The following is a 72,089-nucleotide window of genomic DNA, read 5'->3' as shown; positions in this document are numbered from 1 at the left end:
CAGATGATTTCTGACTAGAAATGATAAGTAAAACTTTTGACATGCAGACACGGTCGAAGTCCAGACTCACTAATGCATCTAAACAACTATCAGTTAGACACACTAATACAAGACCTGGTTCGCTAAGACCACCGCTCTGATACCAACTGTAGAGACCTGTCCTAATCCATCTGGACGAAGTCCATATTGATTACAAACGATTCTCAGTAGTTGATTACATCGCGAGGTACTTGACCTCTATATGATACATTTTACAAACATTGCATTCGTTTTTAAAAGACAAACTTACTTTACTTCGAAAGTTGACGGCATGCATATCATTTCAGAATATATCCAACTATAATTGACTTAATAATAATCTTGATGAACTTGACGACTCGAATGCAACGTCTTTTTGAAATATTTCATGAATGACTCCAAGTAATATCTCTAATATGAGCAAATGCACAGCGGAATATTTCTTTCGTACCTGAGAATAAACATGCTTTAAATTGTCAACCAAAAGGTTGGTGAGTTCATTAGTTTATCATAAATAATCATTTCATAATTTTAATAGACCACAAGATTTCATATTTCCATTTCTCATAAATATACGTCCCATGCATAGAGACAAAAATAATCATTCATATGGTGAACACCTGGTAACCGACATTAACAAGATGCATATAAGAATATCCCCTATCATTCCGATAAATCCTTCGGACATGATAAAAACAACATCGAAGTACTAAAGCATCCGGTACTTTGGATAGGTTCGTTAGGCCCAATAGATCTATCTTTAGAATTCGCGTCAATTAGTAGATCGGTTTACTAATTCTTAGGTTACCAAGTAAAAGGGGCATATTCGGCTTCGATCATTCACCCATATAATGTAGTTTCAATTACTTGTGTCTATTTCGTAAAACATTTATAAAAATTACGCATGTATTCTCAGCCCAAAAATATCAAGGGTAAAAAGGCAAATGAAAATCACTGTACTGTATTTTGTAGTAAAAATACATATGACGACATTGAATAATGCAGGGTTGGCCTCGGATTCACGAACCTATATCATTGGTATGTATATATTAAAACGTATATTTGTAATAGTACAATTTATAATATCTTAATTTATATATTATATATTTAATTTGTGTTTATATTCAAAATAGTTGTTATTTATATAGTTATATTAATATATCCATACTTGTTTAATTGTTATATTTAAAAATAGTTAGTTTGTTATTTGTAAGTATTTATATAAATAATATTAGTAAGTTTGATATATATAGTTATGTGAAATTTTAATATAAGTACAATATATATAATAAGTATATTTTATGTATAAAATATTTATCTGCTTAAAAATGATAGTTTTGATATTAATGATAATTTTCAATAAATACTCTCATAATAATGATAATTACAGTAGTTTTTAATAAAATGAAAAGTTTAATAATAGTGATAATGAAAATAATAATTTTGATAATAATACATAATACTTAATGATAATAATTATTATAACAATCTTATTACAAATGATAATCTTGATAATAATACTTTTGTTAATAGTAATAATAATAATTCTACAATAATACTAATGCTAATATTAATCATAGTAATAATAGTTTGTATTATTTTTATAATAACAATAGTAATAATAATCCTAATCATAATAATACTTATATCGATATGAATAATAATAGCATTAATAATACCTAATGATGTTACTTAATAGCAAACTGATAGTGATAATAATCATAATATTACTAGTACCTAATAATAATAATTTGATATTTAATACTTGTATTAATAATATTCTTAACAATAATAATTATAATACTAACATTAATAACAATAACTATAATAATCATAACAATAATGATCATATTAATAATAATAATAATAATAATAATAATAATAATAATTAATATTAATAGGTAATGATAATAATAATAATAATTAAAAACATAGAGACTACATTAAAGGAATGAATTTCCAAAAAAAACAGCCCATGCCCGGGCTCGAACCCCCGATCTCTCGCTTATCACATACACTGCCTAACCATTCGCCTGTCTTTTTTTTTCTGAAATAATTTGGACCCATTTAACTATATACTGAATATTCTTGTGCTCACTTCATCTTCTTCATCAAATGGCTTAGTTGACCCAATTTCTTTAAATCTTAATAATAATTGCCAAATCGAATTTAGGATGTTAAATTGTTCTATAAACAATTTATAACTGAAAGATTAAGTTAACAAAAAAAAAGAAAACGCGAAAAATAAAGAAACAAAGCAGCAAGCTGCGTCGCTGTTAATAAGAGAAAAAAAAATTAAACTCGATTTTACAGAACATTTTAAAATAAACTTTCTACACAAAAAAATATGGAAATCATGTATACAAACTATAGAAATCATCAATTGTTCCATAAACTCAAAAACGAACTCGAATTTCCTTATGAACGAATCTGTTGACTTTTAAAATAAAACTTTGACTTCGAAAATTCGAAATCAATTGGAGGAATTAAACGATGATATTTTACAGAAAGATTGAAGAATTGAATTCTAACCTGATTACACTTTTAGATTCTTAAATGGTGATCGAATTCAAATTATGGTATAAATTTTCAAGAGCAGAGGTTACTGATAAAAAAAATAAATGATTTTGTAAAAAGAAACTGATATTCATAAATACAGTGAAAGGATCAAATGCTTTATCTTCTTCAAAACGTAATAGGATTGATTTTGTATTATAGCAGGGAAGGTTCGTTTGTTAATTTCTTCATCGGACAGAAAATCACGCACATGGAAAACAAACAGAAAAAAATAAAAATGCCTAAAGTAGAAAATGACTAATTTATATAATATTTGGATTTGATTTCTTAATTCTGTTAATAATATACCGTAATTTTAATTAATCCAATTTAATTAACAAGTTTATTATTATTACCAATATATGAATTTATATAATCCAATGTATATGTATATCAGGATATATATAATTATTTTTATATATTTGTATATATATATTTGTATATATATATTTGTATTTATATCTTTGCATGTATATATATGTATTTACATATTATATTTACTCTTACTAATAATATAATTATGATAATAATACACTTAATATAATAGTAACAAAAATTTATAATAATATACTAGATATAATAAATTATATAATTCAAATAAAAATACATTTAATACTTTTAACAATACTGATATAACAATAATAATACCAGTTACAATAATATGACTTATAATAATACTAATAATACTGATATTGATAATAATGAAAGTAATATTAATAATTTTAAGGTTACTACAACAACTATATTTTTATCTTGCAATTTAATATATTAACATTACATGTTATTATATTTTATAATTATATCATATATTTTATATTTTGGTACATACAGAATATTTAATATTTATATCTTCCAATATTCAACAATATCTATATAGTCAATAATCATATATATATATATATATATATATATATATATATATATATATATATATATATATATATATATATATATATATATATATATATATAAAATTATGTTTTTAAATATCAAGTTTTAAATTATCTGTCATAATACTAAATCACATAATAATTTAATTAATAATGTAATTATTTACATATATATACTTATGTATATATACATCTTTATTTACAACAATTGTTCGTGAATCGTCGGGAATGGTCAAAGGGTAAATGCATTCATGTAAATACTTTAAACATTTTGAGACTTAGTTTAATAGACTTTGCTTATCGTGTAGAAATCATATAAGATTAAGTTTAAATTTGGTCGAAAATTCCCGGGTTATCACAGTTGACATACCAAAACTCACGAACAACTTCGGTACTTGCTGCATTTTTTTGGTTTTGTTTGTTATTTCGGTCCCTGTGTTAACTAAGATACGAATGATAGATTATAACGTTGATGATGATGTTTATAGATAATGGTGATGCCGATGTCAAATGGTGATGATAATGATGGATATTATGATGGTAAGGTTCCATGATGATGATAAAAAAAAAATAAAGATGATGATGTAATACGATGTACAATGATGTTATGATAATGGGTGTGATGATAAGGATATGATGATGAAGGATAATGATAAGATGATGATGATAGGACAATCATGTTGATGTTATGATTATGGTGAATTCGGTTAATTTTAGGAAGAAGAGGAAGTGACAGAAAAGGGTTAAAAAAAGTTAAGATGGTGGTTATTTTAGAAAAACACAAATGGCATAATGGTTACGATTGTTTTCGGGTTAGCGGGAGGTTGCGAGTTCAAACCTGGACTTGGGCATTTTTTTAGGACTACTTCTTTGAGGTAGTTTACTTATTACTTATTATTATTATTATCATCATTATTACCATTAGTAGTAAAGTTATTATTATCATAGTTATTATTATTATTAGTATTATTATTATCATTATTATTATTAACATGATTTTTATATAATTTTACTTACATTATTTTTATTATCATTATTATTATCACTAATATTATTATTATTACAGTATTATTATTGCTACAAACAAAATGGTTATTATTATTATTATCAAAATTATTATTTTCATTATCACTATTAAGATTATTATTATTAATGTACTAAGTAAATATTATATATATAAGAAAAACATATTTACTACATATAACATAACTATATTAATACTTTTATAATAAATATTAATAAATGTAATTAATTAGGTTATTAATGAAACATATAATTAAAATAATAATTAAATCACTAATAATATATAAGTTTATTCGATTACCATTTTATGTGTTGATATGTATATAAATGATATAGGTTCGTTAATCCGAGGCCAACCCTGCATTATTCAGTTCCGCCGTATGCATATTTTTACTACAAAATATCGTATAGTGAGTTTCATTTGCTCCATTTTTAAATGCTTTTGCAATATATATTTTTGGGACTGAGAATACATGCGTTGTTTTTATCACTGTTTTACGAAATAGACACAAGTACTTAAAACTACATTGTATGGTTGAATTATTAAACCGAATATCACCCCTTCAAGTCTGTAACCTAAGAATTAGGGAATTTCCCCCTAATTGACGCGAATCCTAAAGATAGATCTATGGGCCTAACAAACCCCATTCTGGATTTGGAATGCTTTAGTACTTCGATTTAAATGGTGATTGCGATTGCCAATATTATGGCATACTTGCGAGTATGCGAGGGATATTCTATATGCATTATGTTAATGTCGGTTACCAGGTGTTCATCATACGAATGGATTTTATACACTTGCGAGTGTAATGATATTTATGAAAAATGAGGATCTTGTGGTCGATTAAAATAATGGAAATGATTGTTTATAATAAACCTATGAACTCACCAACCTTTTGGTTGACACTTTAAAGCATGTTTATTCTCAGGTATGAAAGAAATCTTTCGCTGTGCATTTGCTCATTTTAAAGACATTACTTGGAGTCATTCATGATATATTTCAAAAGACGTTGCATTCGAGTCGTTGAGTTCATCAAGAATATTATTAAGTCATTATAGTTTGGATATATTATGAAATGGTATGCATGCCTGTCAACTTTCGATGTAATGGAAGTTTGTCTTTTAAAAATGAATGCAATGTTTGTAAAACGTATCATATAGAGGTCAGTACCTCACGATGTAACCAGATGTTGAAGATTTCGTCCAGATGGATTAGGACGGGGTATGATGTAGTGCCCCGTCCTAATCCATAAGAATGAATACATTACATTTGATTACATTGCGAGGTATTTGACCTCTATATGATATATTTTACAAACATTGCATTAGTTTTTAAAGACAAACTTTCATTTCATCAGAAGTTGACGGCATGCATACCATTTCATTATATATCCAACTATATTTGACTTAATAATAATCTTGATGAACTCAATGACTCAAATGTAACGTCTTTTGAAATATGCCATAAATGACTCCAAGTAATATCTCTAAAATGAGCAAATGCACAGCGGAAGATTTCTTTCAAACCTGAGAATAAACATGCTTTAAAGTGTCAACCAAAAGGTTGGTGAGTTCATTAGTTTATCGTAAACAATCAATTCCATAATTTTAATAGACCACAAGATTTCCTTTATTCAATAATCATACACTCGTAAGTGTTTAAAAAAATCATTCATATGGATTGAACACCTGGTACCCGACATCAACATAATGTATATAGAATATCCCCAAAATAGAAATCCATCTGTATTAATAACTCGAAGTACTAAAGCATACCATTTTCCAGTATGGGGGGAGTCAGGGCCCGTAGATCTACCTTTAGGATTCGCGTCAATTAGGGTGTCTGTTCCCCAATTCTTAGGCTACCAAGCTAAAAGGGGGTGATATTTGATTCGATAATCCAACCACAGAATGTAGTTTCGATTACTTGTGTCTATTTCGTAAAACATTTATAAAAGCAGCGCATGTATTCTCAGTCCCAAAAATATATATTGCAAAAGCATTTAAAAAGGGAGCAAATGAAACTCACAATACTGTATTTTGTAGTAAAAATACATATGACGATATTGAACAATGCAGGGTTGGCCTTGGATTCATGAACCTATATCATTTTTATATTTATTAATATACATAGTTGTAATCGAACAAATATATATATATAAATTTATTAGTTTATCATTTTTATATTCATAATATATATATGTTTCTTATATTCATTTTGTATATAAAAATATTAAAATTTTGTTATATTAAATGTACTAAATATATTTTTATATATATTATTTGTTTATTAAAACAGCACTTTAGTAATACTAAGATAATATTTGAAATATTACTAGTGATAATACTAATATTAATAAATATGATGATATTAATTATAATTCTATTAATAATAATATTAATGATAATTCTTAATAATAAATCTCATAATAATGATAGTATCAGTAGTTTTTAGTAAACTGATCAGTTTAATAATAATGATAATGAAAATAATAATTTTGATAATAATACATAATACTTAATAATAATAATTATTATAACAATCTTATTAATAATGATAATCTTAATAATAATACTTTTGTTAATAATAATAATAATAATAATAATAATAAGTCTAAAATGATACTAATACTAATATTAACAGTAGAAATAATAGTTTGTATTATTTTCCTAATAACAATAATAATAATAATCCTAATCGTAATAATACTTATATCAACATTAATAATACTATAATAACATTAATAATATATAAAGATGTTACTTAATAACAAAATGATAATTAATCATAGTATTTACGTTTACATAACAATAATGATAATACTTATATTAGTTGTTAATAAATATAATAATAATACAGATAATGATAACTAATACTTAAATGACAAAAATCATAATAATAGATACATTAATAATGTTAATAATAATAATAATCCTAAACATTTTACTAATAATAATACATATATTAGTAGTGATATTAATAATAATAGTTCTAATACTTGTAACTACGTTATCAATACTAATTATAATACTTTTAATAATTATAATACTAGTAGTATTAACAATAACTAACAATATAAATAATAATATTAACAACAACAATAATAATAATAATAATAATAATATTAATAATAACCATAATGAAAATGATAATAATAATAATAATAATAATAATAATTTTGGTATTAAAATCTACCTTAGAAGCCCCCTAAAAAAATAGTTGCACCAAGCAAGAATCGAACTCGAGACGTCTCGAATAGTACATACACACCCAACCATCTGCTCCAACCCATTTTTCTAAACTATTATGAATCTAATATATATTTATCCTATACCTCTGTTTATTCTTCTTCTTCACCACAAACTGCATCGATCAAGGGGATAATCCATCTTCCAATTAATGTTTAACTTATCTTTAATCTTAGTTAGAAACTAATTGTAATTGTGATTTTAATTAATGACTACTAAAAAGAATATATATATATATATATATATATATATATATATATATATATATAAAGAACTCCTGCTGTCGACGGTTTGGAATAAAAAAAAATGATTTCTTGATTTGGTACATTTTGAGACTTTGTTATCTACATGAAACATCTTTTAAATGATCAGAAGATTACACTTGTATCATCAATCGAACCTAAATCATAACAAATTGCACAAATTTGATCAAAGAAAATTGTTTGACTTTTTTATTTTAAAAACTTTGACTCGTAAATTCTCACTCAATTTAAAGAATTGGAATCTCTAATTTTGCAGAAAGATCGTTTGTAGTAATCCTAACACAACTACATTTATAGATTTTTAAATGAAATTTGAATTTGAGTTTTTTGCTTTTTCAAAGTTTCAAGAACATGAAATCAAAATCAAATATCGAATTCAAGACTGTTTTGGACAAAAATTATAACATGAATTAAGTAGTAAAACATACCTAGAAACTTTTTGGATTGTTAGTTGATCCTAAAACATCAAATTGAATTCGAATTTCGCGATGAACAATTTAGTTGACTTTTAACTTCAAAACTTTGACTTCGAAATTCAGATTCGTTTTAAAGAACTGGAGGTTAAGATTTTACAGGAATTTCGAGTAAAAGATTCTTACCAACTTTGCAATATTACTTTTTGAAATATGATTCGAATTCGAGATTTGAAAAAAAATGAACAAGACAGAGGGAAATGACCCAGTTTCTTTTTTTTACACAGATTTATTGAATGTAATTTATATAATTGATCCAGATTGTTGTTTAGTGAAGGATTGAAGTGGACTGGTAACCATTCGACAGAAACAAGAATTTGACATAGTAAGTTAGAGATTGAGATCTGATTTTGATTCTACTTTTGGTACATATGATTTTATTAATATTAAATATTAATATTTATATTAATAATAATAATAATTATTATTATTATAATAATAACTAATAATAATATTGATAAGATATTAATAATAATAAATTTAAATATAATGATAATAATAATAATATGATGATATTACTAATAATAATAAAAATGATAATTTTTATAAATTTAATACTAATTAATACTAATGATAATATTAACTTTAGTAATAATAATAACACAACAATTTATGTATAATAAACTTTATATATAATAATATTACTAATACTAGTATTAATATTAATATCGGAAGTAATAATAATATTAATATTACTATAACAACTTTACTCTTTAACTTGTGTTTAATATAATGATATTTCAATTATCATATTTACTAATTATAAACTATAATATATTGAATATTTATTATTTATAGTTTCTATATCCATTACAATATATAATATTACTTAAGTATAGAATTCATGTATATATATATATACATATATATTCATTTTAATGACAATTTAATTACTCTGTATATTATTTCATATTTTTAATCCAAATGATTAAATTGTATTGTATTAATCCAACTTAGTATATATACATATATTTATATTTACATATATATATTTTATTTACATAGTTATTTACACACAATTGTTCGTGAATCGTCGAGAATAGTCAAATGTTAAATGAATCCGTGTAAATAGTTCAAAAATTTTAAGACGCAACATAACAGACTTGGCTTATCTTGTCGAGATCATCTGAAGATTAAGTTTAAATTTGGTCGGAAATTTTCGGGTCGTCACAGTACCTACACGTTAAAGAAATTTTGTCTCGAAATTTGAGTGAGGTCGTCATGGTGAATGATAAGAATGTTTTCATGACAATATGAATTGATAAAATAAAATTTTATCACCGTTGCGTAATATAGGTAAGATAATTCGATTATTCGAAGAGTATGAGTGAAGCTATCACAAAATAGTGAACCGGGAAATAAGATTCTTCTTGACTTTTGATTTAGTCAGGGTTGAATTAGAAAATAAGGTGCGTCTTAGCTTTTGACATTGTCTTGATTGAATTCCGGAATTCAAGGGATTTAAAGAAAATCTTTGAAATCTATAAGATTTGATTTGTTGGCGAGTAAGGAAATTAAGATTTCTATAATTAAATACTGTGATCTGTCTTGATTACTCTGTGTGATATTTCCATTATAAAGTAAACTCTTCCATTCCATTATTCACACCATTCTTATACTTTCTTTCTTAGTTCATACATCCAAAAGATTGTGAAAATGCTTAATCCAGTTCTAATCCTTGTTCTTATTCTGTTTATCGCAACGATCGTTCTTCTTTTCCAACTCCCACTGGAGGAATCTGTTTTCTTCTACTTCGCCCTTGGGGTTATAGTGTTTTTAATTCTCCCGTGTCTTTATGTTGCGATAAACATTGATATAAATGGTTTGTAATTTATGTGTTGTTATCAGGCTTTATATTCTCCCATATATTTCGGAGTCCCTACTTTCGTCTTCTATAATCATTGTCATTCACAGTTAATTCTATCTCCTATTTGCTGCGATTTATACCCCCTTTCTATTTCGGAGCTTCATGCTTTTGTTTTCTTTTAGCAAGTAATAGTCCATAATTCGTAGGTATGGAGTTTCTAATGAACATGACTAATGTTCTAAGAGAGAGATTGTAATAGCACGATATTGATTGGTTAAATTACCAGAATTCAAGGGAAAAGATAGAACTATCAGTAAATATGTCCTTGATATGTTTATAAATCAGATAGAATGTAAGAGTTGTGTAACATGGCACATGATGACGTTATGGTCTGTGAATCATCACATTTCATTAGAAACTCAGCATGACTTACTGTAATATAATCACATTGATCAAGTGTCATTATATTATACTAACTCATGCATCAGTTCCCAACACTACTTCAAAAACATTCAAATTTTAAATTCGAATTTTTCAGAATTTAGAAAATAAAATAGTTTCCTTTCTGATATAACACTGATATTGCGAAGAGATACATGATTTCAGATAAGAATAGTTATGAAAATATTTTTGAAAATATCGAGGATATTTATAATGAAAGATACGATGATATCTTAGAATTTCTAACATCGATGGATGATGATGAAGATTGTCTATAAAAGTGTAGAGTCAAAAGCAGGGTATTCGTTAATGACTTCATCAGATACCGAATCATTTGGATTCTTTGAAGGCAGGTTTAGCCTATGTGATTTGTCTATAGCCTCCTTCATGGTTTTCTCAATCTGTTTTTCAGTACCAAATTTTCTATCGAGCGTTCCTAACACTCCCTTCTTTATCATCAAACTTTTGGCCGTTTAGACCATCTACAATTTTTCTGTTTCCTCTGCATTTAATGCTACGATATCTGAATCATCAGTTATCAATCCGAGGTGGTTTCAGGAGGATTGTGTTTTTAGATGATTAAATGCTGATGGTAATATGGTGGAATATAAAAGGTTCCCCGGTAACAATAAAAGAGCACACATATATATCAAGGTGTTAATAAGGTTGTTTCAATCGAAAAGTCGAAGTTGACTTACTGGAGATGTGACAAAATTTGCTACTTTGAAAGGAATTACTAAGTTATTTTGGGTAATAATAACGCTAAAGGAATTAGCACAGATACGTGTTAAACGTTTACTCAGGTTCCGAGTGTTTTCAGGTGCATAACTATATGCATCAATCTTTTCTTCCATAGATGAAGTGCGGTTGGTTCATTTCCTCGATTGAGGTGTTTTCAAGAATCGTGAAAGGTTTGAACGCAGATTGTAATCGTCAAGATACAATGAGGTTTAGGATGAAATCAAGTGGCAAACTTGAAGAATTGTTTAGTTTCATATGTTATAATCAATATTTTAATTCATTTTAATTGTCCAATGTTATTAGTTCACAGTCGATAGTCCACAGTTAACAGTTCAATAATTCATATATAGTTTAATATATAATATTCAAATTAATTAATACACATCGTGACCCATGTACATGTCTCAGACTCGATCACAACTCAAAGTATATATATTATTTGAGAATCAACCACAACCCTGTATAGCTAACTCTCGCATTACTGCATATAGAGTGTCTATGGTTATACCAAATAATATATATAGATGCGTCGATATGATATGTTAAAACCTTGTATACGTGTCCCGATATTTAAAGTGCATAAAATAAATAACAGAAACTAAATGACGATAAATAAAATTGCGAGAATTAAAATTGTGATAATAAATTGCGATAAATAAATTGCGATAATTAAATTTTGATATTGTAATAGGGAATTAACATTTAGCTAGGAACAGTTAGCTAGGATTTTGTTAGCGTGAATTCTTAACAAAATTTTTCTCATGGATAATTTGTTTGTTTCTAACAAATTTTATTTTGTCAAATGTTTTCTTCATTATGCCACTTGTTGAATTCTTATAGGTCAAAATCCAAATATGAAATTGAATGAAAATGGTTATTCTGCAGTAAATGGATACGTATATCTGTGGATGTAAGTAGGATAGTAAATGACTGTTGATTCAGATTCGAAGAATGTACAATGTAACTTATTAATGTGAAATCTAAATATTCCTCGGGTATTACCTATCCATTAAAATATTTTCACCATTAACAGTTTGTACAAAAGAATTTTTAATTACAATCTTTATGAAAACATATATACATATATATTTTCTTCAGATGTAATCATGGATTTAATGAGTTAACATGATATTAAACCCATTTGGTTTTCGGTTAGAACTAGAATAAATAATCTCTAAAACTTTAGAGGTTACATATTCGCCATGTCAAACAAAGATAAATGAGGTAGAGCAATACGTAGAATGAAGATCATACTCGAAGTACAGATGGTGATATTGAGGCATGGATTGTTGATGATATTGGTGCTGTTATTGATGGTACTGTTGGTGCCGGTGATGTTGCTGAAGCTGGTAAATTTTGCACCATATTCTCCAAATTGATTACTCGAGCGTGAAGTTCGCTAACTTCTTCTATTATTCTGGGATGATTGTTGGTCGGAACGAGCGGATGAATAAGGTTTAGAATTGTGGATAGAATATAATCGTTTCAAACTACTCTGGAAATGAGGCTGAAAATGGTGTTTCGGATAGATTCGCTGGTAAGTGCTTCAGGTTCTTCGCCAAGAGGGCAATTTGGTTGGTGAAAAGGATTGCCGTCTTCGCGTCTCCATTAATTAAGTCGACTACGAACCCATCAGATGAATTGGGGGTGGCTGATTGATTGATTCATTCTGGTGACACCGCTTTCGGAGCTTAGGTGAATATCCATGTCGGAATAGTTGTCGGAATAACTATCGGAATAGCTATCGAAATCTGAGGGACTCGAACTGGATGAGGGATTTATCTCGTACAATCAGATGAAGGATTTTTGATAAGAAGTAGATTATAGGATGTAGATTAGTACCCTGCAATACATAATTTACATATGCATATATAATACTAAAATCCCATAAGTTACGGAGGAATCTACGGAAGCTGTCAGGCAAAGGAAACAATAATAGATACGCTAAGATATGAATTTATCTATACACTGTCTATGTAATAGAGGCAGTAAGACATATCTAGACTAAGAATGATAAGCAGGTAATTTCCTAAGGATGATAAGTAGATGATTTCCAACTAGAAATGATAAGAAAAACTTTTGACATGCAGACACGGTCGAAGTCCAGACTCACTAATGCATCTAAACAAATATCAGTTAGACACACTAATGTAAGACCTAGTTCGCTAAGACCACCGCTCTGATACCACCTGTAGTGCCCCGTCCTAATCCATAAGAATGAATACATTACATTTGATTACATTGCGAGTTATTTGACCTCTATATAATACATTTTACAAACATTGCATTCGTTTTTAAAAGACAAACTTTCATTTCATCGAAAGTTGACGGCATGCATACCATTTCATTATATATCCAACTATATTTGAATTAATAATAATCTTGATGAACTCAACGACTCGAATGCAACTTCTTTTGAAATATGCCATAAATAACTCCAAGTAATATCTCTAAAATGAGCAAATGCACAGCTGAAGATTTCTTTCAAACCTAAGAATAAACATGCTTTAAAGTGTCAACCAAAAGGTTGGTGAGTTCTTTAGTTTATCGTAAACAATCAATTCCATAATTTTAATAGACCACAAGATTTCCTTTATTCACTAATCATACACTTGCAAGTGTTTAAAAAAATCATTCATATGTATTGAACACCTGGTAACCGACATTAACATAATACATATAGAATATCTCCAAAACTGAAATCCATCTGTATTAATAACTCGAAGTACTAAAGCATACCTTTTTCCAGTATGGGGGGAGTCAGGGCCCGTAGATCTACCTTTAGGATTCGCGTCAATTAGGGTGTCTGTTCCCTAATTCTTAGGCTACCAAGCGAAAAGGGGGTGCTATTCGATTCGATAATCCAACCATAGAATGTAGTTTTGATTACTTGTGTCTATTTCGTAAAACATTTATAAAAGCAGCGCATGTATTTTCAGTCCCAAAAATATATATTGCAAAAGCATTTAAAAAGGGAGCAAATGAAACTCACAATACTGTATTTTGTAGTAAAAATACATATGACGATATTGAACAATGCAGGGTTGGCCTTGTATTCACGAACCTATATCATTTGTATATTTATTAATATACATAGTTGTAATCGAACAAATATATATATATATATATATATATATATATATATATATATAAAAATTTATTAGTTTATCATTTTTATATTCATAATATATATATATGTTTCTTATATTCGTTTTGTATATAAAAATATTAAATTTTTGTTATATTATATGTACTAAATATATTTTTATATATATATTATTTGTTTATTAAAACAGTACTTTAGTAATACTTAGATAATATTTGAAATATTACTAGTGATAATACTAATATTAAAAAATATGATGATATTAATTATAATTCTATTAATAATAATATTAATGATAATTCTTAATAATAAATCTCATAATAATGATAGTATCAGTAGTTTTTAGTAAACTGATCAGTTTAATAATAATGATAATGAAAATAATAATTTTGATAATAATACATAATACTTAATAATAATAATTATTATAACAATCTTATTAATAATGATAATCTTAATAATAATACTTTTGTTAATAATAATAATAATAATAATAATAATAATAATAATAATAATAATAATAAGTCTAAAATGATACTAATACTAATATTAACAGTAGAAATAATAGTTTGTATTATTTTACTAATAGCAATAATAATAACAATCCTAATCGTAATAATACTTATATCAACATTAATAATACTATAATAACATTAATAATACATAAAGATGTTACTTAATAACAAAATGATAATTAATCATAGTATTTACGTTTACATAACAATAATGATAATACTTATATTAGTTGTTAATAAATATAATAATAATAATGATAATGATAACTAATACTTAAATGACAAAATTCATAATAATAGATACATTAATAATGTTAATAATAATAATAATAATCCTAAACATGTTATTAATAATAATACATATATTAGTAGTGATGTTAATAATAATAGTTCTAATACTTGTAACTATGTTAACAATACTAATTATAATACTTATAATAATTATAATACTAGTAGTATTAACAATAACTAACAATATCAATAATAATATTAACAAAAACAATAATAATAATAATAATAATAATAATAATAATAATAATAATAATAATAATAATAATAATAATAATAATAATAATAATAATAATAATAATAATAACCATAATGAAAATGATAATAATAATAATAATAATTTTGGTATTAAAAGCTACCTTAGCAGCCCCCTAAAAAAATAGTTGCACCAAGCAAGGATCGAAACTGAGAACTCTCGAATAGTACATACACACCCAACCATCTGTTCCAACCCATTTTTCTAAACTATTATGAATCTAATATATATTTATCCTATACCTCTGTGTATTCTTCTTCTTCACCACAAACTGCATCGATCAGGGGGATAATCCAGCTTCCAATTAATGTTTAACTTATCTTTAATCTTAGTTAGAAACTAATTGTAATTGTGATTTTAATTAATGACTACTAAAAAGAAAAAAACATATATATAAAAAAAAGAACTCCTGCTGTCGACGGTTTGGAATAAAAAAAAATGATTTCGCGATTTGGTACGTTTTGAGACTTTGTTATCTACATGAAACATCTTTTAAATGATCAGAATATTACACTTGTATCATCAATCGAACCTAAATCATAAAGATTGCACAAATTTGATCAAAGAACATTGTTTGACTTTTTTATTTTAAAAACTTTGACTCGTAAATTCTCACTCAATTTAAAGAATTGGAATATCTAATTTTGCAGAAAGATCGTTTGTAGTAATCCTAACACAACTACATTTATAGATTTTTAAATGAAATTTGAATTTGAGTTTTTGCTTTTTCAAAGTTTCAAGAACATGAACTCAAAATCTAATATCGAATTCAAGACTGTTTTGGACAAAAATTATAACATAAATTAAGTAGTAAAACATACCTAGAAACTTTCTGGATCGTTAGTTGATCCTAAAACATCAAATTGAATTCGAATTTCGCGATGAACAATTTAGTTTACTTTTAACTTCAAAACTTTGACTTCGAAATTCGGATTCGTTTTAAAGAACTGGAAGTTAAGATTTTACAGGAATTTCGAGTAAAAGATTCTTAACAACTTTGCAATATTACTTTTTGAAATATGATTCGAATTCGAGATTTGAAAAAAAAATGAACAAGACAGAGGGAAATGGCCCAGTTTCTTTCTTTTTTTACACAGATTTATTGAATGTAATTTATATAATTGATCCAGATTGTTGTTTAGTGAAGGATTGAAGTGGACTGGTAACCATTCGACAGAAACAAGAATTTGACACAGTAAGTTAGAGATTGAGATCTGATTTTGATTCTACTTTTGGTACATATGATTTTATTAATATTAAATATTAATATTTATATTAATAATAATTATTATTATAATAATAACTAATAATAATATTGATAAGATATTAATAATAATAAATTTAAATATAATTATAATAATAATAATATGATGATATTACTAATAATAATAAAAATGATAATTTTTATAAATTTAATAGTAATTAATACTAATGATAATATTAACTTTAGTAATAATAATAACACAACAATTTATGTATAACAAACTTTATATATAATAATATTACTAATACTAGTATTAATATTAATATCGAAAGTAATAATAATATTAATATTACTATAACAACTTTACTCTTTAACTTGTGTTTAATATAATGATATTTCAATTATCATATTTACTAATTATAAACTGTAATATATTGAATATTTATTATTTATAGTTTCAATATCCATTACAATATATAATAATACTTAAGTATAGAATTCATGTATATATATATACATATATATTCATTTTAATGAAAACTTAATTACTCTGTATATTATTTCATATTTTTAATCCAAATGATTAAATTGTATTGTATTAATCCAACTTAGTATATATACATATATTTATATTTACATATATATATTTTATTTACATAGTTATTTAAACACAATTGTTCGTGAATCTTCGGGAATAGTTAAATGTTAAATGAATCCGTGTAAATAGTTCAAAAATTTTAAGATGCAACATAACAGACTTGGCTTATCGTGTCGAGATCATCTGAAGAATAAGTTTAAATTTGCTACAGTAAACACTCTTTGCTACAGTAAAACACTATTTGCTACAGTGAAAACGACTTTGCTATAGTAGAACACTATTTGCTACAGTAAACACTATTTGCTGCAGTGGACACTATTGCTACAGTAAAACACTGTTTGCTACAGTTTTTTTATGTCAACGAACTAGCAAACAAAAGTGGATCAGGCGGCCATGCGATCGCATGGCAAATACACTAAAAACCCATGCGATCGCATGGGCATCAGATTCCAAAAATATGCCTATAAAAAGGCAGTTTGCTCGACGAAATAAAATACACCTTCCTTCTTTTTCTTTCTGTGTTCTATATTTATATTTATAATTATAATTATAATTTTAATTTAAGTTTAATAATAATAAAGTATATACGAGGGTGTTTTTAATTCGGGTTTCAAACCGTTTTATGCTAAGGAAATATTGGGTATTGTTCGGGGTATTGTTCTTGAATCCAAGGCCAACCATACAGTCATCTACCATCATTACATCTACGCAATTTGCCTACAATATTGAATCTCAATATTGAACCGTGAGTTTATAGATCCCTTTTTAAATACTTTAAATATTTTTGGGGTGAGAATGCATGCAATTTATTTTAAACGCATTAAGACACAAGTACATACTAAATTCTACACTGAGTTAAATCAAAAATCCCTTAGCTTTGGTAACTAGTAGCTGCCAGTACATAGGATATGGACTGGTGGGCGCGAATAATTGTATATGGATCCATAGGGCTTGACATCCCCGTCCGAGCTACAGCGCTAGCCTTTTAACGGATGTATGTTATTTGAGTTTATGACACGTTGGTTTGTGTGTATTAAAACGAATAGGGTAATTATCATTATAGCGTTAAGTTTAGTCGCCAGGGTGCTCTGTTACGTAGAATCTATTGATAAACTTTTGATGAAATCTTGTGGTCTATCTATATATATATTTATGACTCGAGCAATTAAACCTATAACTTACCAACATTCGTGTTGACTTTTTAGCATGTTTTATTCTCAGGTCCTTAGACTGCTTCCGTTGTGATGTGCTTGTTGCCTGCATGGAGTCTCTCATGCTTTGTATAAAGTTTATTGCATTCGAAATAAAACTACGTTGTGTAATAAATAATTTGACTGTGATGTCATCCTGTAAAATAAAGACTTATGTATTTTGGGGATTTGTTTATACCTAAGCACTCGCCCACATGCTTATAACTTTCTATGTTTAGAAAGTCACTTATTTTAATGAATGCAATATTTTATCAAAACGTATCATATAGAGGTCAAAACCTCATTGTGGAATCAATGATTAACGTGCCGTGTCAATAGCGATTTTGATGGGTCGTTACAGTTGGTATCCGAGCTTGAGGTTATAGGGAACCAGAATTTGCATTAATGTGTTTAACTGGTAATTGTTAGGATGCATTAGTGAGTCTGAACTATGATCATATATGTTTTTACCGATTTTTGATTATCATCTTGTCAAAAACATTATATATGATATATTTATATGCTAACGTAATTGTTGTTTCAATTATGTGATAGATGAATTCTCCTAATCCTATCATTTTGTACGACTCGGAATCGGACACTGAATCTATTCTCTCCATAACTAAAAAGGACGTTCCAATACCTATTAAAGAAGAAATTGTGTTAGCTGGGGAATCTCAACTCCAGGTTAACCCAGAGGAGGTCCCAGCTACACCCAGCTCTAGTTTTCTAGAGCCACAGTATCGTTGGCATGGACCCATGATCCCTGGAATAAACGAGGATCGTCCATTTCTAAATGAACATGGACATTGGGCCAGATACACCGCCGACCGGCAGGTTGTGCCGATTACGTCTGGCAGATATCGGTTCATGACCACCGGTACATATTCTCCTACACATGACTCAGACAGTTCATTAGGTGAGATCAGTGAGGAGGAGGAGGAGGATGAAGTAAAGGAGATTACTGAAAAAGAAATCACAAGGAAGGAATTCAAACTTGCTATAAAGAACCACAAAAATAAAAAGTCCTTAATTATTAAAAAGGAACAGGGCCATTCGATCCGAAACCACCCTTATTGTATTAAACCCACTGAGGCAACGGGTACCTAAAAACCCCGACCAAAAATTAAATAAACTGCTAGAATGTCTGTCGGACCATGCACACACAAACAATTGGCAGAGAGAACCAAATGGGAAGAAGTTTCTGATAGTTCTGAATAAACGACCTCGCAACCATAAATCTTCCATGCGATATTCTATTACTTATGTGTGCTACTCTATCTTGTTATGTAGAATAAGCATATGTAAAATATTGGTATTATATGGTATTGTATTATTTTGGTTTATTAATAAAAAATGCATGGAATGATTATTTGTATTATTACTACTTCTTATTATTATTATTATTATTACATAATAGCGTAGTAACTCGCTATAATTTTTCATAGTGGAATATTATTAGGATTTTAGTAGTTAATTCCTTGTATTAGCTATTATGTATGAACTTAACGGGTAGGTAATACCATAGAAATAATTATAAAATGCTAATAAGAAGAAAAGGCTTTTATAATAATTGGTTCATATTATTCATATGCTACGATTAACTATTGACAACTCATTTTACCTATAATATTCTATATGATTAAATTATATCTGTCGTGTTCATTGAAGAAACATGTCTCAAATGTCGGATGCTGAGTTTGAGGAACTAGTTAAGAAACGTGTGAATGAAAGAATTACTGCAGCCGAGGCAGCAAAAGCAGCAGCCGAAGCAGCAGCCAAAGCAGCAGCCGTAAACACAAATTCACGAAACGGATGCTCATACAAAACTTTTCAAGGATGCAAACCACAGACGTTTAGTGGGACCGAGGGACTAGTCGGTCTAACCCGATGGTTTGAAAAGATGGAGTCCGTTTTCAAAATCAGTAATTGTGCAGACGGAGACAAGTCAAAGTATGCTTCGTGCACGTTGCAAGACGGTGCACTTACTTAGTGGAACAATTATGCTAAAGCAGAAGGAGTAGATACGGCATATGATATCTCTTGGGAAGAACTGAAAAAGATGCTAATCGAGGAGTACTGTCCTCGAAACGAGATCAGAAAAATGGAATCTGAGTTACGTAATCTGAAAGTTTTTGGCTCGAATCTCAATAACTATGAAAAGCTTTTCATGGAACTAGCCTTGTTGTGTCCCTAATTGGTGCCAAACGAGAAACGAAAGATAAAAATGTATATTGACGGTTTATCGATCAATATCAAAGGAAATGTTACATCATCCAAACCGAATACGATGCAGGAAGCCATGACAATGGCACACCAACTCATGGACCAGATCATAGAGAGTTCGATTAAGGCACCAATTACCGAAGTCAAGACAACTGAAGGAAAGAGGAAATGGGAAGACTATAAGGGCAAAAGTACTCACCTGAAGAAGCAAGAAACTTTTTAAGGTAAACAAGATGGGGCAACTGCTAGTCCAAACTATAAGGGACCCCATCCGTTCTGCAAAAGATGTTACACGCATCATGCAAGTAATTGCCAAGTGGTATGTGATAAGTGCAACAAGAAAGGACATGTGGCGAAAAATTGTTATGCCACCGTTTCTGAAGTAAAGATAAAACCAACCGATGTCAAGAAATGTTTTAGATGCAGGAAGCCTGGTCACTTTATAAATCAATGCCCTGATAAGGAGAAGAACAAAGAACCCGCACGTGGGAGGGCATTTAATGTTAGTGCCAGTGAAGCACGTGAGGATCCTAATCTTGTCACAGATACGTTTACCGTTAATAATCAACTAGCTTATATTATGTTTGATATGGGTACTGATAGAAGTTATATGTGTAAAGACTTTAGTTCTAAACAAAAATGTGCATCATTGCCTGTAGACGATAAATATACTATTAAATTAGCTAATGGTAAACTGATAAAAGCCGATAAAATTTGCCATGGTTGCGAAATAAATCTCGCTGGTGAAACCTTCAAAATCGATTTGATACCCGTAGAATTAGGAAGTTTTGACGTAATCGTTGGCATGGACTGGATGTCCAAAATAAGAGCGGAAGTTGTGCGCTGAGAAAGCAATCCGCATCCCTCGTAAGGATGAAACATCATTAATGATTTATGGGGAGAAGAGCAACTCGAAGCTGAACCTTATCAGCTGTATGAAGGCCCAGAAACATATAAGAAAAGGTTGTTATGCTATTCTGGCACACGTAAAGAAGATCGATACTGAAGAAAGAAGCATTGATGACATGTCGGTTGTAAGAGAATATCCCGGAGTATTTCCAGAAGAATTACCGGGGCTACCTCCACACAGATGTGTAGAATTCCAGATTGATCTCGTACCAGGAGCCGCACCTGTAGCCCGATCCCTATATAGACTTTCACTTTCAGAAATGCAAGAATTACAAAACCAATTACAAGAATTATCGGACCGTGGATTTATTCGTCTCAGGTTTTCACCTTGGGGTGCTCCTATTCTGTTCGTCAAGAAGAAGGATGGATCTATGAGAATGTGCATAGATTACCGAGAATTAAACAAATTACCGATCAAGAATCGGTACCCATTACCGAGGATTGATGATTTGTTTGATCAATTGCAAGGATCAAGTGTTTATTCTAAGATTGATCTACGCTCCGGATATCATCAGCTGAGAGTGAAGGAAGAAGATGTTGCTAAAACCGCGTTCAGAACCCGTTACGGTCACTATGAATTTTTAGTCATGCCTTTTGGATTGACTAATGCTCCGGCAGTATTCATGGATCTAATGAATCGCATCTGTAGACCGTATTTAGACAAATTTGTCATTGTTTTTATCGACGACATATTGATTTACTCGAAGAACAAGGAAGAACATGAGCAACACTTAAGACTGGTACTAGAGGTACTCAAGAAAGAAGAACTGTACGCAAAATTTTTGAAGTGTGATTTCTGGTTACAAGAAGTACAGTTTTTGGGCCACGTTGTCAGTAAACATGGAATTAAAGTTGACCCCACCAAGATCGAAGCCATTAGTAAATGGGAAACCCCGAAGACTCCAACACAAATCCTCCAATTCTTAGGTCTTGCTGGTTACTACCGAAGATTCATTCAAGATTTCTATAAAATCGCCAAACCCTTAACTGCATTTATTCAAAAGGGAAAGAAGAATAATATATTGAATATTTATTATTTATAGTTTCTATATCCATTACAATATATAATATTACTTAATTATAGAATTCAGGTATATATATACATATATATTCATTTTAATGACAACTTAATTACTCTGTATATTATTTCATATTTTTAATCCAAATGATTAAATTGTATTGTATTAATCCAACTTAGTATATATACATATATTTATATTTACATATATATATATTTTATTTACATAGTTATTTACACATAATTATTCGTGAATCGTCGGGAATAGTCAAATGTTAAATGAATCCGTGTAAATAGTTCAAAAATTTTAAGACGCAACATAACAGACTTGGCTTATCGTGTCGAGATCATCTGAAGATTAAGTTTAAATTTTCTACAGTAAACACTCTTTGCTACAGTAAAATACTATTTGCTACAGTGAAAACGACTTTGCTACAGTAAAACACTATTTACTACAGTAAACACTATTTGCTACAGTAAACACTATTTGCTACAGTACCCTATTGCTACAGTTTTTTATATCGACGAACTATCAAACAAAAGCGGATCTGGCGGCCCTGCGATCGCATGGCAAATACACTAAAACCCCATGCGATCGCATGGGCATCAGAATCCAAAAATATGCCTATAAAAAGGCAGTTTGCTCGACGAAATAAAATACACCTTCCTTCTTTTTCTTTCTGTGTTCTATATTTATATTTATAATTATAATTATAATTTTAATTTAAGTTTAATAATAATAAAGTATATACGAGGGTGTTTTTAATTCGGGTTTCAAACCGTTTTAAGCTAAGAAAATATTGGGTATTGTTCGGGGTATTGTTCTTGAATCCAAGGACAACCATACAGTCGTCTACCATCTTTACATCTATGCAATTTTCCTACAATATTGAATCTCAATATTGAACCGTGAGTTTATAGATCCCTTTTTAAATACATTAAATATTTTTGGGCTGAGAATACATGCAATTTATTTTAAACGCAATAAGACACAAGTACATACTAAATTCTACACTGAGTTAAACCGAAAATCCCTTAGCTTTGGTAACTAGTAGCTGCCAGTACATAGGATATGGACTGGTGGGCGCGAATAATTGTATATGGATCCATAGGGCTTGACATCCCCGTCCGAGCTACAGCGCTAGCCTTTTAACGGACGTATGTTATTTGAGTTTATGATACGTTGGTTTGCGTGTATTAAAACGAATAGGGTAATTATCATTATAGCGTTAAGTTTAGTTACCAGGGTGCTCTGTTATGTAGAATCTATTGATAAAATTTTGATGAAATCTTGTGGTCTATCTTTATATATATTTATGACTCGAGCAATTAAACCTATACCTCACCAACATTCGTGTTGACTTTTTAGCATGTTTTATTCTCAGGTCCTTAGACTGCTTCCGCTGTGATGTGCTTGTTACCTGCATGGAGTCTCTCATGCTTTGTATAAAGTTTATTGCATTCGAAACAAAACTACGTTGTGTAATAAATAATTAGACTGTGATGTCATCCTGTAAAATAAAGACTTATGTATTTTGGGGATTTGCTTATACCTAAGCACTCGCCCACATGCTTATAACTTTCTATGTTTAGAAAGTCACTTATTTTAATGAATGCAATATTTTATCAAAACGTATCATATAGAGGTCAAAACATCACTGTGGAATCAATGATTAACGTGCCGCGTTAATAGCGATTTTGACGGGTCGTTACAAATTATATGTATTTATTTTGGTCATTATGGTATAAAATTCGATCACTAATTTGTTAAATAAAAATTACATCAACTGTCCCTCTCATTTCTGGGTAAAATATAAAAAGTGTTAAAATTTAATAACTAAATCTTAAATACATTTTTAGTAAGCCTAAAATTTATAGAACTTATTTTCGGATCACCGTTTATTTTAAAATCACATAAGTTCATTTTTAACTTGATTAATAACTATCAAGATGACAAACGAGTGCTACGAGCGTTTATTAAATAAATTCTAAATCATATATATATTCAATATACTTTTCATATATATATATATATATATATATATATATATATATATATATATATATATATATATATATATATATATATATATATATATATATATATATATATATATATATATATATATATATATATATATATATAGATTTATAGTAATATTATATATTATTTTTATTTACACAAATAAATTAAATCATATAAGTTTCTCTTTCATATTTATATATTTATATTTAAATTTATATGTATTTATTTACAGATAGTAGTTCGTGAATCGTCGGGAATAGTCAAAGGGTAATAGAATCCATATAAATAGTTCAAAAATTTTGAGACTCAACATTACAGACTTTGCTTATCGTGTCGAAATCACATAAAGATTAAGTTTAAATTTGGTCAGAATTTTTCGGGTCGTCACACCTTGAAAGTATGACTAATATTGTACAAGAGAGAGAAAGAAGTGAATTGAAGTGTATATTGGAATGAATGAAAAAGAGCCTTTAAATAAGCTAAAATTTTCCCTGCAAATGGCTGGCAGGCCGTTTGGCAGGCCGTTTGCAGGGGCCCTTTGCCAGGCCAAGCCGTTTGGCAGGCCGTTCGCCCTGGCCGTTTGGCAGGCCGTTTACCCTGGCCTTTTAGCAGGCCATTTGTGAGCCAGGAAAGCCATTTGGCAGGCCGTTAGGCAGGCCGTTTGGCTTGCCTGGTCAACTGGATTCCCTGGATCGTAACTTGATTTCTTGTCTTTCACCGTTTTCGCTCTAGAATCTTCGTTTTAGCTCCGATTCTCTTGATTCTTTTTGCACCGTCTTTGTAATTACTTGTTCTTCAATTCTAATCAACGAAGTGGGTATTTTTCCGACAAAGTTCGAATATTTATTGTTTTTGGGCCTTAACACCGGGGTGAAAATGTGACTTTTTAGCCGATATCAGTCATCCAATAGACCACCAAATTTTGATGAAGATGAGTATAAAACCTGGAAAGCTAGGTTCCCGCTCCATCTTGAGTCTGTTTACCCACTCATGCCTGGCATTGCTACAGATGGACCTTTCATCCCTACTGAAACATTTGATAGCGTTTCTACTATAGTAGACACTCCTGCTATCCCAAGCAGAGAAGTTGTTCTACCCCCATCTAGATGGGTGGATGAGGACAAACGTCGTATTGGACTTGACCCTAAGATCAGAACCTTGTTAGCTATCACATTACCTAACCATTTGTTCAAACCGATTAAGGGAAAATCGAATGCTAAAGAGATGTTGGACTATCTTGATGTTACATATGAGGGTATGGATGAGGTTAGGCAAAATAAGATTATTGCTTTGAAAAGAGAATATGAAATGTTCTTTGCCTACAAAAATAATACCCTTAAGAAAACCTTCCTAAGGTTTAATTCCTTATTTGCAGACTTGCTTACCTTGAAAATCACCTATATTTATTTTGAACAAGTCAACAAATTTATTGATTCACTGCCTGCTAAATGGAAACCTGTTACTGACCCTTTAAGAACCACTCAGACCTTAAAGAACTTCAACATGTCTTCTTTGTATGGTACACTTTGGAACCATGAGAAGGCAGAAGCCAAACTTGAACTTAATTTGAAAGAAAACTTTAAGTCTGCTCCCACCACTTCAAAATCTACAAAGTCGGATGATGCTGCTCTTGTTGTTGCTGATAAAAAGAAAGCTCCAAATGCTCTACTGGTTCAAAAGCTGATGGGAGAAGAAGAGTCAGCTGAAGAGGAGGATAGTGGTACTGGGTCTGAGGAAAGCAGTGATGATGATGATGTTGAAGGGTTTGCTGAAGGTATGGCTTTGCTGGCTAGGCAGTTCAAAAAGTTCAATCATAATAGAACCAGCAAGCCATATAGAGGGAGTAAGAAGCCAAGTGCTAGGTATGGCAGTAAATCAGTCAAGGGCCCCAAACCTGAATGTTACAACTGTGGAAAGGTAGGACACTTTGCAGCTGAGTGCATGTCCCGAAAACCTTCTTCACATGCTAATTCATTTTCAAAAGCTGACAAGTACAAGAACAAGTACAAGGCAATGAAGGCCCAAATGAAGGAAAATTCAAAGACTGATAAGAAGGAGAAGAAACCAGAGAAGGTGCTAGTTGCTGTAAATCATGATTGGGATGAGACTAGCTCATCTTCATCTTCTGATAGTGAAACTGATGAAGAGTGTGCTGGTTACGCATCTGGTAAAAAGCTGTGTTTAATGGCCAGAGAGGTAGAGGAGTTGATAGAGGAAGAAAGTGGTAGTACATTTCTAGCTGATATGAGGGAAGCTGATCAAAAAAGGGATTCATCTCAATGGAAATATGAAATGCTTTATAAGGTTGATAATTTTCGAACTTATACTGATGATGAAAAGGCTAAAATGTTTGACTACCAGAGAATTGACTTAAGCAGAGGTAGCAAACGTGAAGAAGTTTTCAAAACCGAAATTAAATCCTTAAATGAAAAACTTAAATGCAAATATGATGAAATTAAGATTTTGAAGGATGAAATTTCTAAACTTGAAAAAAAAATATGCTTTAAAATCTCTTCAATCAGACGCAACAGGAGTCCAAAACCAGCTTACTGACCTTAAAAAGGTGGTAGCCTCATGGTGTTTATATACTCGGCGCACAGCCAAGTGCATTAATGAGCAGATACCTACCTAGGTTGAGACATTCTTTACTGGTGACTACAATTCATTGTCCAACAGTCAGTCCACATTCCGTGCACAATTCGAGTCATCTAAATTTCCTTCAGCTTCCCAGAATTTCTGTATGATTTACTTCAATATACTTTCGTTGGCCAGACACAAGTATATTTTTTTAAATCATACCTTCATTCTGAGTCTCTCGATAAGGGAAATCCTATATGGTTCTAACACTTGCTACGTTATACAATTTCCTGTTAAGCATCGTTAATAGAAAAATTTATTTTATCACTGGTCAACAAGTCTCATCAGTCATATGTCTACAACCATAAAATTATTCATCATTTACAATATGTCACAGTTAGTCCAAATTCAGTTTACAAAAGTCACACTATATTCAAACCAATAATAGTCCATGAATTATTAATCCAATTCCCAACGGTTACCACCATTAAATGAAAATGTCACGCAACCATCCAAGCATAGGAGTATATTAAGTCACACCATTCCATCCTAATGATATACTGGTCACAATCCCAAACATTGTCTAACACTCAGCTTTGTCTTCCAGTTATAACACATACCCGGTATCAATCCCCACTCAGGTCAAGGGTTTCCCTATCTTCTAAAAGACAGCAGAGGGAACACTACTCACACCTATTTTCTAAGGGTCACCACAAACTCACATGAGTTCAAGGAAGGAAAAAAAATTCCTTAAGGCTTCACTATAGATTTCACGCAACTAATCTAATCAAGTATAGTAATACAGTATGGCTAGCGTCATGTATAACATGCAATTCACATACGTCTACCAACCACATGCATGGTTCGAGTCCATTATCACTAAACAATGGAAATACTACTCTATTCCAAATCTTACATTGCCACTATGTGTGTCCGGTCAGTTCAAGGAAAGGAAACACAATTCACAGAAGCCCATTTGAAAGGACCCGTTCATATACATTATAAACGATTCACAATAGTTGATTACATCGTGAGGTATTTGACCTCTATATGATACATTTTACAAACATTGCATTCGTTTTTAAAAGACAAACTTTCTTTACAACGAAAGTTGACGGCATGCACACCATTTCATAATACATCCAACTATAATTGGCTTAATAATAATTTTGATGAACTCAATGACTCGAATGCAACGTCTTTCAAAATATGCCATGAATGACTCCAAGTAATATCCTTAAAATGAGCTAAAGCACAGCGAAAGATTTCTTTAATACCTGAGAATAAACATGCTTTAAAGTGTCAACCAAAAGGTTGGTGAGTTCATAGGTTTATCATAACAATCATTTCAATATATTAATAGACCACAAGATTTCCGTTTATAAATATATGTACACTCGCAAGTGTATAAAAGTATTCTATAAGTTGTAGGCACCCGGTAACAAACCTTAACGTTCATGTTTTACCCTCTGAAGTACACCAGATCATGTGTGTTTAAAATAACCTCGAAGTACTAAAGCATCCCATAGTCAGGATGGGGTTTATCAGGCCCAATAGATCTATCTTTAGGATTCGCGCCTACCGTACATAGACAAGAAGTTTAATGTTACCAAGCTAAGGGTATGTTTCTGGTTTAAACCCACATAGAATTAGTTTTAGTACTTGTGCCTATTTCGTAAAACATTTATAAAACAGCGCATGTATTCTCAGCCCAAAAATATATATAAAAAGGGAGTAATGAAACTCACCATACTGTATTTCGTAGTAAAAATACATATAACGTCATTTAACAAGTGCAAGGTTGGCCTCGGATTCACGAACGTATCAATATTGAGATTCAATATTGCAGGAAAGTACGTAGACGCAACGGAGATGATAAACACTAGATTGACCTCACGAGCATACCCATGAACCATACCTATCACATCCATAGCTATAACCCATAATTTCCTTAGCTTCGACTCATTCAAAAAAACTATTTTGAAATCACTCGGACAGCACTCCGTCGTAATATTTTATGTATACTAATAATATCTTGAAATAATACAGAGCAAATATATATATATATATATATATATATAAATCGATTGAGAGAGTTTAGAGAAATATATTTTCAAGTTTCTATGAAATAATAAAACTTATTGAATTCTATTTACAATAAATTTTTGAATTATTAAAGTGAATTATTAAAGTATGAATTATTAAAGTGAATTATTAAAGTAAAAGTAAAGTAAAAGTAAAGTAAAGTTAAAGTTAAAGTATAGTAAAAGTATAAAAACTATGTATGTATAATACGCGTATAAATATATATAATATTAATTTAAATCGTTATATATATTTAATGAAATAAAATATAAATATCGTTATATTTATTATACTGGTTAAGTAATGAGTTGTCAAAAGTGATTCTAGATATTTATAAAAGTTATACACGTTTTAATAATAAAGTTCTTTTTAAACTGAAAACGTCTTTGTACGTTTGAAAATAGATTAATAGAATATTATGGAAACCAATTCTCCACTAACTTTTGTCTAACTTTCGTAAATGACACTTTTTGTTTTTATTTATAAATAGCTTTACAAATTATTCTGAATATCGTTAAGAGGAATAGATTTTCTCAAATCATAGTGGACCTCTCAACAGAGACTTGTAATCATAATTCAATGTTTCTGATAATTCAATCATTTAATATATTTTTTTTTATTTCGTCGAAAATCATATTGAAACAAATACGTTCGTGTAAAGTATTATACGTTTAATACTTTATTAATATTCTCAAGTTATAATATATATATACATATACATATCTATTTATATATAACGGTTCGTGAATCGTCGGAATTTGGTCGAGGTTATAATGAATGTATGAACGCAGTTTAAAATTCTTGAGATTTAACTTAACAAACTTTGCTTATCATGTCAGAATAATATAAAGATTAAAGTTTAAATTTGGTCAGAAATTTCCGGGTCGTCACAGTACCTACCCGTTAAAGAAATTTCGTCCCCGAAATTTGATAGAGGTCGTCATGACTAACAATGAGAATGTTATTATAACGATTATAGAGTTTTATCATGTTCAAGAAGCATGGATAAAATAATTCGATTACTCAAAGCGTGTGAGTGAAGTTATCGTAAATGAATGAAATAAGATAATAGTTATTCGTCGTATCTTTTGACGTCATCACGATTGATCTCCGAAAACAAAATCTTTATAATCTATATTGGATTTGATTATTCAGCGATTAAGGAAATTATGATCCTATTCGAATTAATGCGATAATCCATTTTGATTTCTCTGTCGAATATTTCACTATAAATCCACCTCCTTTGTTTTCTTACAACTCACACCTTCTCAACTCATATTTTAAAGTATATGTCAATATGCTTCATCCAGTGCTGATTCTTGATATACTCTTCACTTTCATATCTGTCGTTCTTCTTTTTCATCTGCCTCCGGAAGAATCTATTTACTTCTACTATACTCTTGGTTTTATAGTGTTTTTAGTTCTCCCGTGTCTTTATATTGCTATATGCATTGATATATACGGTTTGTAATTTCTGGGTTGTTGTTGGGTTTTATATCTTCCCTTATATTTCAAAGTCATTGCTTCTTCTATAATCATTGTCATCCACAGTTAATGCTCTCTTCTATTTGCTATGATTTATACTCCGATTTCTAGTTCGGAGCTTTGTCCTTTCGTTTCTTCTTCTTGCGATTAAGCACCACTTGTAATGGTCCAGAATTGGCAGATATAAATTTCGGAATGAACATTGTTAATGTTCTAGGAAGGAAATTGTAATGGCACGATCTTGACTTGTCAAATTACCAGAATACCTCGGAAAATGCCGAATCATCAAGAAATATTTTCTTGATATTTAGAGATCAAAGAGAATACAAGAGTTATGTAACATAGCACATGATGACGTTATGATCTGTGAATTATCATATTCCATTTAGAAACTCATCATGAATTACTGTAATATAATCACATTGATCAAGTACATTGATCAAGTGTCATTATATTATATTAACTCATGCTTCAGCTCCCAACACTTCTTCAAGAATATTCCTATTTTAAACTCGAATGTTTCAGAATTTAGAAACTAAAATAGTTTCTTTTATGATATAATACAGATAGCGCGAAGAGGTAAATGATTTCAGATAAGAATAATTGTAAAAATATCTTAAGAAGTATGGATGATATTTATAATGAAAGATACGATGATATCTTAGAATGTCTAATATCAGAGGATGATGAAGGATATTGTCCGCAGGGGTTTAGAGTGAGGAGCAAGGTATTCGTTAATGACTTCAGCAAGTACTGAATCATTTGGATTCTTTGAAGGCAGGTTCAGCCTTTGTGATTTGTCCACAGCCTCCTTCATACTTTGCTCAATCCGTTTTCCAGTTCCAAAGCTTCTCTTTTTCTAAGCTTTGCCAATATACTATCCTTTATCATCCAACTTTTTACTATTAAGGTCGTTTACAGTTTTTGCTGCTTCATCAGCATTTTTCAAAATTTCGAGAACTGGTTCGCAGTTTAGGGTGTTTTTCAGAAATTTCTCATTCAAAGAATGTAAGTCTTGGAGGTAGACTTTGTGTGTATATGTAATTGTTGATGTAGACATGCTGCGAGGTTTCAAAATACTGATTGCTGATTCTCAATAATTGGTATGGCAATTCTTATTATAAGGTATGAATGAGTATATGATAGGGTTTCGATAATTATAATGATTTTTTTTTTTTGGAAAGTCAAAGACCAGTGAAGTTGTTGGTAAGTTTATTGCTAATGTGGTGAATATAAACTATTCCCCGGTAACATTGGCGAAAGGGTAACGTATCTATCGAGGTTATAATAAGACTGTTTTGATTGAGAAGTCGAAGTTGACTTGCTGGAGCTGTGACAAAACTGTCTATTTTGAAACGGAATTGAAAAGTTATTTTAGCGAGTAAATGCCAAAGGGTCTAACACGGATACGTGTCGAACTATGACTTTGGTTTTGAGAGTTTTTCAGGTGCATAACTGTGGGTAACATGTGGTTGGATCATCATCTCGATTGTTCCTTAGTTGAAGTGTCTTCAGGAATTTCGAAGGGTTTGAGCACATATTGTAATCGTTAATACATATGATGTTCTAACACAGTTTTGAAGTCAAAGTATAGCCTTGAAAGATATAGGAATCTAAGAGTGATGATACTGGTTATATTTCGAATTGAATTATGCGATTTCAAAGTCAGAATATGTAATTGAATTTGAATGAGTATGATTGTTTTGATTTATATAAAAGAATGGATATTGTTGTGAAAGTAGGGAGTATAGTTGATGATTGCTGAATCAGTTTCGAAAAATGTAATATATTAATTGAGAATTTATATATCTCTCGGGTATTACCTACCCGTTAAAAAAAATTTCGCAATTAATATTTTGTACAAAAGAAGTTTATTACAGTCTTTATGAAAATATATGTGTATATTTTCTTTAGATGTAATATAGATTTAATGAGTTAATATTAAATTAAACTCATTTGTTTTATGGTTGGAACTAGAATTGAGTAATCCCTAAAACTTTATAAATTGCATAAGTATTTCTTCAATAATATTGAAATTATGAATCATTACTTTGTTATTTGTTGGTTTTCGTGAAATTCTTGTGAACTTCGCAAGGTACGAATGATGTTATTTGAAAAGTTTCGAGTACATCGATGATGCAAGTGTAAAATCAAACATATATTCGAATAATATGCTTGATTTATTATGAATTGGAATTTTATTGAATTGAGACAGAGATTGTAATTAACGATGGTTAAGTTGCGGGCGAAGGACGTACATCATTGCATATTTGTAATATGAATTAACTGAGTAGTTAAGATTCACACATAATAGCTTAGTACGGGAAGATTTATTATGGTTTAAAAATTTATACATATAAAATATACATATAAATCTTTCGATTGGAAATGAGTTAATACTTCATAACTCGTTGATACAATATATTTGTTGTTGATTCGTAATGATGTCCATAATGATTCTTGAACTGACAGAGTTTGTGATGTTACAGGTGCTGTTGATTCTGACGATACTGATGGCACTGACTGTGTTGATGATGCTACGGTCCTGTTGATGCTGTTGGTAAAACAATTCTAGCTTGTAAATCGTACACCATTTTTGATCAAAGTTTCTACTCTACCATCTCCGTTCACTCATCCGATTTACGGTCAGAATTAAATAATCTCTAAGATTTTGGAGATTACATAACTGCCATAGAGATATCTCTTCAATGAAGTTTATGAAATAATACTTCATCGTTTGTTGTTGTTGATATTCCTGGATATTTACAGGGCGTATGACGTTGATGTTTGAGATACAGATTGTGATGTTGCGGTGTGGGATGTGGATGTTGTTGTTGGTGGTGGTGATGGTACTGTTGGTGTTGCTGATGATGGTACTGTTTATGCTGCTGGTGCTGCTGCTGGTGTTTGTAACTTTTGCACCATATTCTCCAAAGCCACTACCCAAGCGCGAAGCTCGTTGACTTCCTCTATTACACCGGGGTGATTGTCGGTTCGGACGAGCGAATAAAAAAAATATAGAATTTGGTGTAGTATGTAATCGTGACGAGATACTCTAGAAATAAGAGAGAAAATGGTGTTTCGGATAGGTTCGTCGTTAAGTGCTTCAGGTTCTTCGCCAAGAGGGTAATGTGGTGGATGGAAGGGATCACCTTCTTCTTGTCTCCAATGATTAAGGAGGCTACGAACCCATCCCCAATTCATCCAGAATAGATGATGACTAATTGGTTGATCCATTCCGGTTACACTGCTTTCAGAACTTGAGTGGGATTCCATTTCGTACGATTGAATAAAGAATTTTTCGATATGAAATGATTTTCCGGCTATCGGGTGGTATTCTAATTATATAGAGCAAAAGGTTTCGTAGATTACGGAGGAATTTACGGAATATGTCAGGCAAAGTTTACAGTAACAGATACGCTAATATATGAATTAGCATATACGCTAAGATATGAATTTTGTCTATACACTATTCATGCAATCAATGCAATAAGATGTGTCAAGACTAAGAATGATAAGCAGGTAATTTTCAACAAAAATGATGAGCAAAACTTTTGACATGCAGACACGGTCGAAGTCCAGACTCACTAATGCATCCTAACGACTATCAGTTAGACACACTAATGCACACCGGGTTCGCTAAGACCACCGCTCTGATACCAACTGAAAGGACCCGTTCATATACATTATAAACGATTCACAATAGTTGATTACATCGGGAGGTATTTGACCTCTATATGATACATTTTACCAAAATTGTATTCGTTTTTAAAAGACAAACTTTCTTTACAACGAAAGTTGACGGCATGCACACCATTTCATAATACATCCAACTATAATTGGCTTAATAATAATCTTGATGAACTCAATGACTATAATGCAACGTCTTTCAAAATATGCCATGAATGACTCCAAGTAATATCCTTAAAATGAGCTAATGCACAGCGGAAGATTTCTTTAATACCTGAGAATAAACATGCTTTAAAGTGTCAACCAAAAGGTTGGTGAGTTCATAGGTTTATCATAACAATCATTTCAATATATTAATAGACCACAAGATTTTCGTTTATAAATATATGTACACTCGCAAGTGTATAAAAGTATTCTATAAGTTGTAGGCACCCGGTAACAAGCCTTAACGTTCATGTTTTACCCTATGAAGTACACCAGATTAGGTGTGTTTAAAATAACCTCGAAGTACTAAAGCATCCCATAGTCAGGATGGGGTTTGTCAGGCCCAATAGATCTATCTTTAGGATTCGCGCCTACCGTACATAGACAAGTAGTTTAATGTTACCAAGCTAAGGGTATGTTTCTGGTTCAAACCCACATAGAATTAGTTTTAGTACTTGTGCCTATTTCGTAAAACATTTATAAAACAGCGCATGTATTCTTAGCCCAAAAATATATATAAAAAGGGAGTAATGAAACTCACCATACTGTATTTCGTAGTAAAAATACATATAACGTCATTTAACAAGTGCAAGGTTGGCCTCGGATTCACGAACGTATCAATATTGAGATTCAATATTGCAGGAAAGTACGTAGACGCAACAGAGATGATAAACACTAGATTGACCTCACGAGCATACCCATGAACCATACCCATCACCTCCATAGCTATAACCCATAATTTCCTTAGCTTCGACTCATTCAAAAAAACTATTTTGAAATCACTCGGACATCATTCCGTCGTAATATTTTATGTATACTAATAATATCTTGAAATAACACATAGAAAATATATATATATATATATATATATATATATATATATATATATATATATATATATATATATATATATATATATATATATATATATATCGATTGAGAGAGTTTAGAGAAATATATTTTCAAGTTTCTATGAAATAATGAAACCTATTGAATTCTATTTATAATAGATTTTTGAATTATTAAAGTATGAATTATTAAAATGAATTATTAGAGTCTGAATTATTAAAGTATAAATTATTAAAGTGAATTATTAAAGTATGAATTATTAAAGTGAATTATTAAAGTATGAATTATTAAAGTGAATTATTAAAGTATGAATTATTAAAGTTAAAGTAAATTAAAAGTAAAGTAAAGGTAAATTTAAAGTATAGTAAAAGTATAAAAACTATGTATGTATAATACGCGTATAAATATATATAATATTAATTTAAATCATTATATATATTTAATGAAATAAAATATAAATATCGTTATATTTATTATATTGTTTAAGTAATGAGTTGTCAAAAGTGATTCTAGATATTTATAAAAGTTATATACATTTTAATAATAAAGTTCTTTTTAAACTAAAAACGACTTTGTACGTTTGAAAATAGATTAATAGAATATTTTGGAGACCAATTCTCCACTAGCTTTTGTCTAACTTTCGTAAATGACACTTTTTGTTTTTATTTATAAATAGCTTTACAAATTATTTTGAATATTGTTAAGAGGAATAGATTTTCTCAAATCATAGTGGACCTCTCAACAGAGACTTGTAATCATAATTCAATGTTTCTGATAATTCAATCATTTAATATATATATTTTTTTTATTTCGTCGAAAATCATATTGAAACAAATACGTTTGTGTAAAGTATTATACGTTTAATACTTTATTAATATTCTCAAGTTATAATATATATATATATATACATATACATCTCTATTTATATATAACGGTTCGTGAATCGTCGGAATTTGGTCGAGGTTATAATGAATGTATGAACACAATTTAAAATTCTTGAGATTTAACTTAACAAACTTTTCTTATCGTGTCGGAATAATATAAAGATTAAAGTTTAAATTTGGTCAGAAATTTCCGGGTCGTCACACCATTGCAGTCTTATCAAATCATGCATATCACTATAAAAAGTCAAATATAATAGAAAAGTTCCATACGATAACTAACCACTCACAGAAAGCATGTCAAATCTATATCATGCATCACATTTGACAAATCTCATAGAGCATGTCAGTCTACAGTCCAAAGAGGTCATGACAACTAATCAAAGGGATCAAGATCAAAATAATATCAATAGCAGCTCTAAACACAGCTGATGCAACTAGAGCAATCAAATCAACTCTAGTTTAAAAGCTTAAATAATAAATCAACATGCAACTTCATCATATCACAGAAGTTTAAGCCATGTAAGTGATAATAGCTTATAATTTTTTACAACACATGATCAACCGAAAATCGTCGGGCCTAAATAGATTTCAGGTTTGAGTGCTTGATTTGGGAAAAAGAGTGGATCGAATGTTTTAACTCCAATAACTGTGCGAACCCCGATTTGAAATCTGGAATTCAAGGGCGTAAAAAAATTGATGAGATTAACCTTATTCGATCGGAATCGAATAAGTTAATACCTTAGACTGAAATCGTTATCGGAACTGTATTATCAGCTGGAGAGATGTTACTATGATTAATTTGAGCAGAGTAACGTTAATGCATCCAGTGTTGTTTTAATGAATGATCTTGTTCGTGTAATTTATAGGTGTTATGAGGGAATGGTGACGTGGCACATGTCCCTTTCATGGTTGTAACAAACTTTGCTAATCTCAAGGATTGACGTGGCACCTGTACCTTTCATGGGAATAACGAGTAGATCATAACAAACTTTCCTAGATTCGTGGGTTAATGTGGCGTGCAGCTTATTTGTATGTTTGTTCCGGGATTAAGTACTCGATCTGGGACAGTATCCTTGTTCCGGGATGGTATCCTTGTGCCGGGCCAGGATACCTAATCCGGGAAGCCGAGGTGGTCCCGAGAGTGTGATAGACCCATCCAGGTTGTGACGGATGATTGCCTTTGTTCAGGTAAGGATTTGCCTGATGTGTGTTCCAAGTATTTCTTCACGGTAGAGTTATGACCGGTCAGGATTGTAGCCAGTTTATGAGTAACCTTATAAAGGTTATCAGGTGCCCTACATTTATGGTTCAGTAGGCCTTTTTATGTGATGACATGGTTCCCGGATTCCTAATATCTTTGCATCCGACTAGGTGATGTCGGTAACCTGCTCATTCGTTCAGGCTGGCATTGTGTAGCATTCCGGCTAGCCTTTATCTGGTATGGACTCTCTCGGATGTAATCTTCTGATCAGGTTACTAAGGTGAAGTCGTGAGGATGTTACCTGCCCGAGGTACCTTACGCCGGGTATACTCTAGCCGGAATGTTGTTAAAAGTGTTTTTCTGAGACAGATCATTATGCGTATCATCAAGTCCCCCCAGTTTGGTGAGGTCGGCTGGAACAGCTGCGTTTCCAAACTTAAAGGAACATACCCCACACGCGTGATTGAACGTGTAATTAATGCTTTGTCACTTTCTGTCTTAATCATAGTAAAGTCTTTCACGTATTTTGATGCACTTTTTGAGTCCTGTGGGACCCTCATAGGATATTTTCCTATATAAGCGAACACTGATCTTCACTTAGGTTTTTCCAGTTTCGATATTCTTCATTTTCCATAACACAGAGAAATATTTTCCTTATCTTGCTTGATTTGAATCTTTCATCACTTTCTTCTTTATTTATCATGCCTCCCAGACCTTCTAATCCTCTTCTTGACGTATTACGTGCACCTAGAAATGTTGATCAAGCTTATCTTGATTGGGTTTTTTATCTATGTCCTCGATTACGAGAATTAGGGCTAGTGATACCAGGTCGCAACAGCTTGCGTGTGCGCCCCCTCCAAATCATTGTGCTATTTATTTGAGAACTTTTGAGGTTTCAAATCTTAGGTATCCATTTACGCGTTTTTTCATGAAGGTTCTTAACTTCTACGGTCTCAGCATTGCACGTTTGCATCCGAATGGTATTCGTTCGATCGTGTTGTTTGAGATGTATTTCAATGGCTTAGTGATGGTCTTGAGTTTGAATATTTTCAGAAGCATATTCCGACTAACGTCATATCGTAAAGGGTGGTATACGTTTACTGACGAGATTGATTTTCTTGGGAAGCCGTCAGTTATTGTAGATAACTGGGTGCAATCGTTTGTTTTTGCGAAGTGTACTGATTTTCCGTTGAGGGATGAATAGTCTTATTTGTTTAGGTCCGTGATTGGGCAACAACCGAGATAACTGTCGGAATTAGGTGTAGAGATGGTTGACTAATTAAGGGGCCTAAAGATCCCTCAAAGGACATATAACGAGAACGTCTTGGTGATGGCTAATGTCAGCATTAATTGGAGTCATTCTGATAGGATTCCTGTTGCTCGTAGAGGTGGAAGAGGTATGTACTCATGTGATTTTTCTACTCTTTCATAATTGTGATTTATAGAATGAAATTTATGATTTGTGCAGAGTTGACCGTGTCGGAGGTTCTTCGGTCGACAAGTCTAGACGGAATAGTTTTTATCGACAAAGTGGTAGAGGGTGCAGCCCCACCTGTCGTAGGGGGTGCAGCCCCGACATCTACCAGTCGTCGTCGTCGGGTGCCGTCTCCTGATGAATTGGAGTCTTCTAATGGCGACTCCTCAGATGGTGGATTGATTCGTAGAACTAGGCGTCGAGTTGAATCGATTTTTGCAACCGAGGGTACACCTTTCACATACTCTTGCCTTTTTTTACCATGTTGTATATTGACTACGTTTTTTATGTAGGTCATACCAGTGTCCCCGCGGGTGCCCGTTCCCGTGGTAACTTTGCTAGAAGGAGTTGTTACCCAGGAGGAGAATAGGCCAGTTGTTGAAGAGAGACGGGTAGTTGGTGAAGAGCCTGTCGTTGAGAGAGAGAGAGTTTCGAGCCATCGTCCCGGCAAGGAACCTTTCAAGGAGTCATCGATATCTTGACCCCGGCTAATAACAAACGCCGGGGAGAACGTTTATGTCCTGCCTGATTGTAATGTTGAGTCATTTCGTGATCTCCCGCACTGCGATGCTTTGGATTATCCGATTTTTATTGAGTACTTGGACTTCATTACTTTTCCTGCCCTAAAAACATCGTTGGCTTCTCTTTCTGCAATGCAGGCGTGTCATCTGCGTTCCCAATTTGCCGTATTTGAGCAACATATTGCGGCGGATGAGCTAAACTGAAGTGAGGCTGATGCTCAACGCATTCATGAGCACAGCGCGATGTTTGAGAGTGTCAAACGGCGTATGGCGGAGGTTTCAGGCGAAAATGCCCGTCTTGAGAGGGAGCTTGCATCAACAAGTGAAGCTTTGGCCTTATCCCGGGATGAGTTACAGACTTCCCGGGATGCTCTGGAGGCCTTGAAGGTAGCATTAGCTCGGGAGCAGGAAGTGGTGGCTCTTCTCTTGGATGATAATAAGAAACTTTCAGAGAAGGTGTCGGCGACATTGGGTGAGCTTACCCGTCTGCAACACGGTATACCTGTACTTTTTTCCAGCCTACTGAAGTCCTCCATTGTTCATCAGCCGTTTAATGCCTTTATCGAGGCCATCAAAAATTAACCACTATTGAGGTGCTAAGACGAGTGCAGCATTTCTTTCCGGCTGGTAGTGCAGCCCAAAAGATGAAGAACGACTTAAGTTCTACTTGTGTTCAAGAATGCCGGCAAGCGCATGAGGCTCTTGGCCAGATTAGTTTCAAAGAATTGGATAAGATCGGTAGGGATGAGAATTCATCAGTAGAGGATATTATACACTATCAGCCGTAGAGATATGCACTCGGTTGTGTTTTTTGTAGTGAATGTAATGTTTTTACATTTTGTTATGTCTTGTGTGTAAACTAGTTTAATTGAATTTGAGTTGTTTTGTTGTGTCATGACAATAACGTAGATATCTAGACTACGCGTGAGCATGATCGAGATGTTATACGGTAAAACCAGACCATCAAAGATTTGGCCAGACACCCTCATAATCCGAGAAGGTTCTTTAAGGGGTGCCATCCTACCAACGAAAGCTAGAAAGCATTTCTTCTGGCGGTAGGTCTGAAATATGTTAAAAGACTTATGATTGTGTTTGTGTCATATTTAGAGTCGCTACAGAGTATGAGAATGTAAAATGCAATTTTATTGAGAACTCATACTTAAATAATTTTGATACATAAGTGTGATACTCCTGTTATCTGGGTGGGTGATCAGTCCTCCCGGGTACAGGTAGATTACACATGATATTTCTTTAAATGTAAAGTGTGCCAAGGGCATTGTATTGGGATTCCATCTGGTGTTTTCAGGTGGTATGCTCCATAGTCAGTAATGCCGATAACCTTATATGGTCCTTCCCATCGCGGGCCTAGTTTCCCGACATCTTGTTGTCGGCTGGCTTCGTTGCTTCGTAACACTAAGTCATGTAGTTGAAAGTCCAGTGGTTTGAATTTTTTGTCATAGTGGTTTGCGATTTTTTGCTTCTTTTCGGCCTGCCGGATATGTGCTATTGTCTGCCGTTCTTCAAGAGCATCTAGGTTTTCTCGTAATGATTCGTCATTTTGCTGTTCATCGAACATTGTTATTCGTTTGGCTAGGACAAGCACTTCATCCGGGATGACCGCTTCAATGTCGTATACTAGACTGAATGGTGTTTCGTTTGTACTATCTTTTGGTGTTGTCCGGTGCGCCCATAGTACATGTTGGAGTTCATCCACCCATCCTTTTCGGTGTTTAGCTAGTCTGGCCTTTATTCCGGCAACGATGTCCCTGTTAGTGAGTTCAACCTGTCCGTTAGCCTGTGGACATGCCACGGAAGTGAACGACTGTTGAATGTCCATGTTTATGCACCATTCTTTAAAAGGATTGTGTGCAAATTGTGTGCCATTCTCGCTGACTATTTCGCATGGTAAGCCGAAATGACAAACTATGTCCTCCCATACGAAGGTTAGTATTTTCCTTCCGATAATCATGCTTAACGGTGTTGCTTCAATCCACTTTGTAAAGTAATCAATTGTGACGACCAGGATTTTAACATTTTCGACACCTCATGGGAATGGACCGACAATGTCGATTCCCCATTTGCAAAATGGACAAGCGGCGTGTATTGGGACCATGTTATGGTGAGGGGATCGATTGACGAGAGCATGTATTTGACATGCCTCACAGTATATGATCAGATCGTATGTGTCCCGGTACATGTGTGGCCAGAAATAACCCATTCTTTTGATTCTGCTGACTATTGTTTTGTAGTCGAAGTGTGTCGAGCAGGCCCCTTCGTGCATTTCTTGTATGATTTCTTTGGCCTGCGTTGGCCCAACGCATCTTAAATAAGGCTGCGTGAATGACTTCCTATACATGATTCCATTTTTGAAGTGATACTTTGGTGCTCGTATTCGTATCCTACGAGCTTGTAGCTTGTCTTCCAGGAGGGTACCATCGGCAAGGTATTGTATGAAAGGTGTCATCCAACAATCTTCTCCTGTTGTGATTATTGTCATGAGGGTATCCTCGTCGGTTGACCTTCTTTCCAGTACTTCTACCATGACCTTTTTGGTGAAGTGATTGTATAGCAAAGTGGCAATCTTGCTTAAAGCATCTGCTTTCTTGTTACGGTTATAGGGTATTTGCTTTATTTCAAATGCTACAAAGGCTTTCGCTAGCGTCTTTGTAAGCTCTAGGTATTTTTGTATCGATGTGTCTCTTCCTTCAAAACTGACGTTTAGCTGGCTTGCTACCAGTTGCGAGTCAACATAAGCCATGAGCTGTTGTACATCGATGCTCCTTGCCAAGCATAATCCAGCTAGCAGAGCTTCGTATTCGGCCTCATTATTTGAGGCCGGTAACTTTAGTCGGATAGCGTAGGTCATTTCCTCTCCGTTCGAGCATACGAGGAGTAGACCTATGCCAGATCCCTCCTCGTTGGATGCCCCGTCTGTATATAGTTCCCAGAATTCGTCCGTGTCCCTTCTTGTGATGGGGGTTTCACCTTATTTGATCATATCATAGGGGAGTTCTACCAGGAAGTCGGCCATAACTTGGCCCTTGACTAAATGTCTTCGGAGAAAGTTGATTTCATGCTCGCCAAGCTCTATTGCCCATTTCTCCATCCTTCCGGAAATCTCTAGTCTAGTTAGGACGTGTTTGTCTGTGAAACTTGTATCAGATGTGCTTGAAAATATCGCTGCATCTGCCTTGCCGTATGTACTAAGGCTTAGATTAACTTTTTCATGGCCGGGTAGTTTACTTCCCCGTTTTGTAATACTTTGCCCACGAAGTATACCGGCGTTTGAGTTTTTCCTTTGTCGGCGATGAGCACCGTGCTGATTGCCTCGGAGGAGGCGGCAAGGTATACCGTGAGGGTTTCTCTTAGTATCGGTGCCGTTAGTGTGGGCAGTTCTTTTAGGAATGCCTTCATGTCCTAGAAGGCTTTCTCGGCCTCCTCCGTCCAAAAGAAGTCTCTTTTATTCAAGCAACGTTTTAATGTCTGGAAGAAAGGTAGGGATCTATCGGCAGCTCGTGACAGAAATCTTGTTAGTGCCACTAACATCCCTATTAAACTTTGCACGTCTTTTTTATTCCTGGGCGACTGCATATTTTTAATTGCTTGAATTTTCTTCGGGTTTTCCTTGATTCCTCTAAGGGTAACCGTGAACCCTAAGAATCGACCTTCTTCCATTCCGAAAGAGCATTTTGAAGGATTTAGCTTCATATTGATTTTGCGTAGCGATTCAAACGTTTCGATGACATCTAAAATCATTTGTTCTTCTGTTTTAATTTTGATGCCAATGTCTTCTACATATGCTTTGATGTTTCATCCGATTTGGTCCTAGAATGCCCTGTCTATTACCTGTTGGTACGTTGCTCCGACATTTCTTAATCCGAATGGCATTTTGGTATAACAAAAGATGCCTTTGTTTGTGAAGAATGCAGTTTTTTCTTCGTTGACTTCTACCATTGGTATTTGTTGGTAGCCTCTATATGCATCCAGGAAGCTCTTAAACCTGAAACCCGAGTGGGAGTTGATATCGGCTAAAAAGTCACTTTTTCACCCCGGTATTGAGGCCCAAAAACAAGAAAGTTCCAAACTTTATCGGCAAAATACCCGCTTCAACGGTTAGAATTGAAGATCAAGTAATTACGAAGATGGTGCAAAAAGAATCAAGAGATCGGAGCTAAAATCAAAGATTGTAGAGCGAAAACGGTGAAAAACAAGAAATTAAGTTACGATCCAGCGAATCAGCAAGCCAAACGGCCTTCCAAACGGCTTGTCAAACGGCTTGCCAGTATGGTAAACTGCCTGCCATATGCCCAAATCAAACGGGAATGGTAAACGGGCTGGCCTGGCAAACAGCCCCTGCAAACGGCCTGCCAAACGGCTTGACAAACTGCCTGCCAGCCGTTTGCAGGCAAAATTTAAGCTTATTTAAAGGGTCTTTGTCATTCATTCCAACACACACTTCAATTCACTTCTTTCTCTCTCTCTTGTACAATATTAGCCATACTTTCAAGGTCTTCGACTCTGTGCGGGAAATCTAGTACCCGGAGAAGAACACCGAAGATTGTATTAGGAGCGGTCTGGAGTTTGAAGTTGTCACTTTTGTATTCGGAACGTGTTTAATCTACTGGTACTTCTATCCTTTATCTTTATATAATGTCTTCTATCATTATGTTCTGTGATGTTGTTGCCATGATTAATGAGTAGTTATCTTTAGTATATGCTATGATGTAATCAGTTATAATGCCGAAATAATATTATGGTTTGCGTATGTTGTCGAGATACATTCCGTTTATGCTTTAAACTCAATCGCTTTTTCAACTAATAGAACGTAGTTATCGGCTCTGTTATTGGGAAGTCACGAACCCCAATTCAGAGTACACTATTTGTGTCACCCCTTGGTAAGAGAAGTCAATCGGATACAACGTAAGATCGACTGAGTCACACCGGTAGTAGTAAGTCTATCAAGCTTTGGATTCCGACTGACGACTCTTTCGTAGTGAAACATCTAACTAGACCCTTAGTACATTGTCGGTCCCAGACCATGCTAGTGTAGTCACCAAGCATATAAACTTCGTACGTGCATGCTGAAGCACAACGGTTGTTGTAAGCTGTACCTCTGCTAAGTAAGGTCATGGAACCCGGTCAGTGCTGCAAAGAATAATGCACCATAACGTGGTCTCAAGAATTGAACCCCGATTGAGGGATTCTTAGTTAATTAAGGAACTGTTTGTTTAAACACATAAAGGATTGGACCGTTAGGATAACCGAGCGTGTTTATGGAAGTCAACTTGACTTGGCCATGGTGTTCTTTATGGTTGAACTCTTTTAAGGGCCTAACTACCTTTTAAACCTAATCGTTAACTAAAGCATTGAAACACATCACGTCTCTCGGATATGGTAAACCCTGTATTCTATTATGCTTAAGAAAGTTTAGACCTTTGTGGAATGTTAATACGTCACCCAACCGAGTCGCTCAATTGAATGAGCCGTCTGAACATGTATGCCTGTAGTCAGACTGCACGAGCGTCGAGGGTAAGGGGCGTTACTGTCTATTCAGAATCTTCAAGCCTATCGCATTACCCAGTGACATGTCTTACGACAGGGGCGTTTAGGAATAGTGTAATGAATATAAGGTCCATAACTATTCATGAGCCAGCATTCCCTAATCCCGGTAGAATAACTGATGAACTCATAGTATGCACTTGTTTTAACCTTATCTGAATTACAAATTTTATTGCATTTACTTTATATGTCTTATAAATTTGAAAAAAAACAAAAATTAGGTAACCACTACTCCTCTTTATAATTATCTTTGGCTTTCAATATAGGTTTGATTCTACTGATATCTTAAAAATATGACCATAGATCATACTTCCCTTACTCATTATAAGGAGTAGTACGATTTAGGCCCCGCTAAATATAAATTTAAAAGAGTACCCCCCCTCTTTGTGACTGATTCTGACGTGTTGCCACCTGACGACACCACACGAATAAAACCGTCCGTTTCAGTCATATCAATAAGGAAACTAGTTTTTGGCACCGCTGACGGGGAACTGGTATAAGGAAATACTGCTTTAATTAAACTCATTCACAAGCATTTAGTGGTGTCTAATAAAGACAATTATACTCGGACTTGGTTGTTGGATTTATTAAACAGTCTCCAATTATATTGGAACCAAAAGGATCCTGCCTCTCTGTAGTCGGCCTGGCCACTTGGTTTGTTGAATAGTTCGTACAAAGCTCTGTTATCTAAATACAAGGGAATCAGTAGCAAGAACCAAAAACATATCTAAACTTAGGATAATTTGATTACCTTATAATTAGAGTAGATTACCTTAGACTACCTTAGATTAAGACTACCTTAGACTACTCTAGATTACTTTAGATTACCTTAGATTGCTTAGATTAAAATTAGGAACTTACCTTATCTGTTTAAAATCTAAGAACAAACAGGCATACCCAGTGTATGACCCAAACCTGGTCTAGACCAGGGCCATTGTTTTTCTTACCTGATCTAGACGCAATAATCTCTAAAGCACGCAAGGAAGAACGAATCAGAAATCAAATGGCATTACACGTTACTTTAGCAGAAAACACCAAACCCTTAATTGATGGTCGAGGAGGACTGATCCGAATCCCAGAGATTCAAGGACACTCGTTCGAGTTAAAACATCACATCATACAACTCATCCAAAACAGCTGTCAGTTTCATGGATTACCAAATGACGATCCTAATTCTCACCTTGATAAATTCATATCTCTTTCGAACTCCTACAAACAGCCAGGGATCGGACAAGATATAGTCCGGCTATACTTGTTCCCCTATTCTCTCACTCATCATGCACAAACATGGTTTGAAGGACTGGAAAAAGATTCCATCACGTCATAGACGGAGATGGAAACTAAATTCCTAACTAAATATTTCCCCCTTCTAAACAAACCAAACTAAAGAATGACATCATTAACTTTAAACAAAGTTATGATGAATCTCTTTACACTGCATGGGAGCGATTCAAAACCCTGCTGAAAAAATACCCTAATCACCAATTAGAACGGTCAGCTCAAATCTGCAACTTCTATAATGGTCTTACAGTAAATCATAGGATGACGATCCATGCCGCAGCTCAAGGAAATTTGATGAACCAAACTACAGACGAAGCATGAGAATTGCTCGAAAACATGACAATGCATCATCATGATTGGAACAGTGGTGAAACAAGTTCATCATCTTCACTTAACAATCAAACAGAGGCCATCAAATCCCTCACGGATAAGATGAAATCTCTCGCCAAACAACTCAGATAATTGAAGATGCTACCGCAGCAGATTAACCAGGCTCAGGCCTGTGTAAATTGTACCAACCCGCAACCCACTGAAGAATATCAAGTTGAGTACGAGAACCCAGACGGTTCAGTCTGTTACGTTCAATGCCCAGCTCGTCCATCAAATCTCGAATTTAATCAACAACCTAGGGTTAACCAATTCCAAAGAAACAACCAGCCTTTTCGCTATCGCTACCACATTATCCACCCCAACAATCTCAATTGACCTACGATCAACCACTTCCATTCACTGCTCCACCAGCTGAGGAAAATTCCCCAACCACCCAAATTTCAAAAGTAACCAACCTCACTCTCGGAGATGATGATCAGTTGACTCAATTCATTCAAGGACAACAATAACTTAATCAGAGAACTACATCCAGACAAGACTAGACAAAGATACTAATGGGAAATTAATTGGCTCTACTCAATAGTCTAGAGACGCAGCCCGGACAATAATCACAACGCCTTGAAACCAGACCACAAGGAAGGTTACCCAGTAATACTATCTAAAATCCCCACATAGAGGAAGCTAAGTGTGATGACCCGTAAATTTCTGACCAAATTTAAACTTTATCTTTAAATGATTTAATGTTTTCGACACGATAAGCAAAGTCTGTAATGTTGAGTCTCAAATTTTTGAAACTATATTCATGTAATCAATTATTCTTTGACTGTTCTCGAAGATTCACGAACAATATATATATATATATATATATATATATATATATATATATATATATATATATATATATATATGATTTCAAATTATTATTAAACGATAGTAACATTCGATTATTGATTCGATTAATATTTAGATAAGTTAACTAAAACGTTAATCACTATTTAGATAAGATGAACCAGTAAAACACTAATTTGCTACAGTATTTTCGAATTGCTACAGTACCCAAAAAGCTACAGTGTTTTCGAAAATCACTATTTGCTACAGTAAAACACTATTTCAAAATGAAAATGTATATATTATATATATATATATATTAACAAATAGCGAGACGATGATTTATAGAAGTAAATGACCAAAACACTCGAAAGTTTAAGATATAATTTGAGTGGTATAGTTTATGGATAATTTAAGACTATATTTTGACAAAGGTACATGTCACCAAACGTAAAGTACAAGTTTTCTCGGCGTACGAAAGGACATTCGAAAAATCGGAACGGGGACATAGGTCGAGCATCAACATACAAAATGACGGGACTAAATTTACAAGTGAACTATGCACAAGAATATAATATAATATATATATAATTAAAATAAATTATATAAATTATATATATATTTATTTAATATGTCGACAAATAAAAAGTTAAAACATGTGAGCTGGAAAATTAAGGCCATGCGATCGCATGGCCAATGCTTCTCAACTCCATGCGATCGCATGGAGGCAAAAGTCTGGCCTGATGCTATAAAATCACATTTTGCTCGACACTTATCACACACATATACATATATTTTTATTATTACTCCGTATGAAATATATATATATATATATATATATATATATATATATATATATATATATATATATATATATATATATTATTTATATTATTATTAAGATTAATATTATTATTAATCTTATTATTATTAGTAGTACTATACATAAAATACTACAACGAGGTCATGAGCGTGTCACTTTCAAAATGGTTTTTGAGCGGGATAGAGCTAAGGAAACTATGGGTTATAGCTATGGAGGTTATGGGTAATGTTCATAGGTATTATTTTGCAAGTCAAACCTAGTGTTTATCATCTCTGTTATGTCTACGTACTTTCCTGCAATATTGAATCACAATATTGATACGTGAGTATTCATATCTTATCTTTTATATATTAATAATGTATACATGTCTAGTGCTCGAGTATATATGTTTATGCATGCTTGTATGCTAAATTTCTTCGCTAAATAATTTATGATGAATCACGAATTAAATACATATATTACTGATAAAAGGTATATGATATGCATGTTTTTGGAAAGCTAGCGAAAAATCAATAACTTTTCATTTAGAAATCTCGTAATTTCGATGAACGAATTAAAAGATATGGTCAACTGAATTATGATTGACATTAATTGGAATTGCTTTCGAATCTGCAATTAATATTTAAACAACCTATTTACGAGATTGATAAATTGGGTTTTTAAATACTACGAGCTGAGTAAATGAATTCTTAAATAAGGCATGTCTTGTTTTGTTGAACAATTGTCAAAGTTGACTGTCTTATCATGTTTTTAAAGCTTTATAAACACTATAATCTGATTTTACAAGTATTGGGAAACTATGTGAAATGTTAAAGTATTTCGATTGCCATAATCATTTAACTATTGTATTGAGTCCGATTGACTTTTTGAAATGACTTTTGATAACTTTTGTATGTCGATCTCGAGCATTAGGATTATGATACACTATGACCTGACCTAGCTTGATAGACAATTATTGACCAACATATGTTCTCTAGGTTGAGATCTACGTTTATTTGGTATTCCAAGTTTCGATCACATTTCAGTGAATGACTTTATGTGCTACTAAGGTGAGTTTCATTTGCTCCCTTTTTAAATGCTTTTGCAATATATTTTTAGGCTGAGAATACATGCAATTTATTTTAAACACAATGGATACAAGTACATACTAAATTCTACACCGAGTTTGAACCAAAAATCCCTTAGCTTTGGTAACTAGTAACTGCCGGTTATAAGAATTGGTGGGCGCGAGTAGTTACATATGGATCCGTAGGGCTTGACATCCCCGTCTGTTCCAGGTATAGAAATCCTAGCCTGAACTATAAAATAGACGTATGCTATTTGAGTTTAGTACACGATGGTTTGCGCAAATTGTACATGTTGGTTGCATGTATGTTAAAACAGGGGTATTATTATAACGTTAAAGTTTATCTACCAGGGTGCTCAATCTTGTAGAATATTTTGATAAACGTTTCTGGATGAAACAACTGAAATCTTGTGATCCACCTTTATATACAGATTATACGATACATTAAAACTATGAACTCACCAACCTTTGTGTTGACACTTGTTAGCATGTTTATTCTCAGGTTCCCTAGAAGTCTTCTGCTGTTTGCTTATATGTTAGACAAGCTATGTGCATGGAGTCTTACATGACATATTTTTCAAGGAAACGTTGCATTCACCAAATCATCACCATGTATCTTATTTTGACTGCATTGTCAACAGAAGTATCATTGTAAACTATTATATTACGGTGATTGTCTATATGTAGAAATCATCAGATGTCGAAAACCTTTGATTTAAATATTCATTTATGGTGTGCCTTTTCAAAAGAATGCAATGTTTACAAAACGTATCATATAGAGGCCAAATACCTCGCAATGAAATCGATGAATGACGTGTTTGTCCATATGGATTTGGAGCGATCATCACACTAAGCAAATGGATTCAGTAATTCCAGAGGAAGAACCACGAAGAAGGTCAGCTAGGCTCAAGAATAAATTGACATATACTAAGAAGCTGCCCACTGTAACTCCAGTTCGTGTACCCTACCCTGGAAGGCTACAGGAAGAACCATCCCAGCTTGATTCCTTCAAACTAGATGGAAGATTCCTGGACACCATTTCCAAAGTCCCCAATCAGAACAGATACATTCGAAGGTTTCTCTCTACTAAGAAGAGGATACCAGATTCTAACAAAATTCCACTGAGTGAAGAATTCTCGGCATTACTCAGGTACTCTCTACCACCAAAGCTAGGAGATATGGGCCGATTCATTTTCCCATATTCGATCTACCAATTTGGAACCATTCATGCGCTAGGAGATTTAGGAGCAAGTATCAACCTAATCCCATACTCTCTCTACAAGAGATTAGAGTTAGGAGACTTGTCACTAATTAAAATGACAATCCAACTTGCGGATCACACAATTTGATATCCTAAGGGCATAGTTGAGAACGTCTTGGTAAGAGTCGACAAATTCTTGTATCCTACGGATTTCGTAGTGATGGACATTAAGGAAGAGCTACACACTCCAATAGTGTTAGGAAGACCTTTCATGAATACGGCTAGGACTGTCATTGATGTGTACAATAAACCTTGATCTTACGATCACATGGGGAGAGCGTTACCTTCAAAATTGACCGACCTACCGATCTTTCTGGACATGCAGAGATGTTTGCTATTTCCACTAGATGAATCATTACCGATGATGAGTCTCCACCACCAGCTGATGGTATCGAGATGGGTATCAAATCACAGACTGCAGACAACCCAGAAATGGAAGAAGAGGATCCCAGCGAAGAAATAGAGGAAGAGGAAGAACCTGAAGAGGAAGAGGAAATGGAAGACGTAAAAGAAACTGCGATAATACCCTCTCTAAGCATTAAGTGTCTTGAAGAATTAATGAGGCTTGAGATGGAAGATCACAGTTTAATCATTCATTTCAAGAAGAAGACTGATGAGGTTGAGGTTAAAGATATAGAAATTGACCCTGCAAGTATCAAAGTGGAGAACCAGAATACTGAAGAAGCCCGTTCATCAGACGAATCCTCAGAAGAACATTATACCAATGATGACGAGGAAGAGCAACATGAAGACATTCTGGATAACTCACACTCTCCAACCGAACCAGATCAAGGGGAGCTGAACTCTTCTTCAGATCGGATTTCGATCATATCTACACGTGCCGAAATGATAACTTTCATCAATGACACCGATGAATTCGAAGATATTCTCAAAGCCATATGTAAATCAACAATTGATTTCACGCTATGCTTAGCAGAACGAATCATGGCTTTCAAAGAACCTATATCTACAGAGAGAAGATAATAATGTTAAAATCCTAGAAGAGCGCATTCAAGACTTTATCAATACCCTTCACGATCATATCTACCGCGATGAAAGGCAACGAGAGCACAATTCAGTAGTTCGTACTATTCTGGAGACAAGATTCTGTCGAGAACAGAAGATAATTTACTCTAAGGTTTACAACGCCTTAGCCAGATCTGCACTTCTTTTCTCAGCAAATCAACGAGCACTACTGACTCTCATCCGGAAGCATATGGATCTTTCCACCGGACGCCTGACTTATCACTCTGATTTGCAAATGATCGAGGTTATTCACAACTCTTTCGCTCTCCTGGAAAGAGATAGCTTCGAAAGCACACCAGACAGGCTAGTGATTTATGTAGCTATTGATCACCACGCTGATCTGATTATCAAAGAGTTACAAGACGCAGTCATAGAAGAAGTACGATTCAACAATCCATTTTCTCATCTTGAACCAGATCGAGTCAACATTGCCACCTACGTTACGAAGCAGATAGCACGTATCTTCCAAGAATCCACGGATTTTAGTTTCACATCTTAAACGGTGACATTAATGCTCGAGTCAGGATTGCTTTTCACTTCTTTTCAGCTTCACCTTCTGACCAATCTGTGCAAAGCTACAGACTCTTTCTGTGGAGATCACCATTCCGAAGACTTCGAGATTCTAAAGATACAGTTTCTAACATTGTTTGAAGACCTCCGAAATGAGCATCCTATCAGAGAAATAATCACCACCAGCACTGCCTCTATGATTGACATTCATGGATCAACCAGCAGAGCCGTGGATCATATTCTCATCAGACTTCAAGATTTATCACGAGCCGAAACTGCACACTACCTATCTTTCAGAAGATCTTCAAGAGAAGTACCGGATCTACTACCACATTTGGTCCGACACTTTCTCAAGATTTACCCACCAAGACTCACATTCCCTCGAGAAAACCAAGATTACAACCACCAGCAAGGAATGTCTGCTTTCTAAGCATCACTACGGTCGAGCCAACGATCTTAAACAAAAACACTTCTCGGGAGGAAACCCGTGCAATAAAGTAGAGTAGAAGAATAAAGGATGACAAATGAGCCAATCAATAAAGGACGCAACTTCAAAGATTGAAAGCCAGCCAATATCTTCACAAGCAACATTTGCTAGGGGTACTCCTTTCTTCCCGTTACTAGCTCAAACTTAAAATTATGCCACGTCCTAGCTTATCACTAAGTGTGGGATCCAACCCAAACAAACACTAGAGAAATATTCCCAAATCTTTAACTAAAACTCCTAAGGGTGGGATACACTAGGAACATTGAGGAAAATGTTCGTCTAAATGTGAGATGTTGGTATAATCTTTTTATGCTGTATTAAAATAACCCATTACGAAGATTCCAAGTTCTTAAGCCAAATTTCAAAAATTTTTAACAAGAGAAAGCCTTTCCGAAAAAGTATTTTTGAAAACTTGAAACGTTTGTAAATAAAAGTAAGGCTTAAGTAAGGTGGAAATCTTATTAGGATGAACCAATCTCTAATAGAGCAGTGCATGACTAGGCATTATTGACCTAAATTGATTATGGCGAGGCACCCAAATAAGACCACCATTCATCTTTAATGCATCACTGTTTTCCGTTGAAAGTGCTGATGTCTGTGCTCAGAATCAGAACTTGCTTTAGATCTATATTTCTAAAGCAGCGAAACGTGATAAAGTTACAATCAGAAGAGCTAGACATTTTGTCAAAAATAAGCCCTTCGCACCTCCACTACTTCTACTTCACCACCTCATTCACATCATCTCTGCTATCACCCGAAAAATCCAGAAAATGAGATTCCTTTCGAAAACCCGATGTTATAAACCTCTCAAGTATCATGGCAAAGGTCTTGAAAAAGTTTACCGGCAAAAAGTTTCTCGAGATGAAATCTCTAAAAAAAAGGAGCAGAACTTATAAAGAGAAACATCGATGAATAACTTGACCCAAAATGATTGTCAAATGAAGAAAAGTTCAAAAGTGTTTCTCAAAAATATCAGCACTCCTATCTATCTTAAATTCTGAATAAAAGTCTTCAAAAAGACTGTATTACCTTTTTCTCACCCCTCAAAAAACAACTTCACCACCACTGCAAAATTCCTTTCCATCAATGACAAATGACCTAGAAGCTATGGTTACTACCGTTTTCACATTAGTATTAAGGATTTGAGTCTTTATCAAGCCTATAACGATGAGTGCAGCATGACTGGCTATGAGTGAATTCATTTCTTAGATCTATAGGGAACTCTAAACACTTGTGTGATTTGAGTGACCTGTGAAAGCTAGTCTAAGTCATGTAACCTCCTCGCATGCTTGCAGAGATAGTTTCAACCCTAACATAGATAGCTCATCTTACTTCTCGCTTTTATAATAAAAAGCAAAACCACTTAGGCTATTAGAAAAGAAATTTCAAAAAATATTTCTTAAGGTAAAAATGAGAGTTTGCTTAAGGACAAGCAAAGTCCAAGTGTGGGATATTTGATATACGCTAAAAAGTCACGTTTTCACCCCGGTATTGAGGCTTAAAAAAAAGAAAGTTCCAAACTTTATTAGCAAAATACCCGCTTCATCGGTTAGAATTGAAGATCAAGTAATTACGAAGACGGTGCAAAAAGAATCAAGAGAATTGGAGCTAAAACGAAGATTCTAGAGCGAAAACGGTGAAAGACAAGAAATCAAGTTACAGTCCAGCGAATCTGCAAGTCAAACGGCCTGCCAAACGGCTTTCCAAATGGCTTACCAGTATGGAAAACGGTCTGCCATATGCCCAAATCAAGCGGGCATGGTAAACGGGATGGCCTGAAAAACGGCCCCTGCAAACGGCCTGCCAAACGGCTTGCCAAACAGCTTGCCAGCCATTTGCAGGCAAAAATCAAGCTTATTTAAAGGGTCTTTGTCATTCATTCTAACACACAATTCAATTCACTTCTTTCTCTCTCTTGTACAATATTAGCCATACTTTCAAGGTCTTCGACTCCGTGCGGGAAATCTAGTACCCGGAGAAGAACGCCAAAGATTGTATTAGGAGCGGTATGGAGTTTGAAGCTGTCACTTTTGTATTCAGAACTCGTTTAATCTACTGATAATTTTATCTTTTATCTTTATATAATGTCTTCTATCATTATGTTCTGTGATGTTGTTGCCATGATTAGCGAGTAGTTATCTTTAGCGTATGCTATGATGTTATCAGTTATAATGCCGAAATAATATTATGGTTTACGTATGTTGCCGAGATGCTTTCCGATTATGCTTTAAACTCAATCACTTTTCTAACTAATAGAACGTAGTTATTCGCGTACCCCGATTCAGAGTACACTATCTGTGTCACCCCTTGGTAAGAGAAGTCTTTCGGATACAACGTAAGATGAACTAAGGCATACCGGTTGCAGTAAGTCTATCAAGCTTTAGATTCCGACTGAGGACTCTTTCATTGTGAAACATCTAACTAGACCCTTAGTTCATTGTCGGTCCAAGACCATGCTAGTGTAGTCACCAAGCATATAAACTTCGTACGTGCATGCTAAAGAATAACGGTTGTTGTAAGCTGTACCTCTGCTAAGTAAGGCCATGGAACCCGGTCAGTGCTGATTAGTACACTGCACCATAACACAGTCTCAAGCATTTCACCTCGCTTGAGGTATTCTTGGTTAATTAAGGAACTGTGTGTTTAAACACATAAAGGATTGGACCGTTAGGATAACCGAATATGTTCATGGAAGTCAACTTGACTTGGCCATGGTGTTCTTTATGGTTGAACTCTTTTAAGGGCCTAACTACCTATTAAACCCAATCGTTAAAGAAAGCATTGAAACACATCACGTCTCTCGAATATGGTAAACCCTGTATTCTATTATGCTTAAGAAATTTTAGACCTTTGTAGAATGTTAATACATCACCCAACTGAGTCGCTCAATTAGATGAGCTGTCTGAACATGTATGCATGTAGTCAGACTGCACGGGCGTCGGGGGTAAGGGACGTTGCTGTCTATTCAGAATCTTTAAGCCTATCACATTACCCAGTGACATGTCTTACGATAGGGGCGTTTAGGACCAGTGTAATGAATATAAGGTCCCTACCTATTCATGAGCCAGCATTCCCTAATCCCGACAGAATAACTGATGAACTCATAGTATGCAGTTGTTTTAACCTTATTTGAATTACAAATTTTATTGCATTTACTTTATCTGTCTTATAAATTAGGAAAAAAAAAACAAAAATTAGGCAACCACTACTCCTCTTTATAATTATCTTAGGCTTTAAATATAGGTTTAATTCTGCTGATATCTTAAAAATACGACCCTAGGTCATACTTCCCTTACTCATAATAAGGAGTAGTACGATTTAGGCCCCGCTAAATATAAATTTAAAACAGTCACCCCCTCTTGGTGACTGATTCTGACGTGTTGCGACTTAACCACACCGCACGAATAAACCGTCCGTTTGGATCATTTCAGGAGTCAACTTTCCAGTCCATTTCCGGCAAGGGGTAATTGTCTTTAGGGCAAGCTTTGTTGATGTCTTTGTAGTCGACACACATGCGCCAAGAGTCGTTCGCCTTTTTTACCATCATGGGAATGGCTACACATGTCTGATATTTCACTTTTTTCACAATTCTGTGGTCGACTAGGCATTGTACCTCGTCGTCCAGGAATTTGCTTCATTCTAATGCCATTTCTCTCTTCTTCTGGACGACAGGCGTGATGTTTGGGTTCACACGTAGCCGGTGTTGTGCTATCTCTCGTGGAACTCCAGTCATGTCGGATGGCTCCCATGCAAAGACATCAATTTTTGCTACTAAAAGTTTGCAGAGTGTATCCTTTGCGTTAGCGCTCAGAGTAGTTCCAATCTGGATTCGTTGCTCCAGATATTTAGGATTTGGTGACACATAGCCGTCATCGTGCACTTTAATGTTATTTGTGCCTTGAAATATTTGTAAACACTCAACCGGCTCCAGCTCTTGTGTCCGAATTTTTGCAATGCCGGTTGGGGTTGGGAATTTTAGCATACCATGTACTGTGGATGTAACTGCTCTAAATATTTTCATGGCATTGCGCCCAAGAATGATGTTGTACCATGAGACTGTTTTGATGATATAGAATTCAATGTCTGCGGTGCTTTGGAAAGGTAATTTCCCCAGTACAACTTCCAATGTGATGGACCTACCGGCTAGGTTGCAGCACTGTTCAATCCTGCTAGTGGTGAGGTTGCGACTTTCTTTAGCCGGCGAATGATCTCCGGTAACTGCAAGAAGCAGTGTTTAAACATGACTTCTGATCCCGCACCGGTGTCAGTGTATATTCATCCAATTTGGCAATTGAAGATGTGTGCCTGAATGACAACTAGGTCGGAAGAAGCGTTAATATTGAATAACGACGGGAAGATAATTATTTCGTGTTTCCATTCATCTAATGCTCCTGCTTTTTGTCGTTGCCCAGCAACCCATGAGTGAATCCTGTATACGTCAGCTTTATCTGTGTTATTTAGGCTTGCTCCTTCATCTTCTAGCTCGTTGAGGTGATGAGTGATTAATTTTGTACCTTTAGATAGCGCCATTTGATCAAACCAAAATTGTCAGGCCTAAATAAATTTCGAGTTTGAGTGCTTGATTTGGGAAAAAGAGTGGATCGAATGTTTTAATTCCAATAATTGTGCTAACCCGGATTTGAAATCTGGATTACAAGGGCGTTAAATAATAGATGAGATTAACCTTATTCGATCGAAATCGAATAAGTTAATATCTTAGAACGAAGATGAATTCCGATAGCGACCGGAATTGTTATCAGAACTGTATTATCAGCTGGAGAGATGTTATTGTGATTAATTTGAGCAGAGTAAAGTTAATGCATCCAATGTTGTTTTAATGAATGATCTTGTTCGTGTATTTATAGGTGTTATGAGGGAATGATGACGTGGCACATGTCCCTTTCATGGTTGTAACAAACTTTGCTAATCCCAAGGATTGACGTGGCACCGGCCCTTTCATGGGAATAACGAGCAGATCCTAACAAACTTTCCTAGATTCGTGGGCTAACGTGGCGTGCAACTTGTTTGTATGTTTGTTCCGAGATCAAGTACTCATTTTGGGACAGTATCCTTGTTCTGGGATGGTATCCTTGTGCCGGGCCAGGATACCTAATCCAGGAAGCCGAGGTGGTCCTGAGAGTGTGATAGACCTGTCCAGGTGGTGACGGATGAATGCCTTTGTTCAGTCAAGGATTTTCCTGATGTGTGTTTCAAGTATTTCTTCACGGTGGTGTTATGACCGGTCAGGATTGTAGCCGGTTTATGAGTAACCTTATAAAGGTTGTCGGGTGCCCAACATTTATGGTTCAGCAGGCCTTTTTATGTGATGACATGGTTCCTGGCTTCCTATTGTCTTTGCATCCGACTAGGTGATGTCGGTAACCTACTCGTTCGTTTAGGCTGGCATTGTATCGCGTTTCGGCTAGCCTTTATTTAATATGGACTCTCCAGGATGTAATCTTCTGATCAGGTTACTAAGGTGAAGTCAGGAGGTTGTTACCTGCCCAAGGTACCTTGCGTCGGGTATACTCTAGCGGAATGTTGTTAACACTGTTTTTCTGAGATGGATCATTATGCGTATCATCAATACACAAACCCAAAAATAAATAATATTTCAGTCAAGGATCAAGGCTACTCTAAGATACTACCCAATCCCAATCCCTATAGTCCACGACGTATGTATAGTCCATCAAAGGAAAGAGGATACATTTCATATAAACCCTGAACACTTTCGATAAATCATGCATACCAATATATATATATATATATATATATATATATATATATATATATATATATATATATATATATATATATATATATATATATATATATATATATATATATATATATATATATATATATATATATATATATATATGTATATATATATATATATGTATATATATATATATATATATATATATATATATATATATATATATATATATATATGTGTGTGTGTGTGTGTGTGTATATATATATATATGCTAGCTATATACATAAAAATCAAGTCATATGTATCACACTTGACAAGTATAAATGAAAGCAAGACAGTCACAATAATCGTGGCAAACAGTTAAAGGGAAAAAGATCCCTATAATATATTTTAACAACTCTAAACATATTTAATATAACTGAAGCTGTTGCATCACCAGCTACCTATTCCTCATTAGGAAGATGCAATTATATCCCAACAATCACAGTCAATCAGAGAAGACTATAGACATATCATGTGTTTGCCAACAATCAACAATACTATAATAAATTTAAAATTTATTAAGAACATACCTTTTTTGAAGGTTTTTCGTATGCCCGAGAGACATATTGAATTAATGTGGCTAATTTGTTATGATCCAAGTCGGGTCATACCCAATAACAAGCTTACCGACACTTTATATGTATTTAATCATGACGATTGGGTCGTTAAATAAATACGCAACACTTAGATTTTAGAAAATCGGTTTTTTAAAATAATATCACTTGAGATAAATTATTTGGATAATTTATATATAATTGTTTATAAGTTTTAAATGATTATATTGTGTTATATTTTATAAAAGGGTTTATAAAATGTGAAAGTAACATAACAAATACATGTTTATATATATATATATATATATATATATATATATATATATATATATATATATATATATATATATATATATATATATGTGTGTGTGTGTGTAAAAACATTGTTATAAAATAAGAGGGTGTGCAGATTTTGGGACTCCAAGACTCCCATGCTTGCCTTGTTTTGTTACTTTTAAGACTTCACAAGTCCTTATGTGCATGTGCAACTCAAGGACCAAGGTTGGAAGAAGTCTCTCAAGTGTAACTACACATTGAAAGCAAGAAAAAAAACTGCACAAGACCATTCTGCATAGCAGCTGGCCGTGACCTCTTTTAGACTCAGAGGGAGTTCTAAAATTCTTTTTCAAGCTCAATTCAAGTGTCTAATTAAATCCTAACTAAAGTATTAGGTTTTGGGTAAAAGTTTGCGGTATTATCTCTTGAGGTTTCATAGTTTCGAGACTCCATTCATCATCATCTTTTGACAAGCTGCTGTCCAGAATTTTGGGTTCAAAGGAAGAGAGTTTCTAGCTTGGTCTTAAGGTGATTAAGTGTCTAAAACATAACCAAGTTCAAGGGTGGTGTTGGTGCATCAAAAGCTTGGGGTTTTAACACATTTGTTCATCATCTTCTTGTATCAAACAACCCTCAACTAGCTTGAGGAGGTAAATATATCTTCTCTACCTTTTATATTTGTAAGCATTTATCCAAGACTTGATATCTACTTGGAATTCAAATAAATGGTTAAAAATATACACGTGTTATCTTAATATACCATGCTTCCGCTTACTATAAATTTTACTAAATTGGTTTAGTAATTTTGTTAACTTTAAGGACATGTTGTTATATTGAATTCCAACAATGGTATCTAGAGCCGATGTCTTTGGAATATGCTTCTTATATGGTTAATAAACCCATAAATTTTGTAATCTATAAACATGCATGAAAGTAGATTGCAAAAACTTTTCGGGTTTTTAGGGTTGCTTGGTTTGGCCGAATTCTTGGACACCCAAAATGGGTTTTGGGTTGTTCCATTTTGGTCATATTTGTTGTTCACAATCATAGCCACGACTTTGTGTTTGAATGGATGTTTATTTGGTTGATTTATTCATTCATTTGGTTTGTAATAATTTATTCAATTTGGTTTGTAATAATTATTCATTTGGTTATGTAAGTTATTTTATATTTGGTATGTAAAATAGATTAGGTTGTATTTTCATTTTTAGAAAAATGTATTAGGATATATTTTGTAAAATGATGAAGATAATGAAGACTTGAAGAACACAAGAAGAAGCATTTGGATGCAAGATTAAGTGGGAGATTTAAAATCTCTTACTTTGTGTTATAACCCTTACCGGTGGCATTTGTTTTCAGCTAAACAAATGTCTACCTAATTGGCTTGATTGTGAACATATTTGTTTTGCATGCATGGTTGTTTTGTATGATTGTGGATTGTATGTTTTTATGATACAAGTTAATCACGCAAGATAACAACAAGAAAAATGACAATTTAATTGGTTAAATTAAACATTATTAACGACATGCAAAACGTCTATTTAAATGGTTAAATTAAAAATGGCTAAAAGGATATTAATAAACGGTTATTAACAACATGATACGGATCATATATATAAAATGGTTTATATCAAATAATTGGCTAAAATTACAAGACTTGAAAATGGATTTCAAATGAACCATACACTAAATGCATGTTGGTGTATGGCATGATAGTTTTCTCAAACTACATTTAATGAAAACTTAAAATCCCTTATTAACAAGGTAAACAAGTTAAACGCCATCCTTTTGTGCAACACTTAAAAATATTAGGGAACTCATAATGGGATAAATGTCACCTAACCGTTATGAGCAAACTAATATGATTAAGGTGAATTTCGCACACTTGTGGGATAAAGGTCACCTAACCACTTGTATGTTAAATTTACACATTTACACAAGTAGGACGACTTGATTTGGGAATCATGAACTTAAGTTCACCGAAGCATGAGAAACAAATAGGAATTAATGGGATAAATATGCAATGCAAAAGGATTGCATGATCCCATAACTTAGAAGTTGCAAAAGGATTGCAATTGTCATGCAATGACTACCTAGCTAAATCAAATGACGGGATAAAGGTCACCTAACCGAAATTTGGTTTACCGTTGGATTCTAAAATTTTATAAATATCAATTGGATTTAAAGGGTATTGATTGTTAAATTAAAATTAATACTTAAACAACTTTGTTAAATTTTGTAGATGGCCGCCAATAACAACAACAACATTCCAAACGCACCTATCAACTTTAACAACCTATCGTTGAGGTCAATTCTCAAAAAGGAAAAACTCAACCATACGAACTTCATGGATTGGTTCCGCAATATAAGAATTGTCCTCAAACTTGAGGTTAGGGCGTATGTGCTGGAAGACCCCATTCCTTATCAACCAGACGAGGATGATACGGAAGGCATGGCTTATTGGGAGAAATATTACACTGATTCGGTGCAAGTTTCTTGCCTCATGTTTGGGACTATGATACCAGAACTCCAAAAGGATTTCAAGTATCATAGTGCATATGACATGAACACACAGTTGAAGGAGATGTTCCTTCAACAAGCTCGTGTCGAGCACTTTAAAACGGTCCGAGCGCTTCATGCATGTCGGATGGATGACTCCAAATCCATTTCATCTTATGTCCTTAAGATGAAAAGCCTAATTGATCGAGTGAACCGTCTAAACTGCAACGTGACTAATGAATTAGCCACGGACCTTATCCTTAATTCCTTGTCAAAGAGGTTTGACTCATTTGTAATGAATTACAACATGAATGGATGGGATAAAAGCATTGGCGAATTACATGCCATGCTTAAGACGGCAGAGGCAAGCATGGGTAAAAGGGCTTCACCCGTGTTTACGATCAATGAAGGCGGGTCCAAAAACAATAACACTTCTAATCCGAATGCGGCTAAGAGGAAAGGACCCGCCTACCTAGGCAAGGGCAAGGGATAGGGGAACGTGGTTACCCCAACCAACAATAACAAGAAGCAAAAGGTTACCGGAAAGGCTAACCCCAAGGAAGATCCGTGCTTCGGTTGCGGTGAAATGGGTCACTGGAAACGTAACTGCCCGGTCTACCTCAAGGAGTTGAAGGAAAAGAGGGATGCAGGGCAAACCTCAGGTAATGTATATATGGTATACATTGAGCTTAGTATTACTTCTTCTAATACATGGGTATTAGACACAAGATGTAGAACTCATATTTGCAATACTTTGCAGGGGTTCAAAAGAAGTGATCAAGATGCGGGTGAAACAAGTCTCTTCATAAGAAATGGAGCAAGGGTGCAAGTGAAAGCTCAAGGAGACTTTGTTTTAGAGCTACAAAGTGGTTTGGAGCTTGTTTTGAAAAATATTTTGTATGCACCCGATTTATCTCGAAACATTATTTCTGTATCCCGTTTGAAACAATATGGTTTTAATCTTAATTTCATTAATGATGATATCCATGTTTCTTTAGATAATGTGTTCTATTTTAAGGCTTCGCCTTCGAATGGTATTTATGAATTGGTTCATGATGACACATCATACAATAACTCAATGTTCCATGCAAACACCAAGAAACTAAAAAGGGATTTGAGTGATTCCTACTTATGGCATTGTCGCCTTGGTCACATAAACAAGAATCAAATGCATACTCTTCAAAGGAATGGCCTTTTGAAATCAAATGAACTAGACTCGTTTGATGTATGTGAATCTTGTTTACAAGGCAAAATGACTAAAGTACCTTTCAAAGGGACCTATGAAAGGGCTAAGGACTTACTGGGATTAATATATTCGGATGTATGTGGACCCTTTAAGCCCATGACTAGGAAAGGTGAAAGATACTTCGTCACTTTCATTGATGACTTTAGTCGTTTCGGATATGTCTACTTGTTAAGACATAAGGACGAAACTTTTGAAGCATTCAAGGAATATCAAAACGAAGTACAAAATCAACTCAATAACACAATAAAGGTACTTCGTACCGATAGAGGAGGTGAATACCTAAGTGATGCTTTCCAAGATCATCTTAGAAATTGTGGGATTATCTCGCAACTTACTCCACCCGGGACACCACAACTTAATGGTGTATCCGAAAGGAGGAACCGAACCCTAATGGATATGGTTCGATCTATGATGGCTAGAAGCTCGTTACCTCTATCATTCTGGGGTTATTGTCTATGCTCCGCGGCTCGTATTCTAAATATGGCCCCAACCAAGAAAGTGGAACGAACTCCTCATGAGATGTGGTTTGGAAAACCTCCATCTCTATCATACTTAAAAGTATGGGGATGTGAAGCTTATCCTAAGCGTTACGTCTCTAATAAGTTGAATGCTCGATCCACGAAGTGTATCTTCATAGGATATCCCAAGGATGATATGGGATATTATTTCTATGATCCATCCGAGCAGAATGTATTTGTTGCTCGGAAGGCGGAATTCCTTGAAACTAAGTTCCTAATGGAAGGAAATAGTGAAAGGAAGATAGATCTTAAAGAGGTTCAAGATCAAGTAGATGATACACAATTGGCTGACACTAGCACTCAACATGAAAATGTTGAGAGTGATCAAATGGATGATCAAAATACACAAGACGTTCGCAGATCTGGTAGGATTAGTAATCCTCCTGAGAGATATGGGTTTCTCATGGATGGTTGCTATGTGGTTGATTTGGATGAACCAACAAACTTCCAAGATGCTTTATCAAGGATTGATAAGGATAAATGGCTGGAAGCCATGAACGCTGAGATGCAATCCATGTATGACATCCAAGTTTGGGAACTTGTTGAACAACCTACTGGCTCAAGGCTAGTTGATTGTAAATGGCTTTTCAAAATGAAAACCGACATACATGCAAACTTGGATACATATAAAGCTAGACTTGTAGCAAAAGGTTTCACTCAAACTCAAGGGGTTGACTATGATGAAACTTTTTCGCCTGTGGCAATGCTAAAGTCTATTAGGATATTATTTGCCATTGCTGCTCATTATGATTATGAAATATGGCAAATAGATGTCAAGACCGCTTTCCTAAATGGACATCTTGAGGAAGATGTCTATATGGTTCAGCCTGAAGGTTTTGTTGATCCGAAGTGTCCTAAAAAGGTATGCAAGTTAAAGAAGTCAATCTACGGATTAAAACAAGCATCTAGAGATATCTGATCAGTCATCTTTAACTCCATAAACTCTCTCCTCAACCTTCCAATCTCATACGAGGTGTAATACTGTTCACACACCTTATTGCAAAACTGCTCCCAAGTGATCTGGCCAAATTGTTCCTTTGTTATGTGGGCAACACCAGCATCCCACCACACCATAGCTTTATCTTTTAGTAACCAACAAGCAAAAGTAACTCTGAATTCTAGTTCACATTTATAACGACCCATCCTAATCCATCTGGACGAATACATTACATTTGGTTACATCGCGAGGTAGTTGACCTCTATATAATCCATTTTACAAACATTGCATTCGTTTTTAAAAGACAATCTTTCTTTACATCGAAAGTTGACGACATGCATACCATTTCATAATATATCCCACTATAATTGACTTAATAATAATCTTGATGAACTCAACGACTCGAATGCAACGTCTTTTGAAATATGTCATGAATGACTCCAAGTAATATCTCTAAAATGAGCAAATGCACAGCGGAAGATTTCTTTCATACCTGAGAATAAACATGCTTTAAAGTGTCAACCAAAAGGTTGGTGAGTTCATAGGTTTATCATAATTAATCATTTCCAATAATATAATAGACCACAAGATACTCATATTTTGAAAACAATCTGTGCAGGTCTGCTCACTGCTGTAAAAAATCATTCATATGAAGAACACCGGAAATTTACAAAACAATCTCACTAACGGTAGCTAATGCATCGTGCAATGCAAAAATTTCTCACCGATAGTAGCTAATAAATTGAACCATTTCGGTAGCTAATGTGACGACCCGGAAATTTCTGACAAAATTTAAACTTTATTATTATATGATCTCGACACGATAAGCAAAGTCTGTAAAGTTGAGTCTCAAAATTTGGAACTGTTTATATGAATTCAATTGACCTTCGACCATTCCCGACTATTCACGAAAAACTTGTTGTAAATAGATATGTATATATAAATATATGTATATATATAATAAATTGATATACGTTAAAAATATAACATATGATTTTATTTTGTTAGTGGAAACTGAAATCATTTCCTTTTTTTTTACACATTTGTTTTCATATTGACACATTAATAAATATCATAATTGTGTTATTAATAATATATATATATATACCCTACATGCATAAGCATGACAAAACCAACTACTATATGTTCTTTTTTCATTCGAACACCACATCACAATTTTTTTTTCTCTGCTTTTGTTTCTTTCAACACTTTAACTTTACAACACACACATGCATGCATTATACCTACTTGTTAACCATTATTGATAATCGATTGTTTCTACTTCTATTTATCTTTGACAAACAACACCATCACTAATTAAAGTACTTGCCAGATAAACTACAAACTGAAATCACGAGATTATGAGTTGGTTGCAAAATTCAAGAGTGGGGCTTGATTTCATATTTTATATTTTCTTTTATAACTTCACGATTGAAACATGTTAGAATATAAACATATTACTGTGTTTATTAACTTTATATATAGATATGATATGATATGATATACATATACAATATATATATATCACAATCATTTAACTCTCTCTTGTAACCAAGAGTCACCACCACATCAAATCCACTCCTCTTTACATTGTATTCTATTTCTTTTTCTTGCATGACAGCTACTCTTGTTTTGATGCTACTTGACAAGCTTTATACATACATGTATTAACACTATATTTTTCTATATATATATATAATACTCCCTTCTCTATATCGAGTATTAACTTAAACCATCTCTCTATTTACTATTTCTGTTTATCAACTCAAGAACCATTAACCTTCACCACCATCAATTATCCATATCTTCCATCAAGAAACCATGAATAATGTCGATGAACAAGATCACTAAGCACCCATAACAATTACCGTTACTTGTATTCGATACTACTAATTACTCGAACCACCATAACCACACACCTGAAACTATCAACTCTGCCTTCTATTTCATGTTCAATCAACCACCAACGAAGTGCAACTGCTGCAACTTCTTTTCTGTTACAATTGCAGCCATTGTTGTTGCTTCTTTCAAACAACCAAGGTACCTTTCAAACCCTCACCATATACGATTGCTTGTTTCTACTATCTGTGTTCATGTTCGGCCAAACAACCAAGACCCATTTGATATTACTCGACAATTACTGTTCTATTCTGTATCATTCTTTGTTCGACGGCAGACACCATACAACCACCACTTCCCCATTAAACTACCACCACCATCGAACACCCTCTTTAACCCAAACCACCATCTAATATTACTTGATTATGTTTAAATCAAAAACCCTGATATCCTCCTGTCTACTTGAACTACTACAGCTGTACCTCGTTTCTGTTTCAACCTTTATAAACTGCAACAATATTTCTGTCTTGTTCAAACCTGCAAACACCCAGCACAACCAGACACCCATTTACCCTTTATCAAACGAAACCTCACCACCTGACCACCATCTCCACTGTTAGCTCATGGTTGTTCCTGTTTTCTGGCTCAAACCATCAAAACACAAGAACACAAGGATTCTCCCTATTCGTTTTCGAATTCAACACAAGAACATAAGGATACAAGCATAAGATTTTTCCTAGGCTATTCAATCAAACTCAAAACATTATCATCATATAATCAACCATGACAACCGTAAGTTGCTATACTCATTTCCCTTTTTTTTGTTTAAACCATGGTAAAACAAAACAACTCAATTACCTTATAATTATCACTGCCATACGATTACTATACTGCTTCTTGTTAAATCTATTTTATATTTCAGCTATAAATAGTCGAATCAAACAAATAGATTACAACATCATAAATCTGAATGAATTGATTTTTAATTTATAATGATGATGATAAAAAAATATAAATTTACATAAATTGATAAGTAAATAAATAACAATAACACCTTTTACCGACTGGAACAATTACTAGACCGATTTCATAATCAAACGATGATGAATTGATGCAGCCTCTATTATTACACGCTGTGGTGTCCAATTTTTCTTCCTTGTGGGAACATACACCAACTGAACACCATCTAATACTTCGATTATCTGTTGTTATTCGATAACGATAATGATTAGGACTAATAAAGACGATTGAATGATGATGATGATGAATCAATGATCTACTAAGCAACGATGATGGTTGCTTGATCGATTTGGTCTACTGCTGAGTTGAAGAATCCCTAAATCGTGCTACCTCTCTGCGTTTTTGCTTCTCCCACCACGATCTGTTTTGGAAATCAAACAAAGAAGCGTGATTTTATCTTATATTAGGTATAAATATAATTATAAATTTTATTTTTATATTATTCTAATTCTTATTATTAGTTTTATTATTATTATCATTTTCATATTAAGTATTATTAATAATATTATTATAATTACTATTATTACTTTTATTATTATTATTATTATTATTATTATTATTATTATTATTATTATTATTATTATTATTATTATTATTATTATTATAATTATTATAATTATTATAATTATTATAATTATTATAATTATTATAATTATTATTATCATTATTATTATTATTATTATCGTTATTACCACTAGTAGTAAAACTATTATTTTATAGTATTATTATTATTATCAGTATCATTATTTTGATCATTATTACTAAAAGTATCATTAATTTAAGTATCATTATTTATAATAAATTATTATCATTATTATTATTACTACAAAGAAAATGATTATTATTATTATTATTATCAAAATTAGTATTTTCTTTATTAAAACTAATTATTATTATTATTATTATTATTATTATTATTATTATTATTATTATTATTATTATTATTATTATTATTATTATTAACAATACTTTAGAATTAGTAAAGTCATTTTTTTTAATAAACCAAAAGTTATTTATATAAAAATATAGCAAATACATATATAATATTTATATAAATATTACATTACTAAATTAAATAAGTAATATATAATTTAAAATATACAAACGAGTTTGATTATTAATACATGTTAATTATATGTGTTAATATATAAATAAATGATATAGGTTCGTGAATCCGAGGCCAACCCTGCATTGTTCAGTTTCGTCTTATGTATTTTTACTACAAAATATAGTATTGTGAGTTTTCAATTGCTCCCTTTTTAAATGCTTTTGCAATATATATTTTTGGGACTGAGAATACATGCGCTACTTTTATAAATGTTTTACGAAATAGACACAAGTAATTGAAACTACATTCTATGGTGGGATTATCGAATCGAATATCACCCCTTTTAGCTTAGTAGCCTAAGAATTAGGGAACAGACAACCTAATTGACGCGAATCCTAAAGGTAGATCTACGGGCCCTAACTCCCCCTATACTGGAAAATGTTATGTTTTAGTACTTCGAGTTATTAATACAGATGGATTTCTGTTTTGGGGATATTCTATATGCATTATGTTAACGTCGGTTACCAGGTGTTCAATCCATATGAATGATTTTTAAACACTTGAAAGTGTATGATTATTGAATAAAGGAAATCTTGTGGTTTATTAAAATTATGGAAATGATCGATTATGTTAAACTAATGAACTCACCAACCTTTTGGTTGACACTTTAAAGCATGTTTATTCTCAAGTATGAAAGAAATCTTCCGCTGTACATTTGCTCACTTTAGAGATATTACTTGGAGTCATTCATGACATATTTCAAAAGATGTTGCATTCGAGTCGTTGAGTTCATCAAGATTATTATTAAGTCAATTATAGTAGGATATATTATGAAATGGTATGCATGCCATCAATTTTCGATTAAATGAAAGTTTGTCTTTTAAAAATGAATGCAATGTCGTAAAATGTATCATATAGAGGTCAAGTACCTCGCAATGTAACCAAATGTAATGTATTCGTCCAGATGGATTAGGACGGGTCATTAGAGTTGGTATCAGAGCGGTGGTCTTAGAGAACCAGGTCTTACATTAGTGTGTCTAACTGATAGTTGTTTAGATACATTAGTGAGTATGTACTTCTACTGTGTCTGCATGTCAAAAGTTTTGCTTATCATTTAGTGTCGAAAAATTATTTGCATATCATCCTTAAAGTCTAGACACGTCTTACTGCCTCTATTGCATAGACAGTGTATAGATAAATTCATATCTTAGCGTATCTGTTATTGTTACCTTTGCCTGACAGCTTCCGTAGATTCCTCCGTAACTTATGGGATTTTAGTATTGTATATGCATATGTAAATTATGTATTGTAGAGTGCTAATCTACATCCTATAATTTATTTCTTATCGAAAATACTTCATCTGATTGTATGAGATGAATCCCTCAACCAGTTCGAATCCCTCAGATTTTGATAGCTATTCCGATAGTTATTCCGACAGCTATTCCAATATGAATTTCCACTCGAGCTCCGAAAACAGTGTAACCGGAATGAATCAACCAATTAGCCATCATCTATTCTAGATGAATTGGAGATGGGTTCGTAGTCGACTTAATCAATGGAGACACGAAGAAGGCAATCCTTTCCACCAACCAAATTACCCTCTTGACGATGAACCTGAAGCACTTACCGGCGAACCTGTTCGAGACACCATTTTCACTCTCATTTCCAGAGTATCTCGTCACAATTATATTCTATCCACAATTCTAAACCTTATTCATCCACTCGTTTCGACCGACAATCATCCCGAAGTAATACAAGAAGTCAACGAACTTCGTGCTCGAGTAATAGTTTTGGAAAATATGGTGTAAAACTTACCAGCTTCAGCAACATCACCGACATCAACAGGTCCACCAGCAATAGCACCGATACCATCAACAACACATGCCTCAGCATCCCATTTTGTACCTCGAGTATAATCATCATTCTACATATCGTTCTACATCATGTATCTTCGTTCGACATGGCGATTATGTAATCTCTAATGTTTTAGAGATTATATATTCTTGTTATGACGGTAAATCAGATGAGTTAATATCATATTAACTCATTAAATCCATGATTACATCTGAGGAAAATATATATGTAAGTATATTTTCATAAAGATTGTAATTGAAAATTCTTTCGTACAAACTGTTAATGATGAAAATATTTTAATGGGTAGGCAATACCCGAGGAATATTTAGATTTCATATTAATAAGTTACACTGTACATTCTTCGAATATGATTCACCAGTCATTTACTATCATACTTACATCCACAGATATACGTATCCGTTCACCGCAGAATAACCATTTTCATCCAATTTCTTATTTGGATTTTGATTTACCAGAATCCAACAAGTGGCATAATGAATAAAACATTGGACAAAATAAAATTTGTTAGAAACAAACAAATTAACTATGAAAAATTCTATTAAGAATCCACGCTAACTATTCCTAGCTAACTGATTACATTTTATTTATCGCAATTTAATTATCGCAATTTATATTCTCGCAATTTTATTTATCGTCATTTAATTTCTGTTATTTATTTTCCGCACTTTAAATATCGGGACTTGTATACAAGGTTTTGACATATCATATCGACGCATATATATATATATATATATATATATATATATATATATATATATATATATATATATATATATTATTTAGAATAACCATAGACACTCTATATGCAATAATGCTGGAGTTAGCTATACAGGGTTGAGGTTGATTCTACAATAATATATATACTTTGAGTTGTGATCGAGTCTGAGACATGTACACGGGTCACGATACGTATTAATTTGAATATAATATATTAAACTATATGTGAATTAGTGAATTGCTAACTGTGGACTATCAACTGGGGACTATCAACATTGGACAATTAAAATAAATTAAAATATTGATTATAACCTATGAAACTAAACAATTCTTCAAGTTTGCCACTTGATTTCATCTTAAACCTCATTTATATCTTGACGATTCCAATCTGTGTTCAAACATTTCATAATTCTTGAAAACACTTCAATAGAGAGAATGACCCAACCGCACTTCATCTACGGAAGAAAAGATTGATGCATATAGTTATGCACCTGAAAACACTCGGAACCTAAGTAAATGTTTAAAACGTATCTGTGCTAACCCTTTAGGAGTTGTTATTACCAAAAATAACTTTGCAATCCCTTTTCAAGTTATCCAATTTAGTCACAGCTCCAGCAAGTCAACTTCGACTTTTCATTCGAAACAACCTTATTATAACCCTGATATATATGCGTGCTCTTTTATTGTTATCGGAGAACCTTTTATATTCCACCACATCACCAGCAGACGTACCAACAACTTCGTTGCTCCTTGGCTTAAATCTCTCCGACAAATCACTAGTTTTATCTATTGAAGTCTTATTATGAACTCATCCGCACCTTTTAATGGGAATTGTCATACCAATTACCAGAAATCGGCGTT

General features: G+C 33.2%; 2 protein-coding genes and 1 non-coding gene across 3 annotated transcripts; all 3 read right to left on the bottom strand.

Moving 5' to 3' along the window:
- Nucleotides 1-41,001: 41,001 nt before the first annotated feature.
- Nucleotides 41,002-41,604, bottom strand: LOC139870806 (uncharacterized). The gene has a single exon (XM_071858577.1). It carries the CDS (start codon nt 41,602-41,604, stop codon nt 41,002-41,004), a length of 603 nt encoding a protein of 200 aa, XP_071714678.1.
- Nucleotides 41,605-41,811: 207 nt separating this feature from the next.
- LOC139870805 (uncharacterized) lies at nt 41,812-42,633 on the bottom strand. Its single transcript, XM_071858576.1, has one exon. The coding sequence runs from the start codon at nt 42,631-42,633 to the stop codon at nt 41,812-41,814; it is 822 nt and encodes a 273-aa protein (XP_071714677.1).
- Nucleotides 42,634-46,706: 4,073 nt separating this feature from the next.
- LOC139874057 (small nucleolar RNA R71) lies at nt 46,707-46,813 on the bottom strand. Its single transcript, XR_011767760.1, has one exon. It is a non-coding gene; the product is annotated as a small nucleolar RNA R71 (small nucleolar RNA).
- Between the last annotated feature and the right edge of the window lie 25,276 nt (nt 46,814-72,089).

This window comes from Rutidosis leptorrhynchoides, chromosome 10 (assembly GCF_046630445.1).
Source record: "Rutidosis leptorrhynchoides isolate AG116_Rl617_1_P2 chromosome 10, CSIRO_AGI_Rlap_v1, whole genome shotgun sequence".
Classification (NCBI taxonomy): domain Eukaryota; kingdom Viridiplantae; phylum Streptophyta; class Magnoliopsida; order Asterales; family Asteraceae; genus Rutidosis; species Rutidosis leptorrhynchoides.
This window is presented reverse-complemented; position numbering and strand designations above follow the sequence as displayed.

Excerpts from the sequence above, each read along its gene's own strand:
- LOC139870806 (XM_071858577.1), bottom strand. The coding sequence starts at position 41,604 with ATGGACATTCAACAGTCGTTCACTTCCGTGGCATGTCCACAGGCTAAC.
- LOC139870805 (XM_071858576.1), bottom strand. The coding sequence starts at position 42,633 with ATGACCTACGCTATCCGACTAAAGTTACCGGCCTCAAATAATGAGGCC.